Genomic DNA, 72089 nt, shown 5'->3' on the forward strand with positions numbered 1-72089 from the left:
TTTGCATGATTTGTTGAGTGTTTTTTTCCACTTTTCGCGCACCATTAAAGTCTTTTGGAAAATATGTTAATATGATTGTAAAAAGCCAAAGTCGAGTGCAGTTAGCATGTGAGCATGAGCGATAATTAGCGCTCCACTTGTAATCTAGCCCTTAGTGGGGTGTTTACCAATGGGTGTTATTTTGTAGGAGGTGCAGTGACAGAGGGAGCATGTAGGGGGATTAGGGGTATAGGAGATTGAGTTGGGGTATCATAGTGGCTGTCCAGCCTAGTAGGACTGTGTTGTGGATATTTGTGTTGTAAAATATATGTATTAGTTATAGCAACACCAACATTTTTCAGTTGGAACTATCACTAACAGCATAAGTGAAAGGTAAGAAAAATTAGGGTAGAAATGAAGGAATACACAGACATCCCAAGTCCCCCTGAAGTTCAGGGAGTCTCCCTGATTGTAATAGCGGCTCCCTGATGTCAGAAAATGGAATGCAATCTCCCTGAAACTCCAAGTACTATGATCTAATGTGGCCCAAATCCGGAAAAGTGTTTCTTTAAGGAATGCTTTTAGTTGCTGGGACGTTATAGAACCCTCAAAGCATGCACCAGTAACCAAAAGCCCCCACTGAGTTTAATAAAACAAAACACAAATACTACCTTATTTACTGCACGTAATTAAACTTTGGATTTTAAAATATTTGAGCATTCAACAAGCGTACGATCACTGGAAAATAGGTTTATTGTATGTGGTTGTGCAATAAAGCTACTTTTTTTTAATGTGACTTTAGTGGGAAGCTACTTTAATGATAAGTCTCTATCTTATTTAGGGTTTCAAGGTGTCCAATATATAACTGGGTGGGGGGGGGGGGTGCAGTAGCGGGAGAAGCCACCTCCCTGAAATTAGTTTTTGCAGGTTGGGATATCTGGAATACAGTACAAGAACCATAGCAACACAACATTTAAATAAATTACTTTAATTTAAGGATTCAATATTTAAAACACAAAGAACAAAATAGAATAAAACAAAATTTATATTTTTAATCAATTGATCGTCTTCAGTACATGTGTTAAACCACCAAGGATAATTCAACTGCCCATACATCTATTTTAATTAGGTAACAGGCCTTGGCAGTAGCATTTCTAGGACTTGTTGGGGAATGTAGAACCTCCAAACCTTAAAGGTGTTGGCTGCCGTGACTGTAATTGTGTGCCTTTTGCATGTCCAATATGTCTGAATAAGGAGAGTGATAAATAAGGGGGACTTAAAAAATAAAATAGGTATAAATTAGTAGAATATGAGGTCCCACACCTATACACCCTGCACCCCTGATATATAGGCTGTAGTCAACATTTGTCATCTTCAAATGTTATGGTTTAGAACCCCAGCTGGGTTTTAATAACCATTAATGAATGAACAGTTGTTCTAGCCATGGATTGCATAATTAGATCTTTAATATTTAAAGTATTAAATATTTTTTTAATTTCTCCTCTCATATGTGACAGATATAGGACAACATTAGATCTATCTCATTTCTGATTACTGGCTGTCCTGGGTGAATCATATCTGGCAGGTAGTGACATGATGTCATATCCCAGACATCCAGCACAGTAACAGCCATTCCCTTGAAGGAAGCCCTAAGTATGGTATCAAGCTGAAGGGACAGCCAGTCACTGCCATATATAGATTTGTAGCCGGTGTTGGCCGACTTAATCAACACAGTAGTCTGAGGGCTACGGAAAAGAAGAGAAGCAATTGCTTGATGTATTGCAGCTATCCTCCGTATGTAGTATGTAACAGGAAAGGTGGTGAAGTGCGCCCAGATAGTCAAAACCACCACTGTGTTTGGTCCTCCCCCAATTCCAGCAATATGTGCTGCTTCATAATGCAAGTCAGATAACATGGTTTTGGAGGTCCGCAGGGGTAACCCATGGGCCCGCCATTCCATATATATTCCGAACTCAGGATCAGTTGCCACCAGAGGACCAGACTGGTAGTTAACATGCATGTCAATCCTCTTCAGAGCTAATAAACAACACAAAAAAATACATTAGTAAAATATTTTTGCACATAGATCAAACATCAGTTTATAAGAAAATATCTTATGCACCCATATTTAACCTATGCTCAAGCATACCTCCAAACCATCCCGTGAAATGTTAGGATTGTCATAAATTGGGAAGAGCTGAGTACAGAATCATAAAAATTAAAGGGATATAAACGTGCAAAAAGAAAACACTCTAATATGTTAGTGCATTTTATTATTGTGCTATTGCTGGTATATAACTGTGTTTAAGCCCTGCAAAGTGATTAAACAGATAGTTAAAATCAGTTCCAGTGTAGCAATACACTACAGCTAGCTGAAATCTGGTGTAGCCACCAATCACCAGCTCTCTCCCAGTAGTGTAGGATATGTGCTTATTCTTTTTCAACAAAGGAAACCAAGGGCTAGATTGCAAGCTTTGCGTTATGGTGCAGTCTGGCTATACCTTTGAAAAATTGGCCATTGCGCGTGGAATGGTAGGTAACACATATTACAAATGACGTTTGAGTGCAGGATTTTCCATAGTGCCGTATTACAGGTTGTGCGGTGTGGCTAAAATGCTTGCGCTGTGATCCATACAGCGATCTGAGACCAGTAGTTATGGATTTTGTGAAACAAAAATGTTTCACAAAACTCATAACTAAAATGTTACAAAGTACACTAACACCCATAAACTACCTATTAACCACTTAACCACCACCCTCCCGCATCGCAAATTCTATATTAAACCTATTAACCCCTAAACCGCCAACCCCCACAGCGCCAACACTAAATAAATCTAGTAACCCCTAAACCGCCAGCCCCCCACATTGCCAAAACTATAATACATTATTAACCCCTAAATCTCCAGCCCCCCACATCGCAACTAATAAACTAAACCTATTAACCCCTAAACCGCCAGCCCCCACATGGTAACTAATAAACTAAACCTATTAACCCCTAAACCCCCCACATCGCGAAACACTAAATTAATCTATTAACTTTCTAAGCCTAACACCCCTAATTTTAAATTAAAAGTTACAATATAACTATCTTAAAATAAATAAAAACTTACCTGTGAAATAAAAAACAACTAAGATTAAACTATAAATTAACCTAACAATACTATTCTAATAAAATAAAAAACTACCAATTACAAATCCTAAATTTCATGATTAAAAAAACCTAACACTACGAAAAAATAAAAAACCTAAATTGGTAATTTAAATAAACCTAATACTACGAAAAGATTAAAAAAATCTATCATTAGCAAAAAATAAAAATGCTAAAATTACGGAAAAAAACAAAACACCACTAACGCCTAGATTTAGAGTTCTGCGTTAGCCGTCCAAACCAGCGTTAGGGGGTCCTAACGCTGGTTTTGGCCGCCCGCTGGTATTTAGAGTCAGTCAGGAAAGGGTCTAGCGCTCACTTTCCAGCCGTGACTTTTCCATACCGCAGATCCCCTTACGTCAATTGCGTATCCTGTATTTTCAATGGGATCTTTCTAACGCTGGTATTTAGAGTCTTGGCTGAAGTGAGCGTTAGAACTCTAACGACAAAACTCCAGCCGCAGAAAAAAGTCAGGAGTTAAGAGCTTTATGGACTAACGCCGGTTCATAAAGCTCTTAACTACTGTGATCTAAAGTACACTAACACCCATAAACTACCTATGTACCCCTAAACCGAGGTCCCCTCACATCGCTGCCACTATAATTAAATTTTTTAACCCCTATTCTGCCTACCGCACACCGCCGCAACCTACTTTATCCCTATGTACCCCTAATCTGCTGCCCCTAACATCGCCGACACCTACATAATATTTATTAACCCCTAATCTGCCCCCCCCAACGTCGCCGCTACCTTACCTACACTTTTTAACCCCTAATCTGCTGACCGGACCTTGCCGCCACTATAATAAATGTATTAACCCCTAAACCGACTCACTCCCGCCTCAAAAACCCTATAATAAATAGTATTAACCCCTAATCTGCCGACCGGACCTCACCGCTACTATAATAAATGTATTAACCCCTAAAGCTAAGTCTAACCCTAACCCTAACACCCCCCTAAGTTAAATATAATTCAAATCTAACGAAATAAAATAAATATTATTAAATAAATTATTCCTATTTAAAGCTAAATACTTACCTGTAAAATAAACCCTAACGGCTAGATTTAGAGTTCTGCGGCCAAAGGGGTGCGTTAGCTACGCTGGCTTTTTTTCTCCCGCACCTTTTAAATACCGCTGGTATTTAGAGTTCACAGAAGGGCTGCGTTAGGCTCCAAAAAGGGAGCGTAGAGCATATTTACCGCCACTGCAACTCTAAATACCAGCGTTGCTTACGGACGCGGCCAGCTTAAAAAACGTGCTTGTGCACGATTCCCCCATAGAAAACAATGGGGCTGTTTGAGCTGAAAAAACACCTGCAAAAAAGCAGCGTTCAGCTCCTAACGCAGCTACATTGTTTCCTATGGGGAAACACTTCCTAAGTCTGCACCTAACACCCTAACATGAACCCCGAGTCTAAACACCCCTAACCTTACACTTATTAACCCCTAATCTACCGCCCCCGCTATCGCTGACCCCTGCATATTATTATTAACCCCTAATCTGCGCTCCGTACACCGCCGCCAGCTACGTTATCCCTATGTACCCCTAATCTGCTGCCCCTAACATCGCCGACCACTATGTTATATTTATTAACCCCTAATCTGCCGCCCCCGCTATCGCTGACACCTGCATATTATTATTAACCCCTAAACTGCCGCTCCGCACACCGCCGCAACCTACATTATACCTATGTACCCCTAATCTGCTGCCCCTAACACCGCCGACCCCTATATTATATTTATTAACCCCTAATCTGCCCCCCACAACGTCGCCTCCACCTACCTACAATAATTAACCCCTAATCTGCCGACCGGATCTCTCCGCTACTATAATAAATGTATTAACCCCTAAAGCTAAGTCTAACTCTAACCCTAACACCCCCCTAATTTAAATATAATATAATTTAAATCTAACAAAATAAATTAACTCTTATTAAATAAATTATTCCTATTTAAAGCTAAATACTTACCTGTAAAATAAACCCTAATATAGCTACAATATAAATTATAATTATATTGTAGCTATTTTAGGATTAATATTTATTTTACAGGTAACTTTGTATTTATTTTAACCAGGTACAATAGCTATTAAATAGTTAATAACTATTTAATAGTTACCTAGTTAAAATAATTACAAAATTACCAGTAAAATAAATCCTAACCTAAGTTACAATTAAACCTAACACTACACTATCAATAAATTAATTAAATACAATACCTACAATTATCTACAATTAAACATAACACTACACTATCAATAAATTAATTAAATACAATACCTACAAATAAATACAATTAAATAAACTAACTAAAGTACAAAAAATAAAAAAGAACTAAGTTACAAAAAATAAAAAAATATTTACAAACATTAGAAAAAAATTACAACAATTTTAAACTAATTACACCTACTCTAAGCCCCCTAATAAAATAACAAAGCCCCCCAAAATAAAAAAATGCCCTACCCTATTCTAAATTAAAAAAGTTCAAAGCTCTTTTACCTTACCAGCCCTGAAAAGGGCCATTTGCGGGGCATGCCCCAAAGAATTCAGCTCTTTTGCCTGTAAAAAAAACACATACAATACCCCCCCCACCAACATTACAACCCACATACCCCTAATCTAACCCAAACCCCCCTTAAATAAACCTAACACTAAGCCCCTGAAGATCTTCCTACCTTATCTTCACCTCGCCGGGTATCACACCGATCCGTCCTGGCTCCGATGTCTTGATCCAAGCCCAAGCGGGGGGCTGAAGATGTCCATGATCCGGCTGAAGTCTTCATCCAAGCGGGAGCTGAATAGGTCCATGATCCGATTGAAGTCTTCTATCAAGCGGCATCTTCAATCTTCTTTCTTCACCAACGACTTCCCGACGAATGACGGTTCCTTTAAGGGACGTCATCCAAGATGGCGTCCCTCGAATTCCGATTGGCTGATAGGATTCTATCAGCCAATCAGAATTAAGGTAGGAAAATTCTGATTGGCTGATGGAATCAGCCAATCAGAATCAAGTTCAATCCGATTGGCTGATCCGATCAGCCAATCAGATTGAGCTCGCATTCTATTGGCTGATCGGAACAGCCAATAGAATGCAAGCTCATAATATATAATAATATAATTATAATTTATATTGTAGCTATATTAGGGTTTATTTTACAGGTAAGTATTTAGCTTTAAATTGGATTAATTTATTTAATAAGAGTTAATTTATTTCGTTAGATTAAAATTATATTTAACTTAGGGGGGTGTCAGTGTTAGGGCTAGACTTAGCTTTAGGGGTTAATACATTTATTATAGTAGCGGTGAGATCCGGTCGGCAGATTAGGGGTTAATTATTGTAAGTAGGTGGAGGCGACGTTGGGGGCGGCAGATTAGGGGTTAATAAATATAATATAGGGGTCGGCTGTGTTAGGGGCAGCAGATTAGGGGTACATAGGGATAATGTAGGTTGCGGCAGTGTGCGGAGCGGCAGATTAGGGGTTAAAAAAAATATGCAGGTGTCAGCGATAGCGGGGGTGGCAGATTAGGGGTTAATAAATATAATATAGGGGTCGGCGATGTTAGGGGTACATAGGTAGTTTATGGGTGTTAGTGTACTTTAGAGCACAGTAGTTAAGAGCTTTATTAATCGGCGTTAGCCCAGAAAGCTCTTAACTACTGACTTTTTTCTGCGGCTGGAGTCTTGTCGTTAGATTTCTAACGCTCACTTCAGCCAAGACTCTAAATACCGGCGTTAGGAAGATCCCATTGAAAAGATAGGATACGCAAATGGCGTAGGGGGATCTGCGGTATGGAAAAGTCGCAGCTGCAAAGTGAGCGTTAGACCCTTTCCTGACTGACTCCAAATACCAGCGGGCGGTAAAAACCAGCGTAAGGAGCCTCTAACGCTGGTTTTGACGGCTACCGCCCAACTCTAAATCTAGCCGTAATATAGCTACAATATAAATAATAATTACATTGTAGCTATTTTAGGATTAATATTTATTTTACAGGCAACTTTGTATTTATTTTAACCAGGTACAATAGCTATTAAATAGTTAATAACTATTTAATAGCTACCTAGTTAAAATAATTACAAAATTACCAGTAAAAAAAATCCTAACCTAAGTTGCAATTAAACCTAACACTACACTATCAATAAATTAATTAAATAAACTACCTACAATTATCTACAATTAAATCAACTAAACTAAATTACAAAAAAAACCCACTAAATTACAAAAAAAACCCACTAAATTACAAAAAATAAAAAAAGATTACAAGAATTTTAAACTAATTACACCTACTCTAAGCCCCCTAAAAAAATAACAAAGCCCCCCAAAATAAAAAAAATGCCCTACCCTATTCTAAAATAAAAAGTTTACAGCTCTTTTACCTTACCAGCCCTTAAAAGGGCCTTTTGCGGGGCATGCCCCAAAGAAAACAGCTCTTTTGCCTGTAAAAAAACATACAATACCCCCCCCCCAACATTACAACCCACCACCCACATACCCCTAATCTAACCCACACCCCCCTTAAAAAAACCTAACACTAAGCCCCTGAAGATCTCCCTACCTTATCTTCACCACGCCGGGTATCAACGATCCGTCCAGAAGAGGCTCCGAAGTCTTCATCCTATCCGGCAAGAAGATGTCCAGAAGAGGCTCCGAAGTTTTCATCCTATCTGGCAAGAAGAGGACATCCGGACCGGCAAACATCTTCATCCAAGCAGCATCTTCTATCTTCATCCATCCGACGAGGAGCGGCTCCATCTTCAAGACCTCCGGCGTGGAACATCCTCTTCTCCCGATGACTAGACGACGAATGAAGGTTCCTTTAAGGGACGTCTCTCAAGATGGCGTCCCTCGAATTCCGATTGGCTGATAGGATTCTATCAGCCAATCGGAATTAAGGTAGGAAAAATCTGATTGGCTGATTGAATCAGCCAATCAGATTCAAGTTCAATCGGATTTGCTGATCCAATCAGCCAATCAGATTGAGCTCGCATTCTATTGGCTGTTCCGATCAGCCAATAGAATGCGAGCTCAATCTGATTGGCTGATCCAATCAGCCAATCGGATTGAACTTGAATCTGATTGGCTGATTCAATCAGCCAATCAGATTTTTCCTACCTTAATTCCGATTGGCTGATAGAATCCTATCAGCCAATCGGAATTCGAGGGACGCCATCTTGGATGAAGTCCCTTAAAGGAACCTTCATTCGTCGTCTAGTCGTTGGGAGAAGAGGATGTTTCACGCCGGAGGTCTTGAAGATGGAGCCGCTCCTCGTCGGATGGATGAAGATAGAAGATGCCGCTTGGATGAAGATGTTTGCCAGTCCGGATGTCCTCTTCCTGCCGGATAGGATGAAGACTTCGGAGCCTCTTCTGGACCTCTTCTTGCCGGATAGGATGAAGACTTCGGAGCCTCTTCTGGATGGATCGGTGATACCCGGCGTGGTGAAGATAAGGTAGGGAGATCTTCAGGGGCTTAGTGTTAGTTTTTTTAAGGGGGGTTTGGGTTAGATTAGGGGTATGTGGGTGGTGGGTTGTAATGTTGGGGGGGTTATTGTATGTTTTTTTACAGGCTAAAGAGCTGTTTTCTTTGGGGCATGCCCCGCAAAAGGTAAAAGAGCTGTAAACTTTTTATTTTAGAATAGGGTAGGGCATTTTTTTATTTTGGGGGGATTTGTTATTTTTTTAGGGGGCTTAGAGTAGGTGTAATTAGTTTAAAATTCTTGTAATCTTTTTTTATTTTTTGTAATTTAGTGTTTTTTTTTTTTGTAATTTAGTGTTTGTTTGTTTTTGTAATTTAGTTTAGTTGATTTAATTGTAGATAATTGTAGGTAGTTTATTTAATTAATTTATTGATAGTGTAGTGTTAGGTTTAATTGTAACTTAGGTTAGGATTTATTTTACTGGTAATTTTGTAATTATTTTAACTAGGTAGCTATTAAATAGTTATTAACTATTTAATAGCTATTGTACCTGGTTAAAATAAATACAAAGTTGCCTGTAAAATAAATATTAATCCTAAAATAGCTACAATGTAATTATTATTTAAATTGTAGCTATATTAGGGTTTATTTTACAGGTAAGTATTTAGCTTTAAATAGTAATAATTTATTTAATAAGATTTATTTTATTTCGTTAGATTTAAATTATATTTAATTTAGGGGGTTGTTAGGGTTAGGGTAAGACTTAGTTTTAGGGGTTAATACATTTATTATAGTAGCGGTGAGGTCCGTTCGGCAGATTAGGGGTTAATACTTGAAGTTAGGTGTCAGCAATGTTAGGGAGGGCAGATTAGGGGTTAATACTATTTATTATAGGGTTTCTGAGGCGGGAGTCAGGCGGTTTAGGGGTTTATACATTTATTATTGTGGCGGTGAGGTCCGGTCGGCAGATTAGGAGTTAATAAGTGTAGGTAGGTAATGGCAACGTTGGGGGGGGCAGATTAGGGGTTAATAAATATAATATAGGTGTCGGCGTTGTTAGGGGCAGCAGATTAGCGGTACATAGCTATAATGTAGGTTGCAGAGGTGTACGGAGCGGCAGATTAGGGGTTAAAAGTGTAATGCAGGTGTCAGCGATAGCGGGGGCGGCAGATTAGGGGTTAATAAGTGTAAGGTTAGGGGTGTTTAGACTCGGGGTACATGTTAGGGTGTTAGGTGCAGACTTAGGAAGTGTTTCCCCATAGGAAACAATGGGGCTGCGTTAGGAGCTGAACGCTGCTTTTTTGCAGGTGTTAGGTTTTTTTTTTGCTCAAACTGTTCCTTTGTTTCCTATGGGGGAATCGTGCACGAGCACATTTTTGAAGCTGGCCGCGTCCGTAAGCAACGCTGGTATTGAGGGTTGAAGTGGCGGTAAATATGCCTTTTTGGAGCCTAACGCAGCCCTTCAGAGAACTCTAAATACCAGCGTTGTTTAAAAGGTGCGGGGGAAAAAAAAACACGCGTAGCTAACGCACCCCTTCTAACGCAAAACTCTAAATCTAGGCGTAAGATTACAAAAATAAATTATCCAAAATAATAAAAGTTACACCTAATCTAATACCCCAATAAAAACAAAAAAGCCCCCCAAAATAAAAACACCCCCTAACCTAACAATAAACTACCAATAACCCTTAAAATGACCTTTTGTAGGGCATTGCCCTAAGTTAAACAGATCTTTTACATAAAAAAATTTACAAAGTCCCTCCTTAAAGTACAAAACCCCCACCAGACCAACCCCCCAAAATAAAAAACCTAAGTCTAAAAAAATCCTAAAATACCCATTGTCCCTAAACAGGGCATTTGTATGGGCATTGCCCTTAAAAGGGCATTAAGCTCTTTTTCTGCCCATCCCTAATCTAAAAAAAAAAACACCCCAAAAAAACACACAAAAAAACTTAACACTAACCCCAGGAAATCTACTCACGGTTCCTGAAGTCCGGACATCCATCTTCATCTAGGCGGCATCTTCTTCTATCTTCATCCCGGTGGTGCGGAGCTGTGGAGGTGCGGAGCTAGGAATGTAAGGTACCCCATTTATAAACGGGTACCTTGTATTCAAGCTTCATTCAGTGTACGGTGGTGACCTTATGAAGAGGATCCTCCATGCTGGATGTCCGTGCCGCCGGTGAAGATGCTCCGCGCCTCCACAGCTCTGCTCCACCAGAATCACAACAGAAGGTACCGCCTGGATGAAGACTTCTCGCCGCCTGGATGAAGATGGATGTCCAGACTTCAGGAACCGTGAGTAGATTTCCTGGGGTTAGATCTCATAATCTAGCTGCAAGAGAACAAAATACATTTGAATATAGAAGTGAACTTAAAAGTATTGGAGATCTACTCGAAAATTGTGTTTCAATTTGCTTTGAAATCCTACAGCATCTGCAATATTTACATTAACTGGACTCTATTCCAGTTCATTGGAAGAGTCAATGAAAAATGTCTTGTAATTTTTGTTGGAGAAATCTTCAAATTAAAATGCATTTGAAAACAATCAGAATTCACAATTAATAATTAATATGTGCTTTGCAAGTGGCTTTGCAGTAATTTAACTTTGCCAGTATGGATTGAGATAATTTAACAGAGGTATTCCATTTAAACAGAAAAATCTTTTCTTGTGATTTATTCTTTTTTGTTGTTTCAGTAAACTTGACTTTTTGATAACCCAATTTGGCCTCTTTTGTATATGTATATATATATATATGGGTCTGGGAGATATGTCTAATGCCATATACTGCATTAGGTGAGTGTCTACTATATTATATAAATAACTGTATTGGTGAATTTAAAAATGTTTGACCAACAACATTTTCTTTTATTTCAGAAATCTCTGAGATGACTGAGGCTTACTAAATAAATTGTCCTATGACTATAATCATAGATTTGAGTCCATACTCTTAAACATTAATACAAAAATGTGCCATGATTAAATAAGATATTTGTATTTTTTAATAAGCAATAATAATAATGATATATATATATATATATATATATATATATATATATATATATATATATATATATATATATATATATATATATATATATAAAATGAACTAATTACTACTGAATTCTATTTACATACAGTATATGTGTATGAGGTAAAAATGACTGGAAAGTGTGGCATATACAACAAAATATAAAATGTAATATTATTAAATTTCCCGAAATATTAATTAATATCATACTGAAAATATTGAATTATAATTACTAAGTTCCCTAATAGAAATATGACCCTTAAAAATCTTCCCTTGATAACCCTAGAAACAGGAAATTGTTTGGGAATTACACTAAGGATATATATATATACAGTATCTCACAAAAGTGAGTACACCCCTAACATTTTTGTAAATATATTATTATATATTTTCATGTGACAACACTGAAGAAATTACACTTTACTACAATGTAAAGTAGTGAGTGTACAGCCTGTATAACAGTGTAAATTTGCTGTCCCCTCAAAATAATGCAACACACAGCCATTAATGTCTAAACCGTTGGCAACAAAAGTGAGTACACCCCTAAGTGGAAATGTCCAAATTAGGCCCAATTAGCCATTTTCCCTACTCAGTGTCATGTGACTCGTTAGTGTTACAAGGTCTCAGGTGTGAATGGGTAGAAGGTGTGTTAAATTTGGTGTTATCGTTCTCACACTCTCTCATACTGGTCAATGGAAGTTCAACATGGCACCTCATGGCAAAGATCTCTCTGAGGATCTAAAAAAAAGAATTGTTGCTTTACATAAAGATGGCCTAGGCTATAAGAAGATTGCCAAGACCCTGAAACTGAGCTGCAGCACGGTGGGTAAGACCATACATCAGTTTCACAGGACAGGTTACACTCAGAACAGGCCTCGCCATGGTCGACCAAAGAAGTTGAGTGCACATGCTCAGCTTCATATCCAGAGATTGTCTTTGGGAAATAGACATATGAGCATTGCTGCAGAGGTTGAAGGGGTGGGGGGGTCCACCTGTCACCTGTCAGTGCTCAGACCATACGCCGCACACTGCATCAAATTGGTCTGCATGGCTGTCATCCCAGAAGGAAGCCTCTTCTAAAGATGATGCACACGAAAGCCCGCAAACAGTTTACTGAAGACAAGCAGACTAAGGATATGGATTACTGGACTCATAGTGTAATAAGAGGTGAAGTGAGGGCACTGTTTACAGCTAAAGGAATCGTGAGTATAGATATTTTCTAGGTGATTTTCTAGTTACATTGTATCTAGCTTAGGGTTTATTTTTATTTTACAAGTTTGTATTTATTTTAACTAGGTAGAATAGTTACTAAATAGTTATTAACTATTTACTAACTACCTAGCTAAAATAAATACAAATTTACGTAAAATAAAACCTAACCTTAGTTACACTAACACCTAACCTTACAGTACAATTAAATAAATTACCTAAATTAAATACAATAAAACAAAATTACATACAAATACCTAAATTACAAAAAAAACCACTAAATTACACAAAATAAAAAACAAATTACAAGATATTTAAACTAATCACACCTAATCTAATAGCCCTATCAAAATAAAAAAAAGCCCCCCCAAAATAAAAAATCCCTAGCCTAAACTAAACTACCAACTAAACTTGCGGGGCATTACCCCAAAGAAATCAGCTCTTTTACCTGTAAAAAAAATACAAACAACCCCCAACAGTAAAACCCACCACCCACACAACTAACCCTCCAAATAAAACCCTAACTAAGAAAACCTAAGCTCCCCATTGCCCTGAAAAGGGCATTTGGATGGGCATTGCCCTTAAAAGGGCATTAAGCTCTATTGCTGCCCAACCCCTAATCTAAAACTAAAACCCACCAATAAACCCTTAAAAAAAACCTAACACTAACCCCCGAAGATCCACTTACAGTTTTGAAGAGCCAACATCCATCGTCAATGAAGCCAGGAGAAGTCCTCAACGAAGCCGGGAGAAGTCCTCAACGAAGCCGGGAGAAGTCTTCATCCAAGCCGGGAGAAGTGGTCCTCCAGACAGGAAGAAGTCTTCATCCAGATGGCATCTTCTATCTTCATCAATCCGGCGTGGAGCGGGTCCATCTTCAAGACATCCGGCGCGGAGCATCCTCTTCTTCCGACGACTCCCGACGAATGAAGGTTCCTTTAAATGACATCATCCAAGATGGCGTCCCTTAGATTCCAATTGGCTGATAGAATTCTATCAGCCAATCGGAATTAAGGTTGAAAAATGTTGAAAAAAAGGTTGAAAAAATGTTCCAATCAGCCAATAGAATGCGAGCTCAATCCTATTGGCTGGTTGGATCAGCTGGTGGTCTGGAGGACCACTTCTCCCGGCTTGGATGAAGACTTCTCCCGACTTCGTTGAGGACTTGTCCCGGCCTTGTTGAGGACTTCTCCCGGCTTCGTTGACGATGGATGTCGGCTCTTCAAATCTGAAAGTGGATCTTCGGGGGTTAGTGTTAGGTTTTTTTAAGGGTTTATTGGGTGGGTTTTAGTTTTAGATTGGGGTTTGGGCAGCAATAGAGCTATGCCCATCCAAATGCCATTTGCAGGGCAATGGGGAGCTTAGGTTTTTTTAGTTAGGCTTTTATTGGGGGGGTTGGTTGTGTGGGTGGTGGGTTTTACTGTTGGGGGTTGTTTGTATTTTTTTTTACAGGTAAAAGAGCGGATTTCTTTGGGGTAATGCCCCGCAAAAGGCTCTTTTAAGGGCTATTGGTAGTTTAGTTTAGGCTAGGGTTTTTTTTATTTGGGGGGGGGTTATTTTGATAGGGCTATTAGATTAGGTGTAATTAGTTTAAATATCTTGTAATTTGTTTTTTATTTTGTGTAATTTAGTGTTTGTTTTTGTAATTTAGGTATTTGTATTTAATTTTGTTAATTGTATTTAATTTAGGTAATTTATTTATTTGTACTGTAAGGTTAGGTGTTAGTGTAACTAAGGTTAAGTTTTATTTTACAGGTAAATTTGTATTTATTTTAGCTAGGTAGTTAGTAAATAGTTAATAACTATTTAGTAACTATTCTACCTAGTTAAAATAAATACAAACTTGCCTGTAAAATAAAAATAAACCCTAAGCTAGATACAATGTAACTATTAGTTATATTGTAGCTAGCTTAGGGTTTATTTTATAGGTAAGTATTTAGATTTAAATAGGAATAATTTAGGTAATGATAGTAGGTTTTATTTAGATTTATTTTAATTATATTTAGGTTAGGGGGTGTTAGGGTTATGGTTAGACTTAGGTTTAGGGGTTAATAAATTTAATATATTGGCGGCGACGTCAGGGACTGCAGATTAGGGGTTAATAAATGTAGGTAGGTGGCGGCGATGTTAGGGGCGGCAGATTAGGGGTTAATAATATTTAACTAGTGTTTGCGAGCCGGCGGTTTAGGGGTTAATATGTTTATTCTAGTGGCGGCAAGTCGGGAGCGGCAGATTAGGTTTTAATAATTTTATTTTAGTGTTTGTGATGTGGAAGGGCCTCGGTTTAGGGGTTAATAGGTAGTTTATGGGTGTTAGTGTACTTTTTAGCACTTTAGTTATGAGTTTTATGCTACAGTTTTGTAGTGTAAAACTCATAACTACTGACTTTAGAATGCATTACGAATCTAGGCTGTACCGCTCACTTTTTGGCCTAAAAAAAAATCTTGTAATACCTGCGCAATGGAAGTCCCATTGAAAAAAGATAATACGGATGGTTCTTAATATACCAATTTACATACCAGTTTTCCTCCTTGTTATTATATACGTGTAGGTAGGTCCAAAAGTGACTTCTAGTGTCCCAGGAGGAAGTTAAAGTTGTTGCTTCTTTCAAATGTGCCATTAAGTTCCAAGAGTGACCCTTTTTGTTTCTTCCCTAAACCCTCCTCTCTACTGTTTGATTCATGTCTTTGGTCCAAGAGTGGCCAATGTCTATATTTAGGGGAGTTTATACTCCATATTTTGACAATATCTTAGAAGGGGATACTTACTTCCATATATAATTCTGTTCCTTCCCTAAACCCTCCCTTCTATTGTTTGAGTTATATTTCCGGTGGTCCGAGAGTGGCCAATGTTTATAATTATGGGAGTTTATATTCTATTTTTTATCAAGATCCAGGAAGGCGATACTTACATTCTCGTATAAAGAAAAACTGAGGTTGAATATTCTTTCCTACTGTTATATTTAATTGCCAACTTGTATTATAACACATGCCATTTAACCATTCATCTTGTAAAGCTATGTATAACAATGACCTTGTTAATTGCTACTATGTGTCTTACAGTGGCTGTATATACGGCAATTTCAACCTCAATAAAAATTATTATTTTAAAAAAAAATTCATTGAAAATTACAGATACACTTATGTTAACACTGTCTAATAAAAATTATTTTTTAGGGGGTGGAGCTAGCGAGCCTCGAGTATGGCCGCATGAGACCAGAGCTCCGTTAAACAACTGGCCAAAAAATATACTATACGCCAGCTAAGTGATCACTAAACTACCTACAGAAGTCAGAGGTCCTTGCTCGGTGTCCGGAGACTGAGTGGGTGACTTTGGAGGCTGCCGAGTGAAATTTGGAGGCAGTAATGGTCCGGAGCAGAGCGCAAGCTGAAAGTGCGCCACAGATGTAAATTTGGGCCTGCACGGAAGATACACAGCGGCTGCAGGGTAAGCGTGTCCCTAACCATAAATGAACTAAGGCACTGAAGTGTGGGGTGAGACTTACCTGACATAGTGCATATAACATATGAACTTACAATAAACTGCACAGAGCTTGGTGATAAAGGCAGAGTCCCACAGGATGTAAAATTGCCTATGATTGTAAGAGAAGAAGTTTGGAAAATCAGAGTTGTAACCTCTGTCACCTAAAATGTGGGGTTAATGAGTCTTAATACAGTTTAGAAATGTGATAATAGGATCCATTGCCTACTTCTCACAGGCTGCCAATATCTTCATTAATAGTATATATTATGGAATACCAGACAATATTCTGAGGCTGATTGATTGACACTGTATAAATAAGGACACGACCATATAAATCTAAAAGAGGGAGTTTTAAATACCAGAAGCAGTATTGAATTTGGGACATTTGAATTTGGGACTTGTTTGATATATACAGTCTTACACTGTACTGGGAAAACTGCCCTATCATGGCTACTAAGAAATCTGGGAAGACAGACAAAATAGCCAAAATGAATGCTTATTTTAAAGCTCTTGATACTGATACAGCAGAGACCCCTTTGTCTTCACAAGCTTCAACCACAAAACATTGTGATAACGCTGAGGACTCCACAACATCCATAACCAGAGCAGATCTCAAACAGCTCCCTTCAAAAGAGGACTTTTCACAGTTAATACAACACGTGAGTCAGCTCATCAAAGATGGTTTAGCAGAAGTGAAGTCTGACATTGCACAGTTGGGACAAAGAGTAGAACAGCTGGAAGATACCACTGAATCCTTAACTACAGACTCTGAACTCCTGGTTGAACAACTCAAATCCCAGGATTCTATTATTAATCATCTACAGGACCATACTGAAGACCTTGATAATCGAGGGCACAGACAGAACCTGAGAATACAGGGAATCCCAGAAAATATACCTCAAATACAACTTGCGCCATATCTGCAAATAATTTTTAGGTATCTCCTAAATACCCCTACAGACCAGGACATTCAGTTGGACAGGGCACACAGAGCCCTTCACAACAACCGAGAGAAGGAGCTCCCCTACGTGATGTGATCTTTAGATTTCACCAATTTGATGATAAAGAAAAAGTGTTAATCGCAGCCAGAAAATTAAAACAGCCGCAATTTTAAGATAGTAATCTACAAGTATATCCAGACCTGTGTCCACAAACACTAATAAAGAGAAGAGAAACAAGATACCTTACTCTACACCTCCAGGACCTGGGTATTAAATATAGATGGGGGTTCCCCTTCTGCCTTCGAGTAGAGAAAGAAAACCAAATATTTGTTTATCATGGCCCTGACGATATTGAAGATTTCTGTGCTAAACTGGGCATAGCACAACCATCTTTACCCTCTCTGACTAGAGAAGAGAAGGACAACCCGTACAACCCCACTGGCTCCAAAGGGCAAAGACAACCTTGGACCAAGGTTAACAGAAAAAGATAAAGAGGCCCTGAAGACAAGATACCTTACTCTACACCTCCAGGACCTGGGTATTAAATATAGATGGGGGTTCCCCTTCTGCCTTCGAGTAGATAAAGAAAACCAAATATTTGTTTATCATGGCCCTGAAGATATTGAAGATTTCTGTGCTAAACTGGGCATAGCACAACCATCTTTACCCTCTCTGACAAGAGAAGAGAAGGACAACCCGTACAACCCCACTGGCTCCAAAGGGCAAAGACAACCTTGGACCAAGGTTAACAGAAAAAGACAAAGAGGCCCTGAAGACAAGGTCCATTCCAGTACATCTAGTGGGCCTGCCACTTGAAATCGTTATACTCAAGTGGACTATGAATATATTTAGATGAGAAATAGGTCACGTCCTGTTCCATAGACTGTAATATCTGTTGTGGTCAGAATTCAAAGAACACGAATTGTTTACTATAAGTATATGCCTAGATAGTTTATCACATGTGATGAAAACTTATATAGTTAGCTGCCGTTAGTATTAACATGTTAGTTAATTTTATTGCAAGTTGTTATTCATGTTACAAACATGAATCCTCTACTACAGGTTGTAGATTGTAGATCCCGAGCTGCTGAATTCAGCGGGATACTAGTGTTTTTTTGCTCCTATCCTGTTAACGAGCAAAGAGTCACTAGATTGGATCACACAGTTAAATGTTATTGTTATCTTTTATGTGTTTTTATTTGTTTGTTTGTTTTAATTAGGTCATTGCGATACCTTCCTCTCAAATTAGTTATCTCTCCTTTTCCCCGTCTTCCTCCTAAGACTATTCTCATCCTCTTTCCCAGGACGGAGAGAACTCCTTATACGGATTGGGTAAGTGGCAAGAAATTGTCATTTTGTATTGTCATAACAAACATTAGCCAGACTCCCCAGAAAGTTAGCAATGCATGTTCTCACTGAAATTCTATCAATGGAGTCACGTCAGATTAGGATTCTTTAGCAGAATATTAAAGGTCTAAATTCCCCAAATAAAAGGTTGATAGCACTTACCAACGTCATAGGGGAGATATAGTCTACATACAAGAGACTCATTTTGACAAACACAAACAACCAAGATGTAGTTAAGGTATATATCCCACAGGGTATTTTAGCTCTGCTGACACAAAACGCAAAGGCGTAGGAATCCAGTTTCATAGAAAGATCCCTTTCCAGCTTCTTCAGAAGGAGACTGATGAAGAAGGTAGATATATCATACTGGTTGGTATATTATATAACAGACCAGTGACATTAGCTAATATTTACTGTACGAATCTGAACCAGATCCCCTTTTTGAGAAAAGTAATAAATAAGATTATAGACATAAAAAAGGAACGGTTCTGTTAGGAGGGGACTTTAATACATTACTTGACCCACTTCTAGATAGTTCACATCACAGAGGCGCACGGTCTAAAAGAGACTCCTTAAAATTAGATAAATGTCTCTGGGACCTCACTCTACTAGACGCTTGGTGCATCTTAAACCCCGGACGTAGACAATACACCTTTTTCTCACACTCACAACAGGTTTATTCCCGGATAGATTATTTATTGGTGGATGAAAATAGCCTTCCGATGGTCTCTAAAGCGGAAATCCTACCCAATGCATGGTCGGATCATTCCATGATTACCTTGGAGTTGATCTGGTCATCAATTCCTGCTGCGCCATTCCTGTGGCACCTTGATGAATTGTTGTTTCATAAACCCGACACAGTTAAAAAAATGTCATCAGCTTTGGAAGAGTATTTTACACATAACACTAGTGAGCAGCATAACCCCACAGTCATATGGGACGCTCACAAAGCGGTCATAAGAGGAGAATTTATTAAATTACAAGCATCTCTTAAACACTCATACCAGCAGACATATAGAACTCTTTTAAATAAATTAAAAGACATAGATAGATTACTTCAGCTAAACCCAACGGACGTTTCTGTTTCAAACCAGAGGGAGACGAAAGTAGCTTTACGGAACCTTTTACAAGAGGAAGCTCATAAAAGAGCATTGTATCTCAATAAGATGTATTTTACGGAAGGAAATAAAGCTGGTACTAGGTTGGCTAGGACTTTAAAGCAAAGAACACTAAATCAACATATTAAAGAAATAGCCATTTCTGAAACACAACACATCGGACAGTGAGACAATAGCAGAATCCTTCCGAAAGTATTATGAGACATGAAGATATGGCACATCATATTGCCCAAGCAGATCTCCCCACATTAGACGCAGACCAATGGACAGAATTGGAAACACCTATTTCTCATATGGAAGTAATGAAAGCGATAGACTCCCTACGTGCAGGTAAAAGTCCCGGCCCAGACGGGTTTAGTAATAAATATTATAAAATATTTAAAGTAATTTTAACCCCACATCTTACTAATTTATTTAACTCTATAGACGAAAAAGAGGAATTTTCTAAGGAATTTCTTCTATCCCATATTACGGTCATCCCCAAACCCAATAAATTAACAATGTTAACTAATAATTATAGACCCATTTCCTTACTTAATTCAGACTTAAAGATTTACTCCAAAATATTATCCTCCCGGCTAAACAAGGTTCTCCCTGAGATAATACATGTGGATCAAGCGGGATTTGTCCCTAATAGAGAGACCAGGGATAACACTATAAGGGTTCTTCAATTAATAGATTATGCAAAGTTAAAAAATATACCGTCAATTTTCATTTCTACTGATGCTGAAAAAGCATTTGATAGGCTGAATTGGAATTTTTTAATAAAAGTAATGCAGAGTATGGGATTCAGAGAAAAAATGCTTAAAAGAATTCTTAGTTTATACACAGACCCCTCGGCCAAAGTTAAAGTTAATGGGATTTTGACTTCTTCCTTTCCCATTCGCAATGGCACGCGTCAGGGTCAGGGATGCCCTTTATCTCCCACCTTATTTATCATTACCATGGAAGTTTTAGCAGCACATATAAGAAAGAATAATCACATCAAAGGAATCCAAATAGCGCAGAATGAATATAAATTGAATATGTACGCTGATGATGTGTTGATATCCCTGGCCCCTCCTTCAACATCCCTACCTTACCTTTTGGAGGAATTTAAGAGATTTGGTAATTACTCTAACTTTTTAATAAATACCCAAAAATCAGAAATCCTTAATATCAGTTTATCTCCACAAGACTTTACCGACTTGGGAACTGTATGTGCATACCAAAGACAACCCGATTCGATTAAGTACTTGGGAATTGAAATTTCTGCTCAAAACTCAAAATTATTTGATCTAAACTATTTAAAATTGTTGAAAAATATTGAAACTGACTTACACAAAAGGTCCAATAATAAAATATCGTGGTGGGGTAGAATACAGACAATTAAAATGAATATACTTCCCAGAGTTCTTTATATATTTCAATCCGCCCCGATCTACCTATCTCCCACATTCCTTAAGAAATTGCAAGCCAGTATAAATACTTATATATGGGGTCCACACAAACCTAGGATAGCAAAAACAACTATTTATCGTTCTTTAGATGAAGGGGGACTCGGTGTACCTAATATGACACTATATTATCAAGCAATAACTTTGCAGAGAATCCTAGAGTGGCATACGGGGGTTAATTCCAAAGCATGGGTTTCCCTTGACTCACAGCTTTTAAAGGTGCCACAGGTGGGCGCACTATGCTGGATTGCTAAGAAATATAGACCACCAATCATACAAAAAATAACTTTATTGAGGCAGGTATTTCAAAATTTGGATACAATGTTAAAGAACTACACGGGACTATCATCTATAAAATCCCCACTGTCCCCTGTTTTCGCAAACGCTGAATTTAAAAAAGGACTAGAAATAGGAGATAGTGGAGGTGGTGAGATTGGTTACTCAATACCATTTTGCATATTAGTTCACAATAACAAACTGAAACTGAGGGCTGAGTTGCAAGACATAGCAGGGGGAATCTTTACAAATTGGTTAAAATATGCCCAATTAACACACTTAGTACACACCTCTCCATATAAGGACGACCTCATACGACGACTTAGCGCCATCAACACATAATAGATTGCTAGCTTTGAGACAACAAGAGACGTATTGGATATACAAAATAGAGAGTCTAGAGCCAAATGGTTTAAATGTCGATTTAGATTTAGCAGCATATATGTAGGCATTTTTATCGATGTTTTATAGATTTTTTATTTAATTGAGGGAAAATAAAATAAAACAATTCTTTTAACTATAATGATTTATTATTTTTAGTGTATTTTTAGAAATTTGCATATATTAAACTAATCAGATAAACTTATTAAATATGGATTCTATATTTTTAAATTAAAAAATATATATATATATTTCATTTGTAATATTATATTATATTGTAATTTTTAGCGTATTATGACATTTTAATATGGATGTCTTTTAACTGTGCCTATTTTTTGTGTATATATTTTTTTATGTATATTTTCTGTTTATAATTATATTATGATAACAAGTAACGAATGGGTTAACTGTTTAAACAGACTATGTGGTATAAATAGTGCTGTCTAATTATGGCAGTGATCAGCTGTTCAATTTTCAAATCCCTTGAGAAAGTCTGGCCGGGTTCCAGACGAAACGCGTAGGGTAATAGACTTTTTGTGAACCCTGGGAGTGAGTTTCCCAACCCGGACTGTGTAAACTGCTGTCAGCTGGAGGACGCTCGAGTTTCCCTGTCAGTGACGTCAGACGCTGAACTGCTAGTCGGCTCGATAACAACTTGCTTCACTGAAGAGAGGGGGTAGAACACAGCCCGTGGTGGAAAACAGCGTTACTAGTTGACTCACACTGGACGTTTTAAATCTTATATGTAAGTGCTTATGTGTCACTGTATTTACGTTTTATGATTAAAGTGTTAACACGCTTTGCGCCTCTCCTCTATGTCTTTCTGAACTAGCCCTGTTTGCATTGCGGTGATCTGGAAATACCGCTGAAGGAGGCTGCATCAGCTGGTTAACAGACATTTCTATAATCTACGGATTGTGCTGAATTATTTTTACCTCTTGGACTATATATAGGGTAACAGTTATAACATTCTTGAAAAGTATATTGGTGAATTTGTGTGTTTAGTTATATAATGTTTGGATAACATATGTTTTAATCTGAATCTATGACATTGGTTATTTATTTTTATTTTTTTTTCTGTTTAATTTTTTACTGTTTAATTTTTAATTTTATATCCTAGGAATATTGCTAAAACTTATACACTAGTGTTTATATTTTAGAGATATATTAGCGCCGATTTACTTGTTTTTGTGTTTCATACGACGACTTACTGATTTTGAAAAATTATGTTTAAACACCACACCATTTAGAGGTACATTGTCTACAGCAAGAAAAATATTAAGTAAACTAAAGAATACATCACTGCCCACTTATGTTAATAGATGGCATCAGGAGCTGCCCACACACTTGGAACCCAAACACTGGAAACAAATATTCTACCGTACTCATAAAGATTCAGGGTCAGCTAATATTTTAGAACTTAAATTTAAGAGTCTGACAAGATGGTATCTGACCCCACACAGATTGAAAACCATCTACCCAAATTCCCATGGTTTATGTTGGCATGGATGTGGGGAAATGGGCACTATTATACATATCTGGTGGGCTTGTAAAGAATTAAAAACAATATGGAGAGAATTAGAAAAACTGGGATAATTTCTGTTTGGTACAGGTTATACATTGCAGGCACCTCATGCATTATTTAATCAGAAACCTGGAAAATTCTGTAAAATAAGACAAGCCGTCTTTCAGATAGCTCTCAATAGCACCAAATCTATTATAGCAAGAATGTGGAAATTAAATACACAGCCCACAAGACAGATGTGGATCAATAGAACAGATGAGTTATTCTTTTTGGAAAAGTATGGCTTCTATAAAAAACAGAAACTGGAATTTTTCCACAATATGCAATTTTATTGGGATCAATATAAAGCCTCTACCGTCCCCCCTTGATGTAAGCAAGCAAGCTTGGGAGCCCTCCATCCACCCCTGATCTGTTCCCTTGCTCATCAGAATATAGGAAGAGATTAATACATATTATAATCAAAATAGAGGATTTTATGTCTTACTAGAGATAGGAAGCATTGACCAAAAAGTTTATTATATTATTCTATTATTGTTTTGATGTTTTGTACGGATGGATAATATTACAAGCAATATGTTTCCATTGATTGTATCCTTGAATATGTGAAAAATTTAATAAAAAACAATAAACAAAAAAAAAAATATTTTTTAACAATTGCATTAAAATGTTATAAGGACTCAAAAGATGAGGTCGCAGGCAAAGGGCTTTAATATAGAGATGCAGTACATACATATACATATCTAAATATGTATATGTATGTATGTATATATATATATATATACATATATATATACATACAGTATATACAATATATATATATATACATATATATGTTTGTGTGTATGCAAATATGTATTTATATGTGTATATATGTATTTACAGACATATAAACACTTAAATACATATGTATACATATATAGACATATATATGTGCATTGGAGCCCTTTGCTGTCAAGTAGCTGAAAATGTGAAAGGGGGGCATGAAGGGGGCAGGAGCAGGTGGGACCACTACGCAAAGCTACAGCACGGCAGTAAGTGGTTAAGAGGGGGGAATCCTATGTGGGATCCGTGTCTGGAAAGGGATCTGGGAGGGAGAAGGGGTATGCGAATGAGGGGGGGCAGCTACACTACTTTTTTTTTAGTTTTTTGTTTTTTTACATTTACAATAATTTAGAGCAAACTGGGTACTGGCAGACAGCTGCCAGTACCTAAGATGGCGGCAAATAGGTTGAGGGGGGAGGATTAGAGAGCTGTTTAGGGAGACTCAGGGAGGTTGGGTGGTAAGGGGGGATCCTGCACTGCAGAAAATATTAAATAATAATAAAAAAAACTTTTTATTTTTATACTGGCAGACTTTCTGCCAGTACTTAAGATGGGGGTGACCATTGGGGGGTGGGGGAGGGAAGAGAGCTGTTTGAGAGGGGTCAGGGAAGGATCAGGGGGTGGGAATGGATGTGTCAGGTAGGAGACTGATCTCTACACTAAAGCTAAAATGAACCCTACAAGCTACCTAATTAACCCTTTCGCTGCTGGGCATAATACAAGTGGTGTGGTACGCAGCGGCATTTAGCTGCCTTCTTATTACCAAAAAGCATTGCCAAAGCCATATATGTCTGCTATTTCTGAACAAAGGGACAACCATTTGTGCCATAATTGCACAAGCTGTTTGTAAAGAATTTAATTGAGCATCCTAAAGTTAGTGTAAAAGTTAACAATTTTTTTATTTGATCGCATTTGGCGGTGAAATGGTGGCATGAAATATACCAAAATGGGCCTAGATCAATACTTTGGGTTGTCTACTAAAAAATATATATATACACGTGAAGGGTTATTCAGGGATTCCTGACAGATATCAGTGTTACAATGTAACTATTGCTAATTTTGAAAAAAAAAATGGTTTGGAAATAGCAAAGTGCTACTTGTACTTATTGCCTTATAACTTGCAAAAAAAGCAAAGAACATGTAAACATTGGGTATTTATAAATGTAGGACAAAATTTAGAAACTATTTAGCATGGGTGTTTTTTGGTGGTTGTAGATATGTAACCGATTTTGGGGTTCAAATTTAGAAAAAGTGTGTTTTTGAATTTTTTTCATCATATTTTATTATTTTTTTATAGTAAATTATGATATGATGCAAATAATGTTGTCTTTAGAAAGTCCTTTTAATGGCGAGAAAAACTATATATAATATGTGTGGGTACAGTAAATGAGTAAGAGGAAAATTATAGCTAAACACAAACACCGCAGAAATGTAAAAACAGCCCTGGTCCTTAATGGTAAGAAAATTGAAAAATGGTCTGGTCACTAAGGGGTTAATATTTCATGTTAGTTTAGGTTAAACACGATTAAGGGTGTTATTTTCTTTTCACTTTTTGCTCTCCATTGAAGTCTATTCTCCACACCCAGGTTGTCACTCACTGTCTCACTATATGCGCCCATTGCACCGCTGCCTCTCTCAGTCTAGTAGTCTAGTCTAGCCTGGTCTATTTCTCTCTGTCTTCCCGCCCGACGTCCATCCAGAGTGACTTTGATGACGTCACTCATGAGCAGTGCACTCTGATTGGCTGGGGAATTGGCTGGGCTCCGGAGGCGTTAAGAGAGCAGCCTCTTGGGAGCAATATGGGCCGCAAACTTAGAGACTTAACCACTGGGTGGCAGTCTCTGCAGGTCCCATATAAAAAAATACCCTCAGACATCCATATTGCGCAAAGGGAAGGCAGCTGAACGGCTCAGCGCCTCTCCTTCCTTGCGCAATATGGATGACTATATTGAATAATAATTAAAAAAAATACTTTCGCACTTTCGAACAGTGGGGAAATGGTGGGGGGTTGGGGGGGTAGGGTATACAAACAAAAAAATAAAAAATAAAATAAAAAATAAAATAAAAAATATATATATTTTTTTTACACATTATTACAACAAAGTGTAATTACACACAGAGGACAGGTGAGGCGCTGCCTCACCTGCCTCCTATGACTGCACGTCACTGCCCTAAGCGTGATGCAGGAATCCAGACGTGGACCCATTGCTCAGTGTGCCTAGAGGGATATGGCTGCACCTCACTGACGAGGCCCACAATAAGCCAAAACATACGTCTGGGGTTTTTGCCGTTTCGCTTGTTCAGAGAGGGATTTCAGGGCTGGAAGGCACATGTTGAGTTAAAAAGAGGCTGCTTCTTGGGTGGTAACTAGCCATAGAACAAGCTATTATGCTATTGTTCGTTCCCAGGTTGAGAGCTTCTCTCTTTTTATTTGTGCTAATAAGCTCAGCTTTCTTACAGTCTTGTATGTGTTTATTTTGCAAGTGTATATTTTTACCATTAAGAGACAGATTACGCTTGAGAGTTAATTGTGCTAAAAGTAAGATTTTTGCACTTGTTGGGTTACGCTCATATTAAGAGTTGAAAGTAACTGTTTTCACTCTAGCGATAACCCAACAAGCGCAGAAATCCAAAGTTAGCATATCACGTGTGTGTTCATGTATTCCCCCATAGATGTCAAAAGAGAAAAAAAAAGTTGGGAAAAATCTAACACCACTCTCGCACAAACCGGATCGCATGTTCTCATGTGCGCTAACAAATTCCAATGTTCTTCACATAACAGAATATATTCTATTTATTCATAAATACATATTTCTACATATATCTGATGTTTTTTGGTAGAATATATATACCTATATATAGGTATATATGTATACATATATTAACATACTGTATAAACATATAAATATACATACATATACATCTTTAAACATGCATATGTATGTATCTTTATGTTTAAGCCCTTTACCTGCCTTTTTTTCTAACATCCGCGATCTGAAATATTTGAGCCTTATATCTTTTGTTTTTATTAGATAATGTTATTATGAGTGTGACTATACTTTGTAATGATTTATAATGTGTTTTGTGCAACATTTATGTTTTGCAAAACAGTTAATCAGAGCTCTGAAGTTGCAGTAATGATTCTAGCATAAATCGCTATTGCGCTCATGCGATCACATTTACTTTTAACTCGTAATATGAGTGGTAAGCCCGATGAGCACAAACCTTTGCGATATACCCCTTATCGCTAGGGTGCAAACATTTACGCTCCATTCATAAGTTAGCCCTTAATGTTTACAATGAATTGTGGATGCTCTTGTCCACTCTTTTGTTTTATTAGTGATTTTGATCATAGAAGATTTTCAGCTACAGCGGTCTGGTATAGGCTTTTCTATCATTATGATGTTTGTACAGTTGTGGGCAGTCCTCATATCTGTGCTTTGGACATTCTTGAATGATTTGGACTAAAAATACCTTTATTTTTATTATATAATTATTGTTTTTTTTATCTTGTAAGTCAATTAGGAGAGCTGTGTCTTTTTATTTTTAGTGTATGTAAGCTTATTCCCACTATTCCTTCTCCATTACTTTTTCTTTTTACTTACTTGGAATGAAATGTTCCAGATATTCAAACCACTGACGTAGAGTTGAGTCTCCAAACATGTAGATAATCTTCCCCCGTAGGCAGGAGCTGGCATTAGAATGTTTAGGAAAGTGTTGCCCCAAACACACTAGAGATTTCCACATGTCATTATAATAATAGCCAGATGGTGTTTGTAGTTCCAGACCAGGGATACAGGCTGGAAGCTTAGATGTGAGGTCTACAAAAAAAAGGCATTGTATTAAACTTCACATCAGGTTTGTGAGTATGAAGAACAACATGGATTATCTGCTAAGCCATTTCCCCTGTGCTAAGATGTTTTGGATATTTAAGATGCTGCTCACATTTAATTCCCACTGTAGGCCACTTAAAAAAAACTGTTACTCCTTCACCTCGTGGTTATAATCTTTCCAAGGGAGAGTTTGAGGGGATTGAATTTCTTAAAGGGACATAAAACCCCAAAAAATGACTTTCATGATTCAGACAGAGAATACAATTTTAAGCAACTTTCCATTTTACTTCTGTTATCTAATTTGCTTTGTTCACTTGGTATCCTTTGATGAAAAGCATGCCTAGGTAGACTCAGGAGCTGGGAGGTAGATGCTGATTGGGGGCTGTACAAATATATAATTGGCTTACTGAGGTGATCAGCTTTAAGACTTTAAGAATGTTGCCATGAAAAATATATTAGTGTACAAGCAAAACTGCATAATTACTTCTTTAATTTTAAAGTTAATATATATTTTATGATACAAGGTTCATAATCCTACTTGGTATCTTCTGTTCCCCTTTATTTCCTCTTTTGGCTGGGCTGTGACTTAGAAAGCAGTACCACCCACTACATTAGCTTCCTAATGGTGTTCAAGGGCTGGAGTTCAAGAGTGTCATATGACACACACACTTATTGGATGTTCATCCCAATGGGCTGGCGTAAGATTGCAACAGAAGCATTACTATAGGCACAGATGTCACCCTTTTCATGGAAAGATTTAAAAAAAAATAGGTATATACTTGTTTATAAGGACATTATAATAAAATCTGCAGATAAGGGAGGAGCTATTACTATTATGAGTAAGCTAATGTATGTGACTGAAAAAAAATCAATTGTCAAAAAAATAAATATATATGGAGTTACCTTATGATCCATTACATAGGCTACAGAAGGAAATTACTTTTGTTGTAACTAAGGCAGTGGAGAGAGAAATTATTACTAAGGAGGGGACTCAGTTTCTGATAAAGAATCATCCTCGTACCCCTGTGTTTTATACACTTACAAAACTGCACAAGAAGCTGAAAAATTCTTCAGGATGGACAACTGTTTTTACCAACTAAGTTTTCCTGGATAGGATATTACAGCCATTTGAACTCTTATCTTATTCATACATAAAGTATACAGGTGACTTTATTAGTAAACTCAAAACTGTAAATTGGAACTCAGTCAACATTATATTATACACTTTTCATGTGGGCAATCTGTATACTGTGATTATACATAAACAATGATATTGCAGCTGAAAAACAATGTTAAACAGTAGTGATGTATTTACTTTGGAACAAAAAAAAGTTTTTGTTGAAGCACTATTGAGAATAGGTCTGAATTATAACTATTTCATGTTTCAGAAAGCTTTCTTTTTTCAAAAACAGGGGACTGTCATGGGTTCCAATATTGCCAACATTTTTATAAATGTCTATGAAGGAAAGTTTGTATATGAGAACAAATTCTTTATCAAGTATGCAGCCACGTGGTGGCACTATATAAATGACTTGTTTGGAGTATTTGATGGCGACATTGGGACCCTGGAGGCCTTTGTACAAGAATTGAATGAAAGTACAAATTCTGTGAAATTCACCCTTACTGCTTTTGAGGAATCTTTGAATTTCCTAGATTTTACAGTTTATTATAAAGACTGGAAATTATATACTGATCTATATGTCAAGTCAACTGACAGAAATAGTTTATTGCACTATGAGAGTTTCTTTCCCAAGAGTATAGTAAGATCTCTTCATCACGGTCAATTTATGAGGGTTAAAAGAATATTATCTGATAAACACAGATTAGGGAGGAGGTTAAAAAATATTGGATAGAGGTTGTCTCCTTAATAGATTCATATAGAATGAATTAGATATTATTAAATATTTATCCAGTGGGAAGGGTGACTTTTAAGTAAGAAGAAACAGCACTTTTTTGTTATGGACCATAATAATAATAATAATGATAACTAGTATTTATATAGCGCCTTTCTCCCAGTGGGACTCAAAGCGTTTTTTCAGTGCTCACTCTCGGAATTAACCAAATCGGCAGCTGAATAGTAATAATGAATATGGTAGAGAGATCATGATTGTTAGCAATCATTTGGCCCTTTTACACAAATGTCATCCTGAGGTAGCAGAATTTAATTTACCCTTTATGCCAGTCTTTAGGAGGAGGTGTAATATAAAAGATGAATTAGTGCATACAGATATTGGCAGTGTCCAAAGGATTAAACAGGGTTTTATAATGAGTAAAATCTATGACTGCTACCTGTGCCTAAACTGTGGTAGTTGTAATACCTTAATAAAGTGCTCAGATAATTTACATAAAGTAACAGGGGAAAAAATATGCTATTAGGGATATTTTATGTGTGAGACCAACTTTACAATATATTTAATTAAATGCATATGTGGGAGTATGTAGATTGGTGAGACCACATGTAAATTCAGTGAGAGAATAAATTAACATAAAATTAATATTAGATATAAAATTATATTTTCTGGAATTTGGTCACAATATTAGCCAATTACGGCATCAAGATTATTAAGCATATACTGTGCCCATGGAGAGGGGGCTACAAGGAACGCCTACTTAAAAAGAAGGAAGCCTTTTGGATTTACAAATTAAATTTGATGCAACCAGTTGTCATGAATAAGGAGTTGGATTGGTCTGTATATTCTTGAAAGAATTTTGATGTTATTAAAACCTGTAATCTGTTTCTGTAGGTCTGATAAAATGTAGGATGTTTTTAATATTTGATATTATATGACTTCTGATTAGTTGTAGAAAAAATTATTGTTATTGAGTAACTGATTAGTTTCTTTTAATTAAATTCTAGGCTAACCCACTAGATGATGCATGTAAAGCTAACCACTGAAAGGTGATGGAAGAAAGGTTGGGGATACATAATAGTGTATGACTCTGTATTAGACCAGCATGATTAAGGGCTAGTTGCCAAAAATGTTGCTCTGTATGTGAACCCTATTATACTCAAATAAATGTCTGCTGGTGATAGAATGTGTTTGAAGGTTTGGCAGCGTCCTTTCTACAGCGTGCACTACACAGGTGGTGCTGTACTTTCTTATGATGGGACAAACCTACACATATTATGTATTGTTTTTTTTCAGCAGATTCAAACTATAATGTTATTTTATAAATATATAATGACATATGAGCACTGCTCAACATTATGTGTAAAAACATTTATATTTTTAAAAACATTTTAATTAATAAGGTTGCAAACAATAGTGTGTGTTTTTGTTTTTCTTCTAAAATCTATAGCCAAAAGAAGGGGATATTCTCATATAAATACAGGTCTTTTGGTATAGTTATGTAACTTTGTTCTGCACATAGGGTCTCTCAAGATCTTCTGCAAATAATTGGATATTTATTCGCACCAGGTGTTAACTATTACCACAGTGATCACCTGGTTATTAATAATTATATAGGGGCTTTATCCTAATGAGGTGATTCTGGGCAATTTTAAACAACTTTCCTATTTACTTTTATCATCAGATTTGCTTTGTTCTCTTGGTATTCTTTGTTGAAAGCTAAACCTAGGTAGGCTCATATGCTAATTTCTAAGCACTTGAAGACCGCCTTTTATCTCAGTTTTTCACTGCTAGACAGCGATAGTGCATGTGTGCCACATAGATAACATTGTGCTCACTTCTGTGGAGTTACCTATGGAGTCAGCACTGATTGGCTAAAATGCAAGTCTGTCAAAAAAGCTGAAATAAGGGGCAGTCTGCAGAAGCTTAGATACAAGGTAATCACAAAGGTAAAAAACATAATTTATGTAAGAACTTACCTGATAAATTCATTTCTTTCATATTAGCAAGAGTCCATGAGCTAGTGACGTATGGGATATACATTCCTACCAGGAAGGGCAAAGTTTCCCAAACCTCAAAATGCCTATAAATACACCCCTCACCACACCCACAAATCAGTTTAACGCATAGCCAAGAAGTGGGGTGATAAGACAAAAGTGTGAAAGCATAAAAAATAAGGAATTGGAATAATTGTGCTTTATACAAAAAATCATAACCACCACAAAAAAAGGGTGGGCCTCATGGACTCTTGCTAATATGAAAGAAATGAATTTATCAGGTAAGTTCTTACATAAATTATGTTTTCTTTCATGTAATTAGCAAGAGTCCATGAGCTAGTGACGTATGGGATAATGAATACCCAAGATGTGGATCTTCCACGCAAGAGTCACTAGAGAGGGAGGGATAAAATAAAGACAGACAATTCCGCTGAAAATAATCCACACCCAAAATAAAGTTTAAATCTTATAATGAAAAAAACTGAAATTATAAGCAGAAGAATCAAACTGAAACAGCTGCCTGAAGTACTTTTCTACCAAAAACTGCTTCAGAAGAAGAAAACACATCAAAAATGGTAGAATTTAGTAAAAGTATGCAAAGACCAAGTTGCTGCTTTGCAAATCTGATCAACCGAAGCTTCATTCCTAAACGCCCAGGAAGTAGAAACTGACCTAGTAGAATGAGCTGTAATCCTTTGAGGCGGAGTTTTACCCGACTCGACATAAGAATGATGAATCAAAGACTTTAACCAAGACGCCAAAGAAATGGCAGAGGCCTTCTGACCTTTCCTAGAACCGGAAAAGATAACAAATAGACTAGAAGTCTTTCGGAAATTTTTAGTAGCTTCAACATAATATTTCAAAGCTCTAACTACATCCAAAGAATGCAACGATCTTCCCTTAGAATTCTTAGGATTAGGACACAATGAAGGAACCACAATTTCTCTACTAATGTTGTCAGAATTCACAACCTTAGGTAAAAATTAAAAGAAGTTCGCAACACCGCCTTATCCTGATGAAAAATCAGAAAAGGAGACTCACAAGAAAGAGCAGAGAAATCAGAAACTCTTCTAGCAGAAGAGATGGCCAAAAGAAACAAAACTTTCCAAGAAAGTAATTTAATGTCCAGCGAATGCATAGGTTCAAACGGAGGAGCTTGAAGAGCCCCCAGAATCAAATTCAAACTTCGAGGAGAAATTGACTTAACAGGTTTTATACGAACCAAAGCTTGTACAAAACAATGAATATCAGGAAGACTAGCAATCTTTCTGTGAAAAAGAAGAGAAAGAGCAGAGATTTGTCCTTTCAAGGAACTTGCAGACAAACCTTTATCCAAACCATCCTGAAGAAACTGTAAAAATCTAGGAATTCTAAAAGAATGCCAAGAAAAATGATGAGAAAAACACCAAGAAATGTAAATCTTCCAGACTCGATAATATATCTTCCTAGATACAGATTTACAAGCCTGTAACATAGTATTAATCAGAGACTTAAATATTGTGGAAACAACAATGACGCTCGAATTTTTTAGCGCCAAAAAAGCCGCTCACATTATTTGGCTCCTAAATGCTTTTAGCGACAAAAATGGCGCCACATCCGGTAACGCCGACATTTTTTGGCGCAAAAAACATTAAAAAAATGACGCAACTTCCGGCAACACGTATGACGCCGGAAATGACAAGAAAATTTTTGCGCCAAGAAAGTCCGCGCCAAGAATGACGCAATAAAATGAAGCATTTTAAGCCCCCGCGAGCCTAACAGCCCACAGGAAAAAAGTCAAATTTTAAGGTAAGAAAAAATTATTAATTCATATGCATTATCCCAAATATGAAACTGACTGTCTGAAATAAGGAACATTGAACATCCTGAATCAAGGCAAATAAATGTTTAAACACATATATTTAGAACTTTATAAAAAAGTGCCCAACCATAGCTTAGAGTGTCACAGAAAATAAGACTTACTTACCCCAGGACACTCATCTACATATAGTAGAAAGCCAAACCAGTACTGAAACGAGAATCAGTAGAGGTAATGGTATATATAAGAGTATATCGTCAATCTGAAAAGGGAGTTAAGAGATAAATCTCTACGACCGATAACAGAGAACCTATGAAATAGACCCCGTAGAAGGAGATCATTGCATTCAAATAGGCAATACTCTCCTCACATCCCTCTGACATTCACTGCACGCTGAGAGGAAAACCGGGCTCCAACTTGCTGCGGAGCTCATATCAACGTAGAATCTAGCACAAACTTACTTCACCACCTCCATCGGAGGCAAAGTTTGTAAAACTGATTTGTGGGTGTGGTGAGGGGTGTATTTATAGGCATTTTGAGGTTTGGGAAACTTTGCCCCTCCTGGTAGGAATGTATATCCCATACGTCACTAGCTCATGGACTCTTGCTAATTACATGAAAGAAAGTGTATTAATATAACCATGTTGATTATGCAAAACTGGGAATAGGTAAAAAAAGGATTATTTCTCTTTTTTAAAGAATAACAATTCTGGAGTAGGCTGTCCCTTTAAATATGTGTATTTAATTTATTTAAAATTTTGCTTAGACTGTATGCAGCAATAAAGGAATTGAAGCTTTGTATCCAGCATCCATGGAATTCTTTGTATAAAAGAGCGCTATACTGTTATGGCTCTGTAAAATGTGACAACAATGGCTCATCTGTTTTATATGGGAAGTTGATTTAACAGTTTTACACTATGGTCCTGTTTGTTTTATCTTTGAGGAATATATACTGTGAAGGACTGAGTTTATCTCCACATTTTCATATTGGATTGGGCTATAGAAGTGTATGGTTCACTATCACCAATTAAGGTTATTCCCTGCCTCCTTTTAAGCATGGGTGCCACCATGTTGAAATCTATCTTCCCCTACATTCCAGTGCTGACATGTTTGCACATGTGCAGTAACTCTCAATTAGATACATTAAGTGTAACCTAGGTTCCATAATGTCAGCACCCTTGATTAGAGGGAGGGGCCTGAAATGTATTTACCGTTCAGTGTTCCTTTGAACTCAAATATGATTAGAGGAACTGGCAAAAAAAGATCAGAATAATCACTACTGTTCAAAATCTTACCCAAGGTATAGTTTGACATCTCAACTTTAATTTTAGGAACTGATCCTCGAATTATCTGATCTGTGACAGACCTAAGTGGGATTGAAAAATACAACAGTGTGAGGGATATTTATAGGACATATTTATTATAGAAATTCAGTTAACCTCACTAAAAGATATTCCCATTTGTTAAGGACCAGCTTCATTTTTTTCCATCTGTTGAATTCTCTGAATACTTGGAAAACAGTTTGGTAGTTGAAAGACTGATTACTATAGCGAATGTGTAGTAATTAGTAGTGGTCTCTAAAGTATAGTCTGATGATCAAAAACTCCATGGAGAAAAATCACACAAAAAAACGTTTTTTGTATTTTTTTTATACCTTAGATTGTAATGTTGGTGTCTTTTCTTCACATACAGAACCCTTCCTAGTGACATACACATTGCTCAAGGTAAAATTTCTGTTTCTAAAATTCTTTGAGAGACCTCACCGTACTGATGAGACATTTTAGATCGTCTTGCATGAGCGAAAAGCTTTAGATCGTTAGACCCTTACTGAGAATTGACCCTATTCACTGCAGACCCTTTTGAATTACTGAAGGGAATACTTTGAATCAGTTATTACTGGCAGTTTTGAGGCAAAAGAGCCTGTGAATACTTCAGCTAGGGTACTGCCCAACAAATGCCCTTTTCAGGGCAATTTTCAGAGTAGGTTTTAGTTTTAGTACAGGTTTTTTTAGGGGAAATTTTTTTTTTTAAAGGTGACAAGTTTTTGGATAGAGTTTTTAATGGTAGTGTTTTTTTTATTTTTGCTAATTTTTTTTTGTAATGGTATTGTTTTTTTTAATTTAGTGGGTCTTAGGTTAGGGGTCTTGGGGGTTAGCTGTTAGGGGGTTAAATAGTGTAGGGATAGTTTGTGATGTGGGTTGTGGCAGTTTAGAGGTTAATAGGTTGGGGGGTAGTGATGTCGCAAACCTAAAAATTTGGGTTTGCGAACGGCAAACACGAACTTCCGCAAATGTTCGCGAACCGGGCGAACCGCCATAGACTTTAATAGGCAGGCGAATTTTAAAACCCACAGGGACTCTTTCTGGCCACAATAGTGATGGAAAAGTTGTTTCAAGGGGACTAACACCTGGACTGAGGCATGCCGGAGGGGGATCCATGGCAAAACTCCCATGGAAAATTACATAAATAACCTAACATTCATAAATAGTTTGGAATAACGTGCTTTAAAACATCAGGTATGATGTTGTATCGATCAGGTAGTGTAAGGGTTACGCCCGCTTCACAGTGCGCAGTGTAGGTGATATACCTGCCCTGTGACCATGCTTTGCAGACATGCCATTATAGCAGACTTATATGGCTTTGGCGTTGCTTTTTGGTAATTAGAAGGCTGCTAAATGCCACTGCGCACCGCACGTGTTTTATGCCCAGCAGTGAAGGGGTTAATTAGGGAGCATGTAGGCAGCTTGTAGAGTTAATTTTAGCTTAAGTGTAGTGTAGGAGACAACCCAAAGTATTGATCTAGGCCCATTTTGGTATATTTCATGCCACCATTTCACCGCCAAATGCGATCAAATTTAAAAAAAACTATTTTTTTTTTACAATTTTAGGTTTCTCACCGAAATTATTTACAAACAATTATGGCACAAATGGTTGTAAATGCTTCTCTGGGATCCCCTTTGTTCAGAAATAGCAGACATATATGACTTTGGCGTTGCTTTCTGGTAATTAGAAGGCCGCTAAATGCTGCTGCACATCACACGTGTATTATGGCTATAGCAGTGAAGGGGTTAATTAGGTAGTTTGTAGGGAGCTTGCAGGGTTAATTTTAGCTTTAGTTTAGAGATCAGCCTCCCACCTGACACATCAGACCCCCTAATCCCTCCTAAACAGCTCCCTTCCCTCCCCCACCCCACAATTGTCCCTGCCATCTTAAGTACTGGCAGAAAGTCTGCCAGTACTAAAATAAAAGGTTTTTAAATTTTGTTCAATTCTTTTTAGCATATTTACATATGCTGTGGTGTAGCATCCCCCCTTAGCCACCAACCACCCTGATCCCCCCAAAACAGCTCTCTAACCCTCCCCATCTGCCTTATTGGCGGCCATCTAGGGTACTGGCAGCTGTCTGCTATTATTTCACAGTGAAAAAAGTGTTGTTTTTTTTAAATGTACACTACTGTTACACCAGATATGAGTGGTGGCACTGGGCAAGTGGGCACAGTATACGCTGTGAGCCTGACACACATGCTGGCAGGCAGGCAACTGCAATTAGATTACACAGGAAGAAAAAAAAAAAGCAGACTGATGTTCTAGCCCTAAAAAGAGATCAGATGAGTCCTTCAGGACTGTAGTGGACACTGAATACACTAGCCTAGCTATCGATTTCCCTATTAAATCAGCATCAGCTACACTGTCCCTCCTCTCACTAAGAATGCAGCTTCCAAATGAATCTAAAATGGATGCTGTCCAGGAGGTGGGAGGGTCTGGGAGGGAGGGTCTGCTGCTGATTGGCTGTAATGTGTCTTCTGACTGTGAGGTAGAGGGTCATGCTATGTTCCCCGGGAACTATTCGCCGGCAAACTATTTGCGACATCACTATTGGGAGGTATTGTGTGATGAGGGATATGGTGCATTATGGGTTAATAGTGTAGCGGGGTAGTTTGCAATGGGGGTGTGGCAGTTATAGGGGTTAATAGAGATGGGGTTATGGCAGATTGGGGTTTATAGTGTAGCAAGGTTAGGATGTGCTGGGGGTGAGGGCGCGTAAAAGGGTTAATAGTTTAGAGGCACATTATATACAATGTTTTATTTATATGCATTTTCCTTCATAATGCATATTTTTTTAAGCGCTGTTTTGATTTTAAACACCTTCTTTTGAATGATCCTTTATGTTAAACAATAATAATTTTTTTTCATTTTATAAATATGTTAGAAAAAGTCAGTAGCCGCAACGTTAAATATTTATATAACTGCATTTGTTTAATTTTTCAATGTTAAAAGTTATGCAGTTATGTAAAACTAAAAAGTTTCCGCTACTGTTTTTTTAAAAAATATTTATATAACGAAAAATAATTATTATTGTTTAAAAATAGAACACACAAAAAAAAAACAGCTGCATTACACAATAGGATAGATATACATGAAGCATTGTATATACATGTATTGACATAGCTCCTATAGTTTTAATAGGAAGTTTTTGGTATTTTTTTGTCTTTATTAGTAAGGTAGATTGCAATAGCAGCCAAAAAAGGGTTAGATGGCACCTATCTAGCAGCCCAAGCTATTCCGTAATTTTAATGCTGATACTGATGCATAAACAACATCTTGAAACCCCCACCTCCGTCTCACCAACAAGCATTCACTGCAAGACTCCTTGTTTCACTCTGTCAACTCGTGACTACCGGTCCTGGGGGAAACCCCGCTGGCCTCTTGGCTAAGCTGCAACACACACACTCCAGTGCAGATAAAGTTGCTCACCTCCCTTTGCCTCTGGGCCAAACACGGGTCCCCTCTTCAGTGTCTTAAACGACGGCAGGTGACATCATCATTCTGATGCAGCCTCTTTAGTCTTCTCAATGCAGTCTCTTTGTGGTGACGGTGGGGGTAGAAGCTGGAGGGGAATCCCTGACGTGCTCACTCATGTTCCAAGTTAAATCTTCCACAATCCAAAAAGAGGAGCACTCTCACTCGCCTCTGCTTCAGCTGAGGAGTGAGCTCCTCTCCCCATCCCCACTGCCTAGATGTTGATCCGTATCCTGTCATGAATTTTTAACTTTGACAATAAAGGTTAATTTTTATTCAAACATCTTTTGTTGAGAGTGCTCCTCTTTTTGGATTGTGTATAAGGTAGATTGCAGACATGAAGTAGATGTAGGTGTTTAGTGGGTGTTAGCTGGGCGTTCAATGGGAATAACCTGCATTTTAATGGGGAAATATTGATAGTAATGTAATATATTCCAAGCACTGTCTTTCAGGTTAGGAGCAGGTTTTTAGCCATAGTTGTCTGGTCACCTTTTTAGTGGTGAGACTTTCCAGTTTTAGAATTGTAGTGTAAGTATTGCAGAAGTGAGGTTACACCGACAATAATTAAAGTATTCCTACACAGAAACCTCTTTTTGTTTCAGTGAACGCACTATCTGTGCTGGGAAGGAACACTTCAAATACAGCCCCACTCAGCTGATATCGCAAATGAGTGGCAAATAATGTGGGTGGACTTTTACTGAAGCTATAATTCCTTTTATTTCCTATGGGAGACACATGACATCAACACTCATCAGCATAGCAAGGTTCAGCACACTTTTTTCAATATATCAACAGACAATGTTTTAAATATCGGGGTCTAAGAGTCAATCATGTCCAATAGTATTTATTTATAAACTGGAATATTCAACACTAGAGAGAACTACCCAAGGTTAGGATTCTCTATTCCAAACTACAACATTTAGCCAATAATTAGAAAGATGTATATACCCAAAAAGTAGAGTGTCTTCAAATGAATTTGTCACTTTGCGGTATCCACCTGCTTCATGATAAACCAAACAGTCACAAGATAAATTCTGTGGTTTTACGCACTGCCACGTTCCACCACCTAGAGGGTCCTTGTATATACAGACATTACTTTGTGACAGCTCTAAATTGCATTCTGTTACTTCAGTGCTCCCATTATAATGAAAATGGCCATGAAAATAGACCTGAGGGACAAAACAAATGTAACAGTTACATAAATGTGGATGTCATATAAACAAAACACTGACCTTGGAACAACAGTACATATTGTGTACACAGAAAATGAGCTTTTTCCTATAAAGAAATAACATTTTTCTACAGACAAAACCACTCATTTGAAATAAAAATCTCTCCAACCTATATGCTTATCATGAAAATATCAAATAAAAATATACATTAATAAATGATAAGTAAATATGTGGATCTAAAAATCAACAACATTTATCTTGCTCCAGATATAAAGTAATTAAAATTGTAGTTACTACTGCACTATTTGATTTGGCACTGATGGACTGCACAGCAGCACCAGATAGCACTTGGTTCCAATAAAAAGACCTTTATTAAATTATGACGGGTTCATGCACCAATATTTCAGGTATTACGTGCTTAATCATGTCATCAGGCATGATTAAGGGCGAGATGCCTAAAAGCATTGTTGTATTACCCAGTTATAATTAAATAAAGGTCATTTTCCTCCTGTTTAAAGGAGGATTCATGTCTCTATAAGGACATGGCTAAAAGTATTAGTTAGAAGTATACTTATTATTTTAATATCAGCGCTGCGGAATCTGTTGGCGCTCTACAAATACCTGATAATAATAATAATATGCTTAGCTGATGAAAATTCATCAATTTAATATTAGGATGTACCTAATGTCATATGAAAGAGACAAAGGCCTCTAGTTATCAAGGTCTGTCGGACCTGATCTGACAGTGCGGATCAGGTCCGACAGACCTCGCTGAATAAGGTGCAACGCCACCCCTTGCAGACTCGCGACCAATAGGCCGCCAGCAGGGGGTGTCAAACAACCCGATCTTTGTGACCGCTGCTTCATAACTGTTGTTTCTGGCGAGTCTAAAGACTCGCCAGAAACAGGGGCAATCAAGCTCCTTACGGAGCTTGATAACTAGAGGCCAAAGTGTAAAACTAAAATTCTCTACTTCATTACAGTTGCTCTTTTCCATTAGAGCATTTCTGTTAAACACATTTCATCTATCTACTAAGTTTTTAATTCCTTTAAAAGGGTTTAACAAATAGTCAAAGTTGCACTTCTGGTACACTCCCACTCTGCTTTAGATGAGTATACAGACAGTGATTTGAGCATACGCATTTATCAATGCTTCTCATTTGCAAACTTGCTGTATCCTCATCTAGAGGTAACACATGACCACACATAGGACTTTATATTTATCCCTTTTGCTGGGGGGTAGTAAAAGAAAGAGATGAGTTTAAGAATAAAGTAACTTAAGAACACATAGAATTTTATTTTACACTAGAATAATTAAAATACGCATATATTGTTAAATTGCATTTTGTTTGGTGATATACTACCATCTACTTATAATATTGTCTATAAAATCTGTACTACAGTCACCTTTTCTGGAAATCTATCTCTTTTGTCCTTTAGAACAGCCACAGCCTCACTTGAGTGAAACAATCGGATGTCGACTTGTACCTCTCCTGGCCACAAGAGTAGAAATGTAGCAAGATAAGTTCCATTACCATAGTCCAACACTTGTCCAGTTATTCCAGCCTTAAGATTAGGAGAATGCACTTTTGCCCGGAAAAAGTCTCCTCCATAAGTCTTGGGACGGCCATCGTGATCGTGAGATAATATTATAACCTTCAGGGTATCCCCCACTTTGTATTCAGTTTGTGAGTTCAGAGTGTAATACTGGCAAGTTTTAGGGCTGGTGGAAACATTGAAGTTGGTTATAACTGATGGAGGTCTTGGCCAGTCTATCAATTTCAAAAGTTCCAAATTTTCTTTATCTTCATGTGATACATTAGTTCTCGGTTGTGATGATAAAGGCAGCATGAATTGCTGTACATGTTCAAATCTCAGTAACCTATATATAATCTATAAATGGCAACAGTTACTATGTAGATAAAGGTTATGGAAAACTGGAGTTGTAAAACAAATGAAGATGTTATTGGAAGGTATTATATGATCTAATAAGGCAATAAGAAAATTTATATACAAATTCTTATATAAAACAATGAACAGCTGTTTGTGAAGCTTTAATCAGAGTTATCCAAAACAATCAGATAATGTGGAGGAGGAGTTATAGGCTTCTTTATTAGTTTAAAGCGACATGAAACCCAAATGTTTTCCTTCCTGATTTAGATAGAGCATGCGGTTTTAAACAACTTTACAATTCCAATTTACTTAGATTCTATCTATCTAGAATAGAATCTAAGTAAATCTATCTAGATTCTATCTATCTAATTTTCTTAGTTCGTTTGCTTACCTTTGTTGAAAAGCATACCTAGGTAGCCATAGGAGCTGGGAGCTAGCTGCTGATTGGTGGCTGCACACATCTCTTGGCATTGACTTACCATTGTCTTCAGCTAGCTCTCAGTAGTGAATTGCTCCGCCTTCAAAAAAAGTTATGAAGAGAATAAAGCAAAATTGATCATAGAAACAAATTTGAAAGTTGTTTAAAAATGTATGTTTTATCTGAAGCATGAACAAAACATGTTAGTCTTCATTAAACTTTAAGAATGGTTACAGGAACACTAAACTTTATTTTTAGGGTGTATTAGTTTCTTGTAACAAAGGTGTCTCAGTGTACCCACTTTGCAATAAAATTGGGCTTTTTTTAAAAGTTATTCCCACTTTTTCTGTAGTGTAGCTGTCCCCCTCAATACCCTACCCCCTCCCAGATCCCTTTCCCAACATTATCTTCCCCCTCCCTCTCCCACCATCCTCTCGCACCACTTCACAGGTGCTCATATGGGCAGATTGCAGACGCGAGTGCTCACGCACTCCCGCGCGTACCCGCAAGTGATTACACACTGCTGGCAGGAAGTTCACCAGCGATGGGTCGCCCACCCGCCTCCCTGCAATGGCTCCCACCAATGATCGGCACCATCGCTGGCCGATGCAGAGAGGGCCACAGAGTGACTCTCTCTGCATTGGTGTGTGAAAAAGGTATTGCAGTGATCCCTTAATATCGAGGCATCACGGCAATACCTTGAAAGCAGATGGAAGCGATCAGGATCGCTTCCACCGCTTCAAACCCATGATGACGTACAGGGTACGTCGTTGGTCGTTAACGACCGTTTTTTGTAAGACGTACCTTGTACGCCGTTGGTCGTTAAGGGGTTAAACGAATTGGGAGCGATTATTCAGTGATTGCGAAGGTAGTGGCTGACAGAATTAAGAACGTAGTTGGTAAATTGTGGGTGAGGAACAAGTGTGTGTGGTGCCTGGTAGACAGAGTGTCTGATTTGTCTGTGATATGTTATATGGTATAAGCATTCTGTTGCACTTGCTAACATTGACTTTGAGAAAGCATATGATAGATTTCCTCATGTGTTTATGTTTGATGTTTTAGAGGAAGTAGTAATACCTGTGAAGATGCATTGTGGGTTAGATGTTTATATAATAGAATAGTAAGTGAGGTTTTGGTAAATGTATTTTTGTCTGATAAAGTGTGTGTTAACTCTGAGGTCAGACTCGTCATATACCATATTCCTTTAAATCCATTTTAACAATGTTTTTTCATTAATAAACCTTTGCTTAAAGGGACATTAAACCCAATTTTTTTTTTCATGATTCAGATAGAAAATACCATTTTAAACAACTTTCTAATTTACTTCTATTATCTAATTTTCTTCATTCTCTTGATATTCTTTCCTGAAAAGCATTCTTTCCTGAAAAGGCCCAGTAGCTTCTGATTGGTGGCTGCACATAGATGCCTCCTGTGATTGGGTTTAATGTCCCTTTAAGATGTAATTATAATAAAATACTTTATTTCCATATAATTTTCAGGTGTTTCATTATGCAAACTATCATGTGGTAGCGGTATACTTGAGGTCTCTAAAGGCCCTAAATTTTTCAGCAGTATTTTGCATTACTACTTAATTCACCACTTGTATAATGAGTGTTAATAGTGTTCCCTTTGCTCTCCATCAATAGTACAATGTGTGTGTATGTGCCTGTGTGTGTGTGCCCTTGTCTGTGCACATGCGTGCCCCTGTGTGTGCATGCGTACAAGTGCCTGTGTTTGTGCATTTTTGTGTATACAAACATACCACTTCTGGAAAAGGAGAATAATAACCGACAAAGCTCTCCAAACTGCCACAATTCAGAAAATCTCTCAAACCCATGTTCCCAACCTCAAAGAGCCAATTACATTTAAAGGCTGAATGAGCAAAATGTTGTTTAGTATATACACTAACAAAAGTGCCTTTTCTTTTCAAAAAGTACAAATTCATTTAAATGGACAGTCTACTTGAAAATGTTTATTGTTTAAAAGATAGATAATCCCTTTATTACCCATTCCCCAGTTTTGCATAACTAACACAGTTATATTAATACATATTTTACCTCTGTGATTACCTTGTATCTTAGCCTCTGCAGACTGCCCCCTTATCTCAGTTCTTTTGACAGACTGGCATTTTAGCCAATCAGTGCTGACTCATAAATAACTCCACTGGAGTGAGCACAATGTTTATCTATGTGGCACAGATGAAATAGCAGTGCATAACTGTGAAAAACTGTCAAAATGCCATGAGATAAGAGGCGGTCTTTAAGGGATTATAAATTAGCATATGAGCCTACCAAGGTTTAGCGTTAAACAAAGAATAACTAGAGAAGAAAGCAAATTGAATTAAAAAAGCAAGTTGGAAAGTTGTTTAAAACTGCATGGACTATGTGAATCATGTACGTTTAATATTGACTAGACTGTGCCTTTTAACGTTAAATGTAATGGATTACGTTTAGTACCTTCCAAATGTTTCGCTCACTGGTAAAACATTATGCAGAACTATGATTTTTATGATTTGCAAATTACAATTATCGGCAACTATGTGAACATGTCCAGAGAGTATTCTTTATGCAGTTTAAGGCTACATTGATCTGAATTTGTGCTGTGCCTTTGATTGCTCACAGAAAAATGACAACATCCCTTACCTTAACATCCAAAAAGACTCTTTATTTAGGAACATATACTCATAAAACAGAAATGTTTTGGGCTGGTTCGCTCCTTAAAGGGACAGTCAACACCAGAATGTTTGTTGTTTTAAAAGATAGATAATCCCTTTATTACCCATTCCCCAGTTTTGCATAACCAAAAAAGTTATAATAATATACTTTTTACCTCTGTGATTACCTTGTATCTAAGCATCTTCTGACAAACCCCTGATCACATGACATTTTATTTATTATCTTTTGACTTTCATTTTAGCCTATTAGTGCAGTGTCTGCCACAATCCACGGGCGTGCTCACAATGTTATCCATAGGGTTTACCTGAACTAGCTCTCCCCTGCTGTGAAAAGCAAATACAAAAGCATGTGATTAGAGGCGGCCTTCAAGGGCTTAGAAATTATCATATGAGCCTTCCTAGGTCTAGCTTTCAACTAAGAATATCAAAAGAACAAAGCAAAATTGGTGATAAAAGTAAATTGGAAAGTTGTTTAAAATTGCATGCCCTATTTGAAACATGAAAGTTTTTTTGGGACTTGACTGTCCTATTTATCACGTTAGTTACAACAGAACAAAAAGTGCATTAAAATACTGCAGTTATTTGTATTGCATTCACAGCTGCTAAAGGTACGACAATACTGTCTTTCCTTTTTTTATCATACAATGACTGACATCTAGTGGACAAATATCCACATTACAGCTGAATTTTCAAAGATGATCACAAAACAAATATCTGAACGATTGCACTAACAAAACAAATGTAAATGTTACCGAATATTCAGAATGTATTTAGTTTTAAACTAAATAAATAACAAATAGTGCAGCAAACAAATATTCTGAAAAAAACTAAATTTTTTGAATATTTGTTCCGAATGAATTGTCCAAAACAAATTATTCAGTGCCGCACAAGTCTAGAGGAAACACACAGAATAACACTTATGTTTCTTGTGATACAAATATTTTAAATATATATCGATAACATACTACAAAAATAAATGCAAGCCATAACCTCCATATTTATACCTTAAAGGGGACACTAAACCCATTTTTTTCTTTCATGATTCAGATAGAGCATGCAATTTTAATCAACTTTCTAATTTACTGCTATTATCATTTTTTCTTTGTTCTCTTGCTATATTTATTTAAAAAAACAGGCATCTAAGCTAAGGAGCCGGCCTATTTTTAGCTCAGCACCCTGGATAGTGCTTGCTGATTGGTGGCCTAAAGTTAAATTACTCAACTTTAGGATTAAATTTAGATAAAAAAGAGTTTGGCCAGAGGAAAAAGTTGCACCAAACTAATCTATTAACCTCTAAACTACCACACCACCACATTGCAAACTACCCCTCTACTCTATTAACCCTTAAACCACCACACCCCACATTGAAAACTACCCCTCTACTCTATTAACACCTAACTCCCCACAACACAAATCGCAAACTACACCTCTACAATATTAACCCCTAAACCTCCAAATCGCAAAATACCCATTAAACTATTAACCCCTGAGCTGCCACAACCCCATTGCAAAATACCCACTGACATCCAAACACCCTAACCATCTAACCCCCCCTAACCTAGGGGTTACCACAAAAAAACACCTAACCTTACCTGGAAAAAAAACAACCTAACCTTACCTGAAAAATAAAATAACCTACAGAAAAAAGCTGCCATTACAGAAAATTAAAAAAACCTACCTTTACAGTAAAAAACAAACAATCACCAAAAATAAAAAAAAAACTAAAGCCCCACTTAAAAAAAACACCCCAAAATAAAAAGCCGACGCTAACACTAAACTATAGCAACAGCCATTAAAAGGGCTTTTTGTAGGCCATTGCACTAAAGTGACTTAGCTATAGCAATATTTTTCCTCAATGTGATGTTTCAAATGCCAGCCCACAAATAAGGGCTGTCCGACTAGCTGTACAAAACGCCTATCGATTACCTACTGTTAGCATATTTTAGCATATATTAGCACACACCTAACGCATGTGCAGTTGTAATATACGGCTTTAACTCTGAACAAACTGCAATCACGTAACCACTATAACAGTAACGTATAGATTGGAGCTCCTCATCCTATTATTAGACTATCAGCATTAATTGCGCATGCGTGGGTTCTTGCCAGCTACCCAGAACTACGGGTGAAGAGAGAACTCAGGTTGCCCACCGTAATTGGCTAATGCAAATAAGCCTAACGGTGGGTTTGGAAATCCACCTACTTTTGACAGGAGATTGCATGGAAGCAGTATGAAAAAGACAACAGTAGTTATTTGAGCAAAATGTTATTATATTGTAACCTAAGCAATTATCTAAGTAATCTAGCCCATATGAAGCACAAAGTGAGAACATTAGATCAATGGAAAATGCAGTTAAATACAAAAGAATAATTATCACCAACAATGTAAACACAATCCATATTTGTTAAAGCCATTTAGGGAAAGGTATGTAGGAGGCTTAGCCTTAAAAGGTCTTCAGTGTGTCTTTCAGTTCTGAGAATTAGAAAAGCCACAATTTCAGATCTAAATTACATGAAAAGAAGGCAAAATAAATAATATATATAATAAGTATATTGCGAAACGAGTATGTATAACTAAACAATTTATATAAGTCTAAGAGTGTTTACTGTCCCTTTAACTGCTCACCAGTAGAATGTAGCTGGAGACCAGATCCAAAATTCCATTATGCCTGACGGAATATTCTAAAAAAAGGGGAACATCCGAGTGATGCTGGTGAGCTGCAATGTCTTTCTCATAGAAGTCAATGGGTTTATGACATCACCGCACACATCACCACTCTTTTGCATTTTACTGTGGAGGGGGGCCCTATTCTGAGTGTGCCTACACAACGCAAACAGTGCACTCACTGAAATTAAAATTAGGCACACTTTAAATATTGCCATGTTGACACCTACACTAACTAGCTCAGACAATGTAGTCTCGATAGGTGATAGCTGGCGAGACAAATATGGTTGCTACCCTTCTCGCAAACCTGTACTTTGCTGCTTTGAACATATCGATCTTGTGTCAATGTGTCCAAAGCAAAGTGAAGGCTACTCCCACTAGTACACCTTGCTAACTCCCCCTGAATGCCTATATCTATGTCACATCTAACCTACACTTCCCCTGCTCTGCCTCATTACCTCCCACCTACACCTACATCCCAGCTAACCTACACTCCCCCCTGCTCCGCCTCCCTACCTCCCACCTACACCTACATCACAGCTAACCTTCACTCCGCCTGCTCCGCCTCGCTACCTCTCACTGACCTCCTACATCACAGCTAACCTACACTACCCCTGCACCACACAGCTATCTCACCCTGACTGCCTACACCTACGCCACACCTAACCTTCACCCCCCCCAGAATTCCCAGCTAAGTCCCTAATACCGCCTACACTGATATCATGTGTAAACAACACTCCACTGGAACGCCCCAGCTAATTGCCTACTGTGACATGAGTCACCAAGATCTGGGGTCCTGTTATGGAACGTTCTTTGGACAGGGGGTACATGGGCTTAGGGATACCCAGAGACTGCATGGAAATATGGAAGTTTATATGCCGGACACCCCATGTACTTTCATAACTCTGTCTTATGTCCACGTCAATCAGAGGGTAAAAAAGGACAAGTTTACCACCGCTCTGTCAGTAAAAAATTAAACTTTATTACAAAAACCATTAAAAAGTATAGGACAGCATGCACCCATACATAGCATAGCATAGAGGAGTGTAGCAAAAAAAGGGCTTTTGCGTTTCGGCAAACTACCGTAGTCATAGCCTAGTTAGATGCAATCACCTAAATATCCAGTAGGCCATCCGTTTGGCTAATAATTTTTCCAAATTTCCCCCTCTATTGGGTAGCTTAACTTTCTCTATAGCATACCATAGTGATATGGGAGTTTATATGCTGGACACCCCATGTACTTTCATAACTCTGTCTTATCTCCACGTCACCCCATATCCATAAATACAGGATGGGTACAGGGTGTGAGTGCCCCTTGTGGGAGCAATTGTGACTCTATAAACCAAGTGGGCATAAAGGACTTAGTTAATAAGAGCTGTTTTTATATTTTGTAATAAGATGTATTTTATTTACGTTTCAGATCTGATTGTGTCTCAGAAGTCTGTCTGGGTAAACTGATTGTGCTCCTGTGTGATTATGTTAACTAGACTGCCCAAAATCAGATTGTCTGAGTAAACTTTCTTCCCCAGTTATTTAACTTGATATGTTAATCTGTTTTACCTGTGAATAGACAATTGTTAGAGATTTGATGAATTGTTCATATGTTTTCTTTACTGTTTATCCAATTCCCTCTGTAACCTGAAGCTCTGTGACTCTGGAATGCCAGGGTGTATAAATCTGTGTACTGCTTTTAAATAAAGTGTTCATTTTTTGTTCAGACCACGGAGTGTTGCCTCAGTTCTGTTCACCTCTATAACTTTAGACTGCGGTCAAAATGAGATACCAGGAGCTATTGCTCTGGATAAAAGGATGTCCAGGACAAGGGAAGTGTTCTGACGGAGGTACTCATTTGGTGTACCAGGTGGTCCGTCACACCTACTGTCAAAAAATAAATCATTATAATAAACTAAACTAGAATCCGAAACCTCTCCATTATAACTATGAAGCTATGTTGCTAAAGTTATCATCAATGTTTAAATAATGTGTCAAAGAGATGCGCGAAAATGCCGGGGGCCAACAAAGGATCGGTAAAACCTCGGTTTTGTAACTATTTTTTGCAAAAGAGCTGATCACTTTAGGGTAATGCTATTATAGTTGTAGTTGTAGTTTAGTGGTATAATGATTTTTTTATTTTGGATACAGTAATTTATTTTCTTTTTTTTGTAACTTAGCTTTTTCTATTTTTTGTAACTTGTAGATTTTGTTTGGTTTTTGGTGGTTTAGGCTTTTTTTATTTTTACTTGTTTTATTTTTATTTTTTTTAATATTTCTAACTTAGGGGGTTTAGTTTAGAGCAGGGTTTTGGTGTATGGTTAGTTTGTGTTTGTGGTTTATGGTGGCATAGGGGTTTATAGTTAGGGACATAGTGGTTAATAGTTAGTTGATTGCGATGTGTATATGGCGTTAAAGGGGTTAATATTTAGTTGATTGAGGTGAGTATGCGGCGGCATAGGGGTTAATAGTTACTTGATTGGTGGTGGGAATGTGGTGGCATAGGGGTTAATAGTTAGTTGATTGCGATAAGTATATGGCGGCATAGAGGCTTATAGTTAGTGAAATTGGAGTTAATAGTTGATTGCGGTGGGTATGTGGAGGTTTAGAGGTTAATAGTTAACAACTTGCGGTGGGTATGTGGCGGGATATGGGTTAATAGATAGATACTTGCAGTGGGTATGTGGTGGTTTAGAGCATAATAGGTAGCAACTTGCATGGGTATGTAGCGGGATATGGGTTAATAGATACTTGTGGTGGGTATGTGGTGGCATAGGGGTTAATAGATAGATTTTTGCTGTGGGTATGTGGCAGTTTAGGTGTTAATAGATAGATACTCGCGGTGGGTATGTGGCTGTTTAGATGTTTCTTAGTGTAGTGTTTGCGTTTGTGGGGTACTTTGATTTAGGAGTATTAGGATTAGCGGTTAGACAGACGGGAGTTTTATTCTAGGGATCCTTTACTATACATCGCCAATATAGTCTGCAATGGTGGGTGTTGCTTAAGCCAGCATCGCCGACCAATGGCATGTATAGTAAACGCCTCTCGGTAATACCGCTATGTCAGGAGCTGGGAATATTCAGACAAGCTCTCTCGACATAGCGTTGGATCCCTTTGAATATTTCGCCGCCTCGAAACACTTTCGATCATGGTAGCCTAAGTGCAACTGCATTGTCTTTTTATCATACATTTGTTGATTATGCAAATCTACTGTATTCACTGGTTCTTTAAGTTTATTTTTCTGATGGTTTCCATTTTGCGCAGGAGATGTTAGCAAATGATGCAAAACTAATATAACTAACCCAAATTCAACTCGCTAAAAAACAAGAACAAGTCATTGATATGATGCTTTGTTGAGACAAAAAATGTTTATGCAATATTTAGAAGTACGACATGCTTATGAATCCTCACTTAGAATGTCAAACGCAAGCAAACGTATACTAATTATTTCCTTTCAATAATGTGGCTGTCAAAAGATCTATAAAGGAAATAGGAAAGCGTGCCTGCACTAAAGTATTGCTGCCATCAAAAGTATAGTGCAGGTGTTAAACTAAACATAATGCAGCTATGAAAAAGCGCAGCCACACATTAGTGTGTGTCCACGCTATCCTTTTCAAGGCTCCATTATGCTTAGCGCAATATCATTTTCATAGTAGCATTATAGTGTGGCTGCGCTATAATTCTGCTATCTAGCTTAAAGGGCAAAGTGGTCGATTAGTAAACTATGGTCATCATTTTGGGTACTCAAAGGACGCAAAGGACAACTATGCATTCAATGGTCTCCTCTATATTCCAAAAATGATCAACTATTAAAAAAGCCAGATTATAATGTTGGCTTTAATGATTTCAAAATTTTAAACATATTTAGAATCAAATTTATTATTAAACAAATAGGTGAAAAAGTATCCACACTGGAGCGCAGGGCTGCACAAGACCATTCTCAGCAAAAAAAAAGCATGATTTAAAGGGACAGTTAAGTCCCAAAAAAACTTTCATGATTCAAATGGGGCATGTAATTTTAAACAACTTTCCAATTGTTCTCTTTGTATTCTTAGTTGAAAGCTAAACCTAGGAGGTTCATATGCTAATTTCTTAGACCTTGAAGGCTGCCTCTGCATTTGACAGTTTTTCACCACTAGAGGGCGTTTCATATAGATAACATTGAGCTCATGCATGTGAATTTACCGAGAAGTGAGCACTGATTAGCTAAAATGCAAGTCTGTCAAAAGAACTGAAATAAGGGGCAGTCTGCAGAGGCTCAGATACAAGGTCATCACAGAGGTAAAATGTGTATTAATATAACTGTGTTGGTTATGCAAAACTGAGGAATGGGTTTATTAAGGGATTATCTATCTTTTAAAACAAAAATTCTGGTGTTGACTGTCCCTTTAATTATTTGACAGTTGAAGTTAATTTTTATCTTTTTTATTTACTGTAACGCTAACGCCATGTTTTGCTTTAACTTGTATTCTATTTTAATGACATGTATGGTATAGAAAGATTGTAATATAAATGTATTAATGCACAGTACTGACCTGGTTCTACAAATATAGAACTATTTGGTACAGTGCGGTCACGATATTAGAACTAAAACACAAACAGTACAGTGAAGATACTATGAAAGTCTATGAAAATACAATATTAAATTTTGTCAATTCATAGAATGGCAATAGAATAATCCAGGACACAAAAGCCAAGGATAAGCAACAGTAAAGAGTAAGACAAAGGCAAAGTCCAATAGGCAGAAAGAGGTTATAACATGAAGATCAGGAACAAAAATAAAAAAGCCGGACCCAGAATGCAGAGTTCCTATCTCAAAGGTCGTTTGACAATGCCTATGGTGGTTTTAGTACCAAGATAACTACAGAGTCATATCCCATACTGAAGGCATACATAGCACTATTCTGAAAGCAGGTTTTAAAGACTGAATGAGTTTCTGCAGTGTCAATCCTAGCACTCACCTCCTCCAAAGTAGTGCTGACCACAGAATCATAGTGTAGGGCTCCAACAGCATACAATGCAGCCATGCCCGCTATTCTTCTAACAGTATGGGAAATGGCCAGGCAAGAATCTTGCAACCTTACAAAGTCAGGTGCTTTTTCAGACATTACACATTTTTTTCCACCCTTATTCACTACCCTTATTCTCACACATAAATATGTTCTATCTACTCTTATGTATGCACAGCCCCTGGGTGGGGTGAACTTGGTTGGTGGGGTAGTTCAGCCCTTTGATGAAATGTCATTGCACAACCCACTGCAAAAATAATATGTAGTAAAAAAAAAAACCCACTCTATGAACATAAATAAATAACTGCATTTGGTTACTCAAACTTTTCAGATTAAAAATAAAACCCAAACATGTATATCAAAGAAATAAAACTGTATACAGTTTCACCAAGTGAGTTTGCATTTAACTAGCCAGGAAGAGTTTTTAAAACACACAAGCTAAACGTATTGTCTTTCTTTGTCTATATGTTACCTGGGGGCATGGATCAGCTTCATGTATATGAGGAGGGGCTAAATCCAGGTACTTTTTCATAGCTAATCCACGGTCTGGTTTCCTCTTCTCTAACTCCATTCAAAAGTCCCAAATAAGCTTTCAAAGAGCTAGTTAAAAGTAACTTGCTGCTTTGCCTGTAACCTCTGGAGCCAATAGCAATGTTCCATTCTGTCGTGCTGAGTCAGACACCCCAGGGAGCTTTTACTGGCCAAAGTCAGATTTACATTTGCCAGTCCTTCTCTTTAGAGACAAAACATTCCTTGGGACTTGATGTCTGCCCTCAACCCATAGGAAATACACAAAATGCTGCCCCCTCCTTATGTCTAAGTGTACAACTCTTTGTTTACTGTAGAAACATGGCTAAGGAAGAAGCCATTACAGGGTACTAAAATGACTACCTTTTTTATTTTTCTATTGCTTAAAAATAGCTGCCATTTTGAAAACGGCTACCTTGCATTCAACTTCAGTGTACAACGGCGACCGTATGAAGAGGACGATCGACAAGGGATGAAGATAGAAGACGCCCTCGGGATGGATGAAGACTTCGCCGCCTGGATGAAGACCTTGCCGCTTGGATGGAGATGGATTTCCGGACTTCAGAACCCATCAGTAGATCTTCGGGGGTTAGTGTTAGGTTTTTTTGGGGGGGGGGGGGTTTGGGTGTTTTTTTTTTTTTTTAGATTAGGGCTTTGTACTTTGAAAAAGAGCTAAATTCCCTTTTAAGGGCTATGCCCATACAGATGCCCCTTTAGGGGCAATGGGTAGCTTAGGGTTTTTTTAGAGTTAGGTTTTTTTATTTTGGGGGGTTGGTTGGGTGGTGGTTTTTACTGTTGGGGGGACTTTGTATTTTCTTACAGGTAAAAGAGCTGATTTCTTTAGGGCAATGCCCTACAAAATGCCCTTTTAAGTGCAATTGGTATTTTATTGTAGGCTAGGGGGTGTTTTTATTTTGGGGGGGGGGCTTTTTATTTTTATAGGACTATTAAATTAGGTGTAATTGTTTTTATTTTTGATAATTTAGTTTATTTTTTTGCAATCTTAGACCTAGATTTAGAGTTGGGCGGTAGCCGTCAAAACCAGCGTTAGAGGCTCCTAATGCTGGTTTTTACCGCCCTCTGGTATTTGGAGCCAGTCATTAAAGGGTCTAACGCTCACTTTTCAGCCGCGACTTTTCCATACCGCAGATCCCCTTACGTTAATTGCGTATCCTATCTTTTCAATGGATCTTTCTAACGCCGGTATTTAGAGTCATGTCTGAAGTGAGCGTTAGAAATCTAACGACAAAACTCCAGCCGCAGAAAAAAGTCAGTAGTTAAGAGCTTTCTGGGCTAACGCCGGTTTATAAAGCTCTTAACTACTGTGCTCTAAAGTACACTAACACCCATAAACTACCTATTTACCCCTAAACCGAGGTCAGAATCAAGTTCAATCCGATTGGCTGATCCGATCAGCCAATCAGATTGAGCTCGCATTCTATTGGCTGATCGGAACAGCCAATAGAATGCGAGCTCAATCTGATTGGCTGATCGGATCAGCCAATCGGATTGAACTTGATTCTGATTGGCTGATTCCATCAGCCAATCAGAATTTCCCTACCTTAATTCTGATTGGCTGATAGAATCCTATCAGCCAATCGGAATTCGAGGGACGCCATCTTGGATGACGTCCCTTAAAGGAACCGTCATTCGTCGGGAAGTCGTCGGTGAAGATGGATGTTCCGCGTCGGCGGGATGAACATGGATCCGGAAGAAAGAAGATTGAAGATGCCGCTTGATAGAAGACTTCAGCCGGATCATGGACCTCTTCAGCTCCCGCTTGGATGAAGACTTCAGCCGGATCATGGACATCTTCAGCCCCCCGCTTGGGCTTGGATCAAGACATCGGAGCCAGGACGGATCGGTGTGATACCCGGCGAGGTGAAGATAAGGTAGGAAGATCTTCAGGGGCTTAGTGTTAGGTTTATTTAAGGGGGGTTTGGGTTAGATTAGGGGTATGTGGGTGGTGGGCTGTAATGTTGGGGGGGGTATTGTATGTGTTTTTTTTACAGGCAAAAGAGCTGAATTCTTTGGGGCATGCCCCGCAAAGGGCCCTGTTCAGGGCTGGTAAGGTAAAAGAGCTTTGAACTTTTTTAATTTAGAATAGGGCATTTTTTTATTTTGGGGGTCTTTGTTATTTTATTAGGGGGCTTAGAGTAGGTGTAATTAGTTTAAAATTGTTGTAATATTTTTCTAATGTTTGTAAATATTTTTTTATTTTTTGTAACTTAGTTCTTTTTTATTTTTTGTACTTTAGTTAGTTTATTTCATTGTATTTATTTGTAGATATTGTATTTAATTAATTTATTGATAGTGTAGTGTTAGGTTTAATTGTAGATTATTGTAGGTATTTTATTTAATTAATTTATTGATCGTATAGTGTTAGGTTTAATTGTAACTTAGGTTAGGATTTATTTTACAGGTAATTTTGTAATTATTTTAACTATTTTAGCTATTAAATAGTTCTTAACTATTTAATAGCTATTGTACCTGGTTAAAATAAATACAAAGTTACCTGTAAAATAAATATAAATCCTAAAATAGCTATAATATAATTATAATTTATATTGTAGCTATATTAGGGTTTATTTTACAGGTAAGTATTTAGCTTTAAATAGGAATAATTTATTTAATAAGAGTTAATTTATTTCGTTAGATTAAAATTATATTTAACTTAGGGGGTGTTAGTGTTAGGGTTAGACTTAGCTTTAGGGGTTAATTTTGTGTTTTGCGATGTGGGGGGCCAGTGGTTTAGGGTTTAATAGGTGTTTTAGTGGCGGAGATGTGGGAGGCCAGAGGTTTAGGGGATAATATATTTAAATAGTGTTGGCGATGTGATTGGGCAGCAGATTAGCGGTTAATAGGTTTATTTAATACTCACGATGTGGGTGGGCGGCAGATTAGGGGTTAATAGGTTTAATATAGTGTTTACAATGCGGGAGGGCGGCGGTTTAGGGGTTAATAGGTAGTTTATGGGTTAGTGTACTTTGTAACACTTTAGTTATGAGTTTTGTGAAACATTTTTGCTACACAAAATCCATACCTACTGCTTTCAGATGGCGGTATGGATCGTGTTGCTATAGGCTGTAATGCAAGCATTTTAGCCTCACCGCACAACTTGTAATATCGGCGCTATAGAAATCCCATGCAAAAACGTCATTTTTTTTTTACTGTGGGATTGACGTTGCGTTACAGGCTAAAATGCTTGCGGTATAGCTATACCGACATGACTCCCAATAGTGCATTACTGCTTTTACGCTGAAACTGCCATTTTTTTCAGCGTTAAAACCGCAACGCAAAACTCGTGATTAAGGTGACTGTTATTAATATGTAATTATTGATTTGGCCACTAGATGGCATTATTGCATAATTTGTGAACACTCAGGTGTGGATGAAAGAGGAGTTATACATTTAGGTATATAAGTATGTTAATATACAATGTATAGGACATGATTAAAGGTGCAAACCCCGAAACGTAGTCTATTTTTGTACATGCTCCTTTATATGGAATAAAAACCTTACTGAAGAACAGTGGTGCGGCTGTATCTGGTTTTGTAGACACAGCATGAGAACTAGCACAGCGAAGGGGGTAAGTCACGCAGTGACAGGCAGCAGATTGAAATATATATTATGCTTATATACATAATATGTGTACATACACATATTAACACATAAATATATATATATATGTATATAAGCATAATATATATATATTTACAAAGAACACACAGTTCCCCATAGACCGCAAAGTAAAGGTACTTTTAAGTGCCCTTTTTTTTTCTAACACCCCACAGCCGACAAATGTAACCCCCGAAAAACTGATTCATGCAGTTTAAAAAAAAAAAAAAAATTAATAAAGATGCCAGTATTTTTTATTTTACAAAATGCACTACACACTTAGGCCTCGCTTCCATTGAGTCGTAATTCAGTTTGCGTGCACTCGCAAACCGATAAATATGCTGTCGGAAGCAATATCGTTTATCGACTGTTTCCAATGGCGCGTTATACCTCAATATCGGCAGCCAGACTTCGGCTGCCGAAAAGATCTTCGCGTCCCATAGAAAGTAATAGAAGCCGTTAATCGATAAATTATACCAGGTTTCCAATGAAAGCGCTAACCGTTAATACATTGTCGGAGGCTGTCGATACATTGAGAAATATTACCCCCAGCTCAACTAGGTGTAAAAGAGGAAAATTGTGCTTTTTGAGACCTATTTTCTATTGAAATTATAAAACTTGCAAATAATGCAAGTGTTTTAATGTAGAAATAAATTGTTATAAGTAATATTTATTGTTGTCTCATGTATAGAAATAGTTGAACTTATATTCTAATAGAAATATCAGTATATATTTAAATATAATAATATATGCAAGAACATATCTACAGAATGCAAACTAGACCTATGCCTAGGGCAGCAATAAATATTACTTATATTTATGAAGTGTTAAATATAATTATATTAGAAAATAGTATTTGATTATTAAAAATATGGATAAATGTTTTTTTATTTTTCTTGAGAGGTGATCACCGGTAAGGAGCACGGACATTAAACGTAAATTCTATAGTGTAAGGTTGGGTTACCTTAGCAACTAATTGATTTTCAAGAAATCCGACATCAGATGGAAGCGTTAACACAACGTTAACTTACAGCTACACGAAAAGAGCGACTGCACGCTATCCGCAAAATATTTCAATGGAAACCTGGTACTAAAATGGAGCCGTAAATTACTTTTAGCTGTCGGCCGCTTCAGTAGCTTACGGCTCCATTTTTAACGACTCAATGGAAGCGAGGCCTTAATTTGGGGGGCAATTGGGGCACACTTAGAAAATTAACCAGAAATTTTGCTAATTGCTACAGGGAGCTTGCGGTAGCAATAACCAGCCAATTGTAATGGCTATTTTAGTACATATATATGTATACATGAACACAGGGGTTAATTCAAAATCTCTTAAAGGGACACTGAACCCAAATTTTTTTCTTTCATGATTCAGATAGAGCATGCAATTTTAAGCCACTTTCTAATTTATTCCTATTATCAATTTTTCTTCGTTCTCTTGCTATCTTTATTTTAAAAAGAAGACATCTAAGCTTTTTTTTTTATTCAGAACTCTGGACAGCACTTTTTTATTGGTGGATGAGTTTATCCACCAATCAGCAAGAACAACCCAGGTTGATCACCAAAAATGGGCCGGCATTTAAACTTACTTTCTTGCATTTCAAATAAAGATACCAAGAGAATGAAGAAAAATTGATAATAGGAGTAAATTAGAAAGTGGCTCAAAATGTCATGCTCTATCTGAATCACGAAAGAAAAAATTTGGGTACAGTGTCCCTTTAACTTTAACCTTAAAAGAATAGGAAGGTCAACACTGAAATTTGAAATAGAAGAATACTTTCATTAGCAAAAATGCTTATAGTAAAAACTATTACTGTTTTAAGTAGCATACGCACATATCCTGTGAGGGCCATGTACCAGTATTCAAACACCATGCATTTTCAGGACCTTTTCGGTTGAAAAGACATTCATGGCTGTGGGCTTTAAATGCACAAGTTTTATTTTACACGTGCAAATGATGTTTACCATAGACACTGTACAGATTTGGTTTCTGGCGTAGTTTCACGTTATTTTCCCTGAGGAAGCACAAAACAAGAAAATCAGGTCAATATAAACTGTAGTGTAGAGGAACTTTAAACATTAAAGGGTCAGTCTACACCTTAGTCATCTTAAAGTATTAACTTAGCTTAGATAAATATCATCTATATCATGCAGAAGGAACGGTAAAAAAGTTATTTTTTTGAAGTGAATATTGTCTCTGGTCACCTTGAAATGGCTGCCAAGCTCCACCTACTGATGATATAACGATCTAGACTGCTTATGGCGTCCAATCCCAAAAGGTTCACTAGTCTGGTCAATGCTATTCAGCAGTTTGAAACTTAAAGATGACTAAGGTGTAGACTGTCCCTTTAAACAGGAAACATTAACATTTTACATCTGTTGGACAATTATTTATTTACGGCAACTATGTTAACGCAGCTTTTGTTTTTTCATATTTTTCTTCCCATGGATACATGTTTAATAATCTGCTGAAAATCTTTATGAAGAAGTTTGATATTTGATGATAATACCTGGGCAAGTAGTGTATTTTTCCTTGGGGTGTTTACATGACCTTTTATGTCGTCAAGCTCCGGCCCCTTAAACCAACAAAACACCCCCATACCATCCTTCCAACAACCACCCTCATAAATAACAGACAACAGACTTAGCTTTGGAACAAATTGGCCGCAGCCCTTTATTCAATAAAACTTTGTAAAAACTTTAATAACTCGATAAATAAAAGTGCAAATAACTGTAAACATTTTACACATCAACCAACAGCGGTGCTAGTCCTTCCTGATTTCCATATCTTTTAACTATGACCGTAACTCCTTTTACTGGACCCAACCGTGCAAGTGGTTGGGCCCGTCAGCGATCATCCATATAAGTTTCTAAGGAACCCCGTGCCCTTAGAAATCCCCATCTTGAATTCCCCCATGGGAATGCAAAATACCACCACACTTAATCATTGGCCATAGTTTTCCTGTAATTTAAGGGCTAGCACCCCCGCCTTCCAACTGCGACAGAAACCTAAAATGATAAATAAAACACGCCTCTCACACAAATATCAGGGGCAGGTGGGAGGGAGATGTTTTCTCTACTCCTACAATAACAATCTGCTGGTTTTCCTGCTCAGCCCACATCTTTAACACTTTGCCTCCAGCTCCTCCTCTAACACCTCCTACCCCATACAGGGGCCTCTTCCTCCCCAGGTCAAAGCTCCCTCCATCTATGCTTTGCAGCTTCCAGGAGCCACTTGACCTTTTATGTCGTCAAGCACCGGCCCCTTAAACCAACAAAACACCCCCATACCATCCTTCCACAACCACCCTCATAAATAACAGACAACAGACTTAGCTTTGGTACAAATTGGCCGCAGCCCTTTATTCAATAAAACTTTGTAAAAACTTTAATAACTCGATAAATAAAAGTGCAAATAGCTGTAAACATTTTACACATCAACCAACAGCGGTGCTAGTCCTTCCTGATTTCCATATCTTTTAACTATGACCGTAACTCCTTTTACTGGACCCAACCGTGCAAGTGGTTGGGCCCGTCAGCGATCATCCATATAAGTTTCTAAGGAACCCCGTACCCTTAGAAACCCCCATCTTGAATTCCCCCATGGGAATGCAAAATACCACCACACTTAATCATTGGCCATAGTTTTCCTGTAATTTAAGGGCTAGCACCCCCGCCACCGACTGGCCTGACACCTCAGCCCAGTCCCGCCAACCCTCCAACCGCACACAGTGCCTCCTTAAAATTAAAGATAAACAGCTGCAGACCAAAGTCATTCAAATGCACCCCATTGGGCAGATAGAACTCACCCACTCCAACCTCAGCTAAGTCTGAGCAGTGCACCATCACACCAAGTCTCCGCACAAATGCCCCCATGATCCTTTTTACTAGACCCCATGAATCGTCGATTAACGTCCCCATGAACTTTCATTTTTCTAAAGCATTCAACACTTAAAGAATACACAGACACCTTATGTTTGGTAAAATACTGGCCACAGCCTGTTTAGTAAATAACAAGTTTAAAAACTTAACTTTTTAACCATGTAAACTCAGTCAACTAAGAAGATGCTAGCTCCCAAACTTAATTCACTAATCTCCATTTACTTGTTGACCAGGCCGTATATAAATTCACCTGGACTTAAATAAGTCCGTTATTTCTTTAAAAACCCCAAGCTCCAAGGAACCCCGTGTACGAGAAGCTACTTAACCTGCTCTCCCACCCCGTGGGGAGGCTAACCCATTCACTTAAGGCCATAGTCCAATTGCAGACGCGAGGGAACTAGCACCCGCCAAAGACTGACAAAACATAAAACTGCAAATAACGGGAGGGATGGAAGGAGGGAAACTTGTTTGCTGTCTAAGAAGTAATTTTTCGAAAATAGCCGCCCACACACTTGCCTTACATAGCCTTTCCCTGATACCCATTCTACTCCCCAAATATGGGCCTAACTCCTCCCAGGGGTCACAGGCTCCCCTCCCCCTAAGTTCCTTCGTGTCCTGGGGCTGTCTTGACCCCATGAATCATCGATTAACGTCCCCATGAACTTTAATGTCCCAAAAGCATTCACTTAAAGAATACACAGACACCTGATGTTTGGTAAAATTACTGGCCACAGCCTGTTTTTTAAATAACAAGTTTAAAACACCAAATACCTAACTCTGTAACCATATAAACTCTGTTAACTAAGAAGATGCTAGCTGCCAAACTTAATTCAGTAATCTCCATTTACTTGTTGACCAGGCCGTATATAAATTCACCTGAACTTAAATAAGTCTGTTATTTCTTTAAAAAACCCCAAGCTCCAAAGAAACCTGTGTCCAAGAAGCTACTCAACCTGCTCTCCCACCCCGTGGGGAGGCTAACCCAGTCACTTATGGCCATAGCCAATTGCAGACGTGAGAGAACTAGCACCAACCAATATCGTAACCATGGCTAACCACCCGATGGATAAAGCCTGGAAAGGCTCACACAACCTCTCCAACTACCTCTTAATCTAAAACACCAAGCCTCTCTGATACAAGAACCTAAATCAATACCTCCGGCCTGGACCCCCGGAGACAGGAACAGATCAGCGTAACCCACAACCAGCAGCAATCCGCAATCACATCTGAGGCCCCGTACTCCAAACCATTCAAAAGTATTTTTGCTTATCAAAAAACCCTGGCTGAAGGCCCTCCCTCTCAACCACAGCAGCACGCCTGTACCAATAAATTAAAGAGTGGCCCACCACCCACACGTGAACCGGAGCTACAAGGACATGCCCGGGACGGCCATAAACAAATTAAACGCTCAAATTCTTAAAACACTCATGCGGGAGAAGATTAAAAGAAATCTCCACCTAACCACACCTTGGATAACCTGTTCCCCTAAACCCACAACCACAGCTTCAGTGGGTGCCCCAAATCTAAAGGAGGGCAACTTACAATTTCACTGCGATCAAAACCCAACTCCCCTAGATCTTTTGCAAAAAACTGACCAAAATTGAAACTGTAACAGCACCCCACCATATTTGCGTACAAATAGTGAACCATCAGAGGCCTAAGCCGTACAAAATTACATAGGGCTGCACAAGGACAAGCATCCGCCCTAGCAGGGAACAACTTCAGACTGCCCCTTTTCTTTCAGTTGGACAGTTGTAGATATCCTGAGGTAAAAGAGCATCTGCGAGCCCATGGCAATCACATCTTCAGAACCCATTCCGAGTGGGACCAGTTATTACGGCTGATCAAGCTCCAATGGAGAAAACATGGAAATTAAAATGTATTCCCTATCCCTTCAATAACCCACTGGGAGTGTAATTGTCTTCTCCTAGCTGTGTTAACATATCTTGACCTTGAGGTGAAGGATGGGTGGGACACCACAGGTGAAATACAATCTTACATACGCCAGTACCCGGGTAATGAAAATGCCTGCAAACCATGTAATAACTCCAGCAAGCAAAATGGATCATTGTAATCAAATTAAAGGGACACTCAAGTCAAAATTACACCTCATGATTCAGATACAGCATGCAGTTTCAAACAACTTTCCAATCTACTTCCATTAACAAAATGTGCACAGTCTTTTGATATTTACACATTTTTTGAGTCACCAGCTCCTACTGAGCATGTGCAAGAATTCACAGCATATACGTATATGCATTTGTCATTGGCTGATGACTGTCACATGATACAGGGGGAGCGGAAACAGACACAACTTTGAATTTATTCAGCAAAATCTACTACTCATTTGAAGTTCAGACTAAGTGCTATTGCATTGTCTCCTTATCATGCATTTGTTGATCATGCAAATCTACAGCGTCGACTGGTCCTTTAAGGGTGGGAAACCCTTTAAGTAAACTGTCCCATCAAGATATAACGTAAAATCATTAAAGTTGCAACAGCCAACATAAATATATGGAATACCACATTATTATTATTATTCGGTATTTATAAAGCACCATGCCATGATTACGGCCAGAGGGCTGAAACATGAAAACGTTGGTGCTTTGCCCTCTGCCATTGTGGGATGCTTCCTACTTTTTAACTTTTGAACAATAACAACTTTATTCATCAGCAGTGGCTCCCCTCTTTGATCTCATTTATAAAGCGCCAACAGATTCCGCAGCGCTATAAATCTAGGTGGTACACAAGGAGACATTTATAGGCATCAAATGGGTAGAGGGCCCTGCCCAAAGTTTAACGTTGCAGTCCGCACTTATAAAAGTGATCTACAAACCGCTGGGCTCATAGGATATAAAAGTACCCTATTAGTGTCCCGAAGTTCAACATAAAAGAATGGAGGAAGCCACCGGCAGTGCAGTTTTCTCTTCATTATGAAAGAGTGTAATATTTGCACACCCGTACTACCACCTATATAAAAGAAAATCCCCCATATCCTAAATTAAATGCTTCCTAGAAATAAAAGTCAAAACATTGAAAATTATTTTTCAACAAAATAATTTTTCAACCACATATACAATGCCTATATTAAACATTATAAATTATAGAAATATTGGTATGACCTCAAATAACCATATAACATACATATATATATATATACCTACATTCTACATAGGCAACAAAACAGAAAGTTATACAAAATCACAGTCAGCTGCCACTAGATGGCAGACAAAACAAAGGGATCCCTGGAAATAAAAACAAAACGTTCTAAACTCTTGAGGCAGAGCAGGGAGTGTAAACCAGCACACCATAAGAGTTAGTAATAAACATGCAAAATTTCAATATACATATATATATATACACATACACATCTATATATATATACACATACACATCTATATATACACACACACACATATATATAGACTGTATATCCCCTATGGGAGCAAACTTATTCCTGAGAAGATAAAACACAACACCAAACCTCCTCTGAAATTAGATAACCCCCTAATAGCTAAGAGATCCCCAACCTGGAGTATCATTTACATTCCTTTTTTCCCCAAATGTATAACAATTTTAACCACTACCTGACTGACTGCAGAATGTTTAGGCAAAATACATGGAACTGCCACAAACTGTCAGACAAAAAAAACAATGGATCCTATGACATAAAGCAAAAAATCACTCTAAGCTCTTAAGGCAGAGCAAAGAGTGAAAGACAACACAGCAAGAGAATTAGTATTAATAAGCAATTAGTATTAATAAACGTGCAAATTATAAACATATATATAATATGAAAATCCCCTAAAGAATCAAACTTGTCCCTGAGGAGAGAAAAAAAAAAACACAAAACCCCTCTGAAAAGAAAACAATAGTAGGCCCTAAACTTGCCACTGGCCTAGAACTGCAAGATTGCGCCAAAATACCAAAAAGTTAAAAGTTAACCCTACCATCACCGTATACACATAGGGCCTCCCCTCAGACAATCATCAAGCATAAGCATAGAACTCTATTAGAGTGCATTTGAAAGATTCACTTTATCTTCAAAAATACAGCACTATGCTCAGAGTAAATAAATTCCCTTCACTGTGTGTACCCTTATTCTTAAGTATAGTAGCAGCGACAAACATAAAAGGTGCCATATAAACACTGCAATGACAGAGGAAAGTCTCTATAGCACATGCAAATGTAAGGGACATGTACCCAAAGCTCTGGTAACAAACATTAAAGGACATACCCAGATTCCTAAAGAAACAAAGAATCTTACCAGACTCCACAATCATTAAACGGAACAGCGGTAAATAAAGGAGCTGTTGATGACCTCACAGTTTGCAAATATCCTTTCGCTCCATATAGGCAGGGCATCCATAAAAAAAACACCCCACAATTATTAGCTCAGCTACCTGACTCCATCGTTCGTAGGTCTCAGGCTGAAGAAACTTCCAGTGACTAATCACCACCCGTGGTCTTTATCCCCTGACTGCTGCTACCACGTGGCGACCCGGTGAGACTTACAAAGTAAAAAACCCCTGCTGCCTTTTGGATGCAGACCGCTCGGCCACGCTTCCTCTCTGCACAGAGCCTCTGATGGAAACAAACAGATGTAACCCACATCTGAAGAAAGGCGCTCACCCCTTCCACTATTGCCATTATTAAGACCCACTTTTAAGCAAAATAAAAGCGCTAGCTATTTCAAATAAAAAAGGGGGGGGGTGGAACAAGCAAAATCTTACACGGCTGCATGTCTATTAACCCCTATGCCTGGGAGGGGGAAAACAGCCAGCTATACCACTCTCCTATGCAGCAGAGTGAAAAACATCTATGCATAAACACAATCCTGCCCAGCATACACAGCCCACACTAAATCCCAAAATTAATAGTTTATTAAAGGTTCCCCTGACTCCAATATCTTAAAGGAGGGGGATAAACCCCTAATGTGCTTGGACTTCTAACTAGAAGGAACAAGCAATTACCTTAGGGGCTCCTGCTGCAGGACAGGAAAACCATCAGATGTTTTCTCTACTCCTACAATAACAATCTGCTGGTTTTCCCGCTCAGCCCACATCTTTAACACTTTGCCTCCAGCTCCTCCTCTAACACCTCCTACCCCATACAGGGGCCTCTTCCTCCCCAGGTCAAAGCTACCTCCATCTATGCTTTGCAGCTTCCAGAACCCACTTGTATGCTATATATGTATTTGTTGAGTTAAATAGAATCTTTGGGATAGTAAACCCCTAATAATTATGGTGTTTTTAACTTCTGTCATGGAACAGACATCCTAGCACAAGCCTATGACATGATTTTGTGAGCTATGTTAGCTATGGTATTAGAGAAACCTATGCAATTGTGGTATTTATGCACTCAGGAGACATGGCGCAGTCCTCGTTATTCATTTTTTCCTTTAGTCTACCACTACTTGTTTGGAAAAATTGGTTAAGAATTTGAAAAAGGAGATTTGTAATAACCCCAAAAAAAAAACCTGATATTTAAAACCAATTCCTGGACAAGTCTTTCCATGGATGGAAACCTTTTGTGGAATGTAGAAAATATAAGGATAATTTGGGTAAGCGGGTTCCTGAGCCTTGATAACTAAATAGCAGCATTTTTTACTCCTTTCTGCTCAATACTTTATTCATAATATATAAAATTTCAGTGAAAAATAAAATAATACTTTTTTAAACTTAATAACTGGACAGGTATTTTATTGAATTTTTATTTTATTTTAGATTTGTTCTTAGAAGCTTTTATGGGTTTAAATCAAGTCTAAGGAATAGTTTGGTGATGTTAATTTTGTGTTTAGTAATTACAGAAAAACAATTTGTGCTCTTAGTAATTGCGTGTCAATATTGAGCTTAAAATTAAGAGTACCTATATTTGATTAATATTTTAGGATATTAGTACTTTAGGATATTCATAGGAAATAGAGCTTATGTTTTAATTGTATATAGAGACACACAGGATGGACTTATAATGTAGTACTTAATCACAAGTTTCTCATATATAAAAGAAAATTGCTCACCTTTCAATACCTCATAGGTATTTTATACGCAAAAGGGGAGACATGACACACATGAACTAGCACTGTCTGACTGTGAAAAACTGTCAAAGTGCATTGAGATAAGAGGTGTGTCCTTCAAGCACTTAGAAATTAACATATGATACTACCTAGGTTTAGCATTAAAAAAAGAATACCAAGAGAATAAAGCAAATTTGATGATAAAAGTAATTTGAAAGGTTGTTTAAAATTGCATATCCTATCTTAAAGGGACACTGAACCCAATTTTTTTCTTTCAAGATTCAGATAGAGCATGCAATTTTAAGCAACTTTCTAATTTACTACTATTATAAATTTTTCTTCGTTCTCTACCCCATAATGCAAACGTAACCTGACACGTGCAAAAAGCTTACTTGTAGCGCAGTTAACGCTCCAACGGCAATGTTAATTAGCACTCCAATTGTAATCTGGCACTTATTGGTTTCATGTCCCTTTAAAGAAATGGAAGTAAAAAAAAAAATGGAGAATGTTTATTTGATGTTCCAGATGAAACAAGCAATTTTAAACAACTTTCCAATTTACTTTTATTATTGAGTTTTCTTCATTCTCATAGCATCTTTTGTTGAAAAGCAGCGAAGTAAGGTCAGGAGTGTTGATGTGAGTCTGCAGCATTAATGGCAGCAGTAATGCAAAAAGGCTAGTGTAGAGCCCTTTATGGATTTGGAGAGGGATGGGAAGTGTAGCTTAGTTAGTTTAGCTGCAAAAGTGTTGCCGTTTTGGGGATGGGTCAGTCTTACCTTTATAAAGTCTCTGCAGAAAGTTCCAGGCCTCTTTTACTGCTGTTCTGGCCAAAGATCTTGTTTTTACCTCCCTCCCTGTTGGTAGGTTGGATGGAGGATTTAAGGTTTACGGCTTCCATAGTGTTGGTGTAGTTAACACGGCTGGCGTAGGGTTACTTGAGCTAGACTTTGGTAAGTCTATGTTCTTAACTTTAGTTCTCCCCTGATGAGACCTAGTTTGTGCAGCCTAGCGAATCTGGGGCCCCTTATGGGTTGGAGATATTTTGTACTCTCTAGTAGCAGGAGGTCTTGTCCCCTTTTAACAGTAGGAAAAGAAATAGGGTTTAGTGATGGCCTAGGAGATGAGAAGGGCCTGGAATCCTGGCTGGGTGCCGAGGGTGTTCTTCGTCTCAGGTAGTCATAAGAATTCCGTGAAAAGCCCTATTGAACTTAACTTGGACGGAGCATGGGGGCTTCGCTACAGATTCCATTGTGAGGTCTTGACCTCTTGCAAACTTGAGTTGACTAGGGACTCAATTGCGGCCATCCCCTTATTTAATAAGATCAGTTGGTTAAATGTTGTGATTTATAAACGTAACCATCATGGTCTTCTCTCCATTCTTGGTCTCCTTGTATATATTTGAAGTTATGATCTTAGGTTTTTGTTATAGCACTACACTGTCAGCTCCCTAACTTGAGCCTTTAATCCCTTGTTATATATTTGCAAGAACACTAGAGGGCAGCAGTTTTTCTGCCATGTAGACATGTGTTTGCTTTCTACCTAGGTATCTTAGCAACAAAATATTATATGATAACTAAAAATTTAATAACATTGAAAACTTTAAAAAAAAAAAAATTAAAAACTTTCCAAGTTACATTTATTATCAAATCTAACTCTTTTTTCTGTGCATCCTATGTTGAAAATTAGTTTCTTTTTATGAAAGCAAACTGAGGCTCAGGAGCCTGCATGTGTAAACAGCATCATTACCAATATTGTTGCAGATACTGTTGCCATATAATGCTAAATAAGAATATTTTATTTTTGCATTAAAAAACAGAGTTATGTTTCAATGGCAATAAATACTTATTTTTTCCAAATTAAAAAATCTTAAAACTATACTATCCCAAAGAGGAATAGAAAGGAGGAAGTGAGAAAGAACAACAAACAATCTTGAGAAACAATAGCACAAAGGAGAAAATCAAGTCAGACATTTCCCTGTCAATAGCAAATAAATAACAGGTGAAACAGCTGTAGCAAACAGGCACCCCTAAGGCATTACAGCAAGATGGTTACATCCGATAGGAACACACCATTGTATAGCAGATCGCCACATTAACAATGAAAATGGTTGTGATCACATTGATCTCTAAAAGCATTAATCTGCAGCTGTTAACATGCAGAAAATTATCAAACAATAGATTGTGATCAACCCTAATGCTTGTAACAATGTTGTGTATATATAGATACACATATGCTGTGTTTTGTCACAACTTCTGGGTCTCTTTAACTACTACATATATCTATCCATACGGACAACCACATACTCACATACACAAATTGTTACTCATCACAACCAGATTAAAACTAATCAGAAATTAAAAATAAAAACAGAGTAATTATCAAAATATTTTTTAAACATAATATATACTGTATGTATATATATATATATATATATATATATATATATATATATATATATATATTGTATATACTGTATATATACACACACTCACCGGCCACTTTATTAGGTACACCTTGCTAGTACCGGGTTGGACCCCCTTTTGCTTTCAGAACTGCCTTAATTCTTCATGGCATAGATTCAGCAAGGTGTTGGAAATATTCCTCAGACATTTTGGTCCATATTGACATGATAGCTTCATGCAGTTGCTGCAGATTTGTACCTAATAAAGTAGCCGGGTGAGAGTGTATACAGTAAATATATATATATATATATATATATATATATATATATATATACATACAACACATAGGGCCAGATTAAAAGAGGAGGACTGTGCGAGCGATAAGGGGGTTTATCGGGGTGTTTGCACTCATCTAACTTATCGCTCGTATTACTCCTTTTAACTGTTTCACAGAACTAAAAAGTGTCACAAAACATATAAAAAAATACATTACAAAGTATAGTTACACAATAAAAAGAAGGAAATGTCCCCGAAGGAAGATAAAACCATCAAAATCTTTATTCCAACATCTTAAAAAAAGTAGTGGGGATATACAAACATTGGATAGGTTCAGACTATGAGGCCTATTTAACAAATGTCTGTCGGACCTGATCCAACAGTGCGGATCAGGTCTGACAGACATCGCTGAATGCGGAGAGCAATAGAGTTTGAAGACTCGCCAGAAACACGGGCCCACAAGTTCCATTCGGAGCTTGATAAATGGGCCTCAATGTCTAACGCATTTTAGCTATGCTTGCCATCCTCATAGATATAGAATAGCTGAAACGCATTAAACGTCTGTCTGAACCTATCCGATGTTTGTATATCACCACTACTGTTGTTAAGATGTTGGAATAAAGACTTTGATGGTTTTATCATAATCTTTGTTTTGGGAATTTTCCTTCTTTTTTTGGATTTTGTCTTCTATGGGGGAATAAGTGAATGCTGAAAAAGGGTGTGTGTACAAGCGCTAAGGTAATCCCCAAGCTGTATCCAAACAGAGATCCTAACCAACCTCCAAAAAATATGCACAAGTAGTAAGAAGTGAATACAGCGCCAACAAGAGGCCAAGGGATAAATATATATATTAAAGTAATGCTTACCAATATGTCAACGCGTTTCTGCCCTCAAAAAAGGGCCTTTCTCAAGACTAGCTAGGGCAGAAACGCGTTGACATATTGGTAAGCATTACTTTAATCTTTACTTCATTCTCATATTGGATACACTATGTTGTGAATTTCTTTTTTTTACAGGGACACTTTTTAGGATACCATAGGAGCAGCTGACAGGTGCTAGGATCCAATCAGCTACTTCAGCAACCACACTCAGGAATTTGGATCTGTTAAAGTAACTAACATTGGAAGGAATCAATTTCCTCACTTTCACCTTGCTTTTCATCACCCTTTTTTTCCATTTTTTAGTTTTGATTGACTTATTTTTGTTCTTCACTAACATTTGTTGATCAACTTTTTGAACACTTTTTTGGATTATATTTTATATTTTATTTTTTATTTTTTATGTTATTGCATATTGTGTATTTTATTTTTTATGTTATTGCATATTGTGTATTTTATTTAATTATATCTTAACCTCACTGGATTAAGTAGCTAGCATTTTTATAACCATTTGCACTCACTCACTACTTGATTGTATCTATACAATTATTTTGCTACCCCCCTTTTTTTGCACTGCAGTACATTTTTCTATTTTTTGGAACACTATTTTTGTAACACTAATTTTGAACACTATTGTTTGTATTATTGTTTATTAGTTTTTTGCTTGATGCACTTGCTACAGTTGCACTTAGGCTAATTCTGTTTTATCAGTATACACTCTTATTCTGGTGTACCACTCACACTGATCACCTGTTATTACCTCTGTTTTTATTGTAATTATCAGCTTTGGCCCTTTGAGCCGCTTCTGTAAGATATTCCTGTATTTGTAATTTTATTTATATGTGCTTTTTACATTTTTTATATATAGTCTTTTATTACTGATGCTTTTTAACATGGTTCATTAAATAATCTTCTTTTATCTCTCTGTGAGTATATTTATCCCTTGGCCTCTTGTTGGCGCTGTATTCACTTCTTACTACTTGGGAATAAGTGAATGCGATATTCTAACTTCGGCTTTCTGCTCTCGTCGGGTTAGCGTGAGAACGAAAACAGTTTACTTTCAACTCATAATATGATCGTAAAAAGCTTACTTCTAGCGCAATTAATGATTGAGCGTGAGCTTTAAATATCGCTCCACTTGAAATCTAGTCCATAGTATGTTGGCACTCTCTTGTGAGCACACAGCTAGATTAAAAGCAAAAAGGAAGAGTTAGTTATAGCATTTGGCCTACAGCTATACAATGCATGACATAATTTGTATGTTTTTGTTTTGTGATTTTTCCTTTAGGCTTTGCACTCAGGTTGGCCCAAGGTTAACTGCCTGAGTCAATGGGAGCTATGCAGTGCAGTGCAGTCCATTTCCTTTTCATATTGATAGATAGATATAGATAGATATGATACACAGACAGACAGATAGATAGATAGATAGATAGATAGATAGATAGATAGATAGATAAAATACACAGACAGACAGATAGATATATTACACAGACAGACAGATAGATATATAGATAGATAGATAGATAGATAGATAGATAGATAGATAGATAGATAGATAGATAATATACACAGACAGATAGATAGATGATAGATAGATAGATAGATAGATAGATAGATACACAGACAGACAGACAGACAGACAGACAGATAGATAGATAGATAGATAGATAGATAGATAGATAGATAGATAGATAAGATACACAGACAGACAGACAGACAGACAGACAGACAGACAGATAGATAGATAGATAGATAGATAGATAGATAGATAGATAGATAGATAGATAGATAGATAGATAGATAAGATAAGATACACAGACAGACAGACAGACAGACAGATAGATAGATAGATAGATAGATAGATAGATAGATAGATAGATAGATAGATAGATACCAAGCCACAAATAAACAGACACACAAAAAAAGTATCACAGGGCATCCATATGTCCTCTTTTTACTTACCCCTGTCATAAGTCCAAAACAGCATGTCAGAATCCAGCAGAGTTTCTTGGTGATCTTCATCATAACCAATAACTAGAAATATAATATAAACAAATATATTCGTTCTCTATGTACAAAACTTAACCAACCAGCTAAAACAATCCTTTAACATAAAGAGGATCCACTATCCATTGAAGACTTTATACTCCATAATGTAATAATTACACAGTATATATAAGAAGCAGGCGTCTAAAATATTGCTGGATAAGAAAATGTAGTATACAAAGTATTTAAAAGAACATTCAAGTCAAAATTAAACTTTCCTTATTCAGATAG

General features: G+C 37.5%; 1 protein-coding gene across 1 annotated transcript; it reads right to left on the bottom strand.

Annotated features, from left to right (window-relative positions):
• Positions 1-1483: 1483 nt before the first annotated feature.
• Positions 1484-52230, bottom strand: LOC128664665 (NXPE family member 3-like). Its single transcript, XM_053719475.1, has 7 exons — positions 52165-52230; positions 47980-48171; positions 40970-41455; positions 39339-39559; positions 34886-34956; positions 27718-27933; positions 1484-2016 (listed from the first exon to the last, which is right to left on the bottom strand). The coding sequence occupies exons 1-7, from the start codon at positions 52228-52230 to the stop codon at positions 1484-1486; spliced, it is 1785 nt and encodes a 594-aa protein (XP_053575450.1).
• Positions 52231-72089: the final 19859 nt, after the last annotated feature.

The sequence above is a fragment of the Bombina bombina genome, chromosome 6 (assembly GCF_027579735.1).
Source record: "Bombina bombina isolate aBomBom1 chromosome 6, aBomBom1.pri, whole genome shotgun sequence".
NCBI lineage: Eukaryota > Metazoa > Chordata > Amphibia > Anura > Bombinatoridae > Bombina > Bombina bombina.

What these genes read in the sequence shown, in the direction of transcription:
- LOC128664665 (XM_053719475.1), bottom strand. Translation starts at nt 52,230, where the DNA reads ATGGCTGCATTGTATGCTGTTGGAGCCCTACACTATGATTCTGTGGTC. An exon ending in TCTTGGTGACTCATGTCACA is followed by an intron (nt 41,456 to 47,979) that starts GTAGGCAATTAG and finishes TGCCATTTATAG; the next exon opens with ATTATATATAGGTTACTGAG. An exon ending in GAGATAGATTTCCAGAAAAG is followed by an intron (nt 39,560 to 40,969) that starts GTGACTGTAGTA and finishes TTTGTCCCTCAG; the next exon opens with GTCTATTTTCATGGCCATTT.